Source organism: Eptesicus fuscus, chromosome 13 (genome assembly GCF_027574615.1).
Source record: "Eptesicus fuscus isolate TK198812 chromosome 13, DD_ASM_mEF_20220401, whole genome shotgun sequence".
NCBI lineage: Eukaryota > Metazoa > Chordata > Mammalia > Chiroptera > Vespertilionidae > Eptesicus > Eptesicus fuscus.
Window position 1 is genome coordinate 29414013 of NC_072485.1, and position 72089 is coordinate 29486101.

Consider the following 72089-nt stretch of genomic DNA (forward strand, 5'->3'; position numbering starts at 1 on the left):
AAAATGCTTGCAACAGCATCTGTCACATAGTAAGTTCTCAGTAAGGGTCAGCTACAATTATAGTAACAATGAATTGAAATCTTAATATGATCAACTCACTATATATCCTCCCGTGTTTTTGTTTTATCATACAGCTATGGTAGAAAATTCTCCTGAACGTATTTCAATGGGAAACAACAATCTCAGCAGTTAATAATACAAGCCAATCCGGATTTTCCAGCTGTCCGTAGCTGACAGGGCGTTTAACAGTGTTCCTCCATGTGTTCTGAAAGTATTTCTTTCTGTCTATGTTTTTCCTGTTTAATGAGCCCAGCCCCAAAGAGCAGTGTCCCTGCACTGTACACAACCGCAGTAGCTTATGGCCATTTTTGATACAGAATTGCTGCCAAGTTTTCGCAGCAACAGGAAAATCTCCTCATTCTCAGCCCCATTTTTATTTGAGAGGATGTCAATCTCTTTGTGTGAAAGGAATTAACCCCCCGAAAAAAAAACAGTTTTTAGGTGTTTTGGGTTTTTTTTTTTTGTTTTGTTTTTTTACAAAGGACTAGGGTGAGCACTTCATTTTTTGAGTCACTGCTAGAGGAACCCACTCTGCCTGCTCTGAGCTGTGTTGTTGGAGCATGCCGTGAACATTCCAAGGACGTGTTTACGCCAAATTCCAGTTTACCGTGGACTCAAACAAACAGAAAGATCAAATATTTGAAACTTCCTCTGCAGACGACTGTTGTGACTAAGGGACAAAAGCAACAGACAGCAAGCTTAGAGACAGGAAGCTTTTCTGAAGCGCCTTTCAGGGACTATTGCAGAATGAGACCTCATTCAATTTCCCCTGAACCCATCAGGCATTTACTGAGCACTCACTACATACAAGGCAGCATCCTAGGTATTGGTGGGGGTGGAGCACCGAGAACTAGGAAAGGATTCGGGTACTCCATGGCTACCATTCTGTTGGGGGAGAAAATACGCAGGCTACACATTAGCTCTTTCTTGGTTTCTGTCAAGCGAGAGAAAAATCCCACTCGGACTGACTTAAACAAACCAACAAAAAGTATTGGCTCATGTAAGGAAAAGTACTGAGGTACTGGCCTCAAATGGGGCTTGATTGGGGCTCATTGGAACCCCAACTCTCTCATCTTCTGGGTCTGCTCTCCCAAGTGCAGGCTTCGCTCTCAGATCCTATGTGCAGGGAAGATGGCTTCCCGGAGAGCCAGGTCTACATCCTCCAAGATTCTGGCCTGATAGAAAAATAAGACTTCTTTCACAACAGTATGTTGTAAGTCTTGAAAGCACTTTGCAGTGGCTTGAATTTGTTTGCAAGCTTATCCCTAAACTTAACACAGTGACCAGAGGGATACCGCGTTCTAACTGGTCAAGGCTGCATGACTTGGCCGGCCCTGGAGACAAGGATGAACACAGCACTTGTCAAAGCAAGTGGAAGGAGGTGGAGAAGATGGGAAGTTCTTTAGAGGGGGAAATAAAACAATCAGAGTTCTATTGCTCGAAGAGGAAGAAACAATTCAAAAACAAATATAACAGGGGAATAAATATAGCATGAAGAGAGGATGCGGAATGGATATTTTCTGGCTTTAAGGATCTATGAAAGAACCACTGAAGAACAAACAAGAATGAAATGAAGTTCAAATCACTTCCTAGTCTAAGAATCTGTGATTATGGAGGTTGACCTAAAACACACAGCCATTATAAAATGCTGGCAGTGTGATTCAGGGCGGAAGAGTTCTTTCTGGCTGTGATGTCAGACAAGTCTGGGTGTGAGACCCAGTCTGCTCCTTCCATAACCTTGGGTCTCAAAGCCTGTTTGCACCTATAATATAGGGGTAATAACAGTCCCTACTTCATAAGGATTAAATATGTTTATTATAACACCCACATGCTAGGACTGGATTCCCAAGTCTTGAGAGAGTGTCTTTCTTTCTCTCTCTCCCTTTCTTCCTACCTTCCTTCCTTTCTTTCTTTTTAAAAATATTTTTTATTGATTTCAGAGAGGAAGGGAGAGGGAGAGAGATAGGAACATCAATGATGAGAAAGAATCATTGATTGGTTGCCTCCTGTATGCCCTCTACTGGGGATCAAGCTCACAAACCGACCATGTGCCCTTGATTAAACCCGGGACCCTTAGGTCCACAGGCCAATGCTCTATCCACTGAGCCAAACCAGCTAGGGCAGAGAGTGTATGTCTTTCTATTATTATCTTCCATTTCCTTTTTAGCCCATTGGAATTAGGGGGTCCTCCTCATCAGACTAATTAAACTTCTCTTACTAAGGATAGGAATGACCTCCTAATAGCTAAAGCTAATGGATAATTCTCAACCTTTGTTTGATCTGACTTCTGTATAACTAGAGGCCTGGTGCATGAAAATTCATGTACTGGAGGGGCGTTCCCTCAGCTCAGCCTGCCACTTCTCACAGTCCGGGAGCCCTCAGGGGCTGGAGGCGACCCGGCAATCAGGGGAAGGCGACTCCCCATCACACCTCTGCTGCTGCCACTGACACTGACGGCAGCGCAAGTCTCGGCTGGCCCTGGTTACCTGAGCCTTGGGTGGCCCTGGGCAGCTGGGCAGCTGCCATCTGAGGCTTGCCTGCACCGCAGGCCAGCCCTAGGTGGCTGGGGGGCTGAGGTGACTGGGAGACTCCAGAGGCAGGTGTGGGCCCGGCCTTGCCACATGCCTGCCGCCCTGGCAGGGCTGAGGGGACTGGGCACCACCATCTTGTGGCTGTGGGTGCCGCCATCTTTGAGGGCATGGCAGTAATTAGCATATTCCCTCCTTATTGGCTGTGGATGCTGCCATCTTTGCAATGGTGTGAGGGTCAATTAGCATACTCCCTCTTAATTAGATAGGATACTAACACTCTTGATCACTACTCCCTCCTTGAAATTCTTTAATCCATTATCTTCAATTATTTTTCTTTGTGTCTTTTCTTTCTATCTATATCACCCTTCCTTCTCTGTATTCTTCTAGGGATCCTCTCCCTCTGTCCACATTAGGTTTTGGGTTTTCTGGGAGTTTATCTTTGTTCTTATATTGGGTATATGATTATCATCATGACTGTCTGTTTGTTTTTTGAATAGCCTTTCTATGTTAGGGAAAAATCCCATATTTAAGTGTAAATTTTCCAGTGTTGTAGTCATCCTCCTTTGCAACAAAAATGCAGGCACATACTCTTGATACTACCAATCACTTCAAACCATATGAGACTAAACTAGAAACCTGGTAGCCGTTAATTTTCACCCTCCAGTTTCCCATCTTTTCAAGCTCTAAGCAACCACTAATTTACATTCTGTCTCTATAGTTCTGTACATTTCAATAAGTGGAATCATAAAATATGTGGTCATTGGGGAATGACTTTTTCACTTAGCATTATGTTTTCAAGGTTCATCCATGTTGTAGCATATATCATACTTGATTCCATTTTATGACCAAATAACATCCCATTGTATGATTATATCATATTTTGTCCATATCATAGTGGACATCTGGCTTATGGCAGGTTCTATTATTAGTACTTCTACTTTATTTTAGAGATAAGAAAACTAAATCTCAGGGAAGTAACTTGACCAAGGTCAGCCAGCTAGAAGGTGCAGAACTGTGATACACAAAAACCCAGGGGTGTCTGATGCTTTAGTTCTTGCTCTTACCACTGCCTCTTACCATGCTATAGAATCCACACAAGAGGAGAGATATTGTGTGGATTCTATAGATACTGGTCTTGCCCAAAAAAATTCTCATTGAAATTTTTTTAGGAGCATGACTAAAATTCCATCCTAAAAAAAAAAACAACAAAAAAAACAAGTATGTAAAACTATGAAAAACATGTTTAAAAAAAATAAGCAATTTTTTTTTAGAAGAAAAGACTCTGATTTTATTTTCAGATTTTGGGAAATTGTTTTCAGGAAAAAAGTAAAATGACAAGAACACAGGCAAAAACTGAAATCTTTCATTGAACTATGAACTCTTAGCAGAGGAAAGAACTCCATAAGTAGTTGAGTCCCTCTCTCTCTTGAACCACTTCTAAAATGTCCCTCATTATGCGACCAGCCTCCTGAAACCTTTCCCACGTTTGATGTTCACATTTAAATAATGCAAGTGCACAGAATCAGTTCTTGTTGTTTTTGGAGCCAAGGACTGTGCTCTGTATGTTACAAAACTGCTTCAAGGATGTGACCTTTCTCTGAAAAACTATAGTACAAGAGGCCTGTCTCCCTTATTTTATTATTTCTTATGCTTTAAATGATTGAAAATTATGTATTGCTTTTCTGAGTTGACCTTTGTCGTCAGTGTGAATCTCCAGTTTGTTTAAATCCAGGCCCCCGGAATTTGGTCCCGCCCAGTTGGCCCAGAGCAGCCAGTCAACATCTGGAATTGTGGTCAAGGTGGGTTTCCTATCAGGAACTGAAGTAACCATGCAGAATTCCAAGCCCGAGTAAGTCTTTTCAACTTCCTGACCTGCAAGTACTTAGGATCTCTGTGCCAGCATTTTCCAGCTCTTTATTGTAGTTGGAGCTGATTCTTATATCAAAATTTCTAAGTCCCTTATCATGCCGGATCATGAGTGATCCCAGAGCGGAAAGGATCCCAGCCATCTCCACAGCAATGTGTCCTGCATCTGGGCCAGCGGTTCTCAACGACCCTTTGGGGCTCGAACGACCCTTTCACAGGGGTCGCCAAAGACATCCTGCATATCAGATATTTACATTACGATTCATAACAGTAGCAAAATTACAGTTATGAAGTAGCAACGAAAATAATTTTATGGTTGGGGGTCACCACAACATGAGGGTCGCGGCATTAGGAAGGTTGAGAACCACTGATCTAGGCAATCTTCCAGTTGAAAAAAAATCCATCACTGGCTAGTCCTAGGCTGGCACCTGGCACGTGGCTCTCCTGCGGATGTGAGGGCACGCCACCTACCTGTTGCAGTCAGGATGGGAGGAGCAGTGGATTTCCCCCCATTGATCTCTGCTGTGGGCTTGGGATCACAGGTGAATCCCTGCATGGCCAGGGATGATTTCTATATGGGCCTTGGTTAGATTATTTTGATAGATGGCATTCAGGTGGCTCCTCGAGGCATCCTGCTTTTCCTTAATAACTCGCCAACTGAACTTATCACAACTTTGAAAGCCATAATCAACATGATCATGCACGAATTCAGAGTGGACAGCTGTGTCCCACATTACCTTTTTGGGTACACGTTCGACATTCATGCAAGTGCCACCCAGCTTGTGGCTCTCTACCACGGCGACCCTGCATCCAGCTTGGCAGTCTGAGGCACACTGACCAGCCCACCTGAGCCGCTGCCGATTACCACATAGTCGTAGTCTGTGGCACTGAGAGTGAGTGGAGGGTCCTGTGAGGGAATGAAGCAATTTTTTAAAGCAGGAAAATAGAGCTTAGCTATCATATTTTAAATCTATAACAAATAAATATTAATACATTAAATTTACATAGCACTTAACTGTAAGCTTCTAAGAACATATATTGATTTGTCACAACAACTGGTTGAGGTGCATGTACATTCGTGTCCCCATTTTGCAGATGAGAAAATTGAGGTGCTGAGTTTAAGTAATTTATAGAGCTGATGGGTGATAGAGCTGGTATTTGAATTCAGGCAGTCTGAACTCTAGATTTGGAGGTTTTTTTAAAAATAGATTTTGGGTTCTTAATCACTTCCCTCCTAAGCCAAACAAACTAACATACATAATAAAAGCAAAGAAAGAAAAGAATGGTTATCAAATCTCTAGGAAGGAGGCTGTTTAAACGTAACAAAAGGTAACACAATATTAAAAAGCAATACCTTGGAGTAGCCCAAAAATGTTATTCTGTACCCCAGAAAAACCAAAATCAAATGATGAAGAAACAAACATGAAGAAAGTATCTGCAGTATATATGGAAGATAACAATTAACTCACATGAAAATTAATAAGAAAAAATAGTAAATGGCCCAATAGAGAGGTGAAAAAGGACATAGATTATTTTCAAAAAAGAAGTACTTATTTGAGAAAAAACATTTAATCTCATTAATACTGAAAGAAATGCTAGTTGAGCCGGTGATAAATTTGTTTTCCCTGCCCAATTAAAAAAAATACACAGGCTTCTTAGTTGGTGAACACATGAAGATGTGGGTGCACTCATAGAGGTCGTGGACACTCTGTGCCCTTTCCTCATATCTGCCCTGTTCATTTCTTCCACCTGGCCTGTTCCTGAGTCACAACCTTTTGAAATAAACTGATAAACAGCATGTTTGCATAAGGATTCTAGGAACTAGCTTCAAAAAATGCAGACTCTGACCTTTAGGCAGTACAGCTCCAGGCATTTACTGACCTTCAAATGTAAAACCAGGATGACAAAACCAGGGATGACATACACCAGTCCATCACTTAACTAGTTTGAAGTCCTAATCAGAGTAGACTCTGTGGTGTGTGCGTAGAGAACTTTTCAACCCCCTCCCCTTGATCTCTTTGTTCTGTTTTCCCTCTCCCTCCTTATAAAAAATTCTGTCTGCACTGAGATGTTAAGACGGTCTTTGGGACGAGAGTCCCCCATCTACTCAGGCTGCCAGCTCTTGAATAAACCATTTTTCCTTACACCAAAACAAGCAAGTAAACAAAGAAACAAATGCTACCTGATATCAAAATATACCACAAGACCACTGTAATCGAAACAGCATGGTACTGACATAAAAACAGATATATGGATCAATGGAACAGAATAGAGAGCCCAGAAATAATCCCACACTTTTATGTCAATTAATATTTGACAAATGAGGCAAAAACATACAGTGGGTAAAAATAGTCTATTTAATAAATGGTGCTAGGAAAATTGGGCAGATACATGCAAAAATATGAAATTAGGCCATCTTCTTACACCATATCCTACCTAATAAAAGAGTAATATGCAAATTGACCATAACCCGCTACACCCATAAGCCACACCCACCAGCCACGCCCACCAGCCAATCAGAGCGAGTATGCAAATAAACCCAACCAAGATGGCTACAGCCACAGAGAGCAGGAGGGAGGCTTGGGTTTCCCAGGCAATGGAGTAAGCCAAGCTTTCCGCCTGCCCTTGCCGGCCTAAGCCTCCACTCAAGGCTACAAAGTTTCAATTATAGAAGGTAAACAAATCCAAACAGAAATGGTGGCAGCCACAGAGCTGGAAAGAGTGGGAGGCTTGGGTTTCCCAGGCAACGGAGGAAACCAAGCTTTCTGCTTACCCTTGCCAGCCTAAGCCTCTGTTCCAGTCTACAAAGTTTCAATTGTAGAAGGTAAATAAATTCCAGATACCAGGGCCTCCACTTGGGTCGCCAGGGGGCATGGCTGGCCTGCCAACCACCACAGGCCCCTTGCTTAGGCTGCCCCACGCCCCAAGGGAACCCCCACCCTGATCCGGGACAACTTTCAGGGCAAACCAGCTGGCCCCCACCCCTGCACCAGGCCTCTTTCCTATCTAATAAAAGAGTAATATGCAGATTGACCATCACTCCAACACACAATATGGCTGCCCCTATGTGGTCAAAGATCCTGCCCCCATGTGGACACAAGATGGCCACCACAAGATGGCCAGCAGGGGAAGGCAATTGGGAGGCACCAGGCCTGCAAGGGAGGGCAGTTGAGAGGGACCAGGCTTGCAAGGGAGGCAGTTGGAGGCGATTCAACCCTGAAGGGGAGGACAGTTAGGGGTGACCAGGCCAGCAGAGGAGGGAAGTTGGGGGCAAACAGGCTATCAGGGGAGCAGTTAGGCATCAATCAGGCTGGCAGCAGAGTGGTTAGAGGGTGATCAGGCTTGCAGGCAGAAGCAGTTAGGGGCAATCAGGAAGGCAGGCAGGCGAGCAGTTGGGAGCCAGCAGTCCTGGATTGTGAGAGGGATGTCCGACTGCCCGTTTAGGCCTGATCCTACTGCGATCGGGCCTAAACGGCAGTCAGACATCCCTTGAGGGGTCCCAGATTGGAGAGGGTGCAGGCTGGGCTGAGGGACACCCCCCCCTCCATGCACAAATTTCGTGCACCGGGCCTCTAGTACAAGAATTAAAACTCATGCCCTAACCAGTTTGGCTCAGTGGATAGAGCATCGGCCTGCGGTCTGAAGGGTCCCACATTCGATTCCGGTCAAGAACAGATGCCTGGGTTGCGGGTTCAATCCCCTGTAGGGGGCATGCAGGAGGCAGGTGATCAATGATTTTCTCTCATCATTGATGCTTCTATCTCTCCTCCCTCTCCCTTCCTCTCTGAAATCAATAAAAATATATTATTTTTTAAAAGAAGAAAGAAATGCCTATGACCCATGATTCCACTTCTGGGAATATATCCGAAGAAATCCAAAACACTAATTCAAAAAAATATATGCACCCTAAGTTCATTGCACCGTGATTTAAAACTAGAGGCCCAGTGCATGAAATTCGTGCACAGAGGGGGGTTGTCCCTCAGCCTGGCCTGCACCCTCTCCAATCTGGGACTTCTTGGGGGATGTTCAACTGCCAGTTTAGGCCTGATCCCTGTGGGACATCCCTCTCACAATCCGGGACTGCTGGCTCCCAACCACTCGCCTACCTGCCTGCCTGATGCCCCTAACCGCTTCTGCCTGCCAACCTGATCACCCCCTAACTGCTCCCCTGCCAGCCTGATTGACCCCTAACTGCCCTCCCCTGCCAGCCTGATCACCCACAACTGCCCTCCCCTGCCGACCTGATCACCCATAACTGCCCTCCCCTGCCAGCCTGATCACCCACAACTGCCCTCCCCTGACAGCCTGATCACCCCCAACTGCCCTCTCCCCTGACAGCCTGATCGCCCCCTACTCCCCTCCTCTGCCAGGGCCTGATTGCCCCCAACTGCCCTCCCCTGCCAACCTGATCGCCCACAACTGCCCTCCCCTGCCTGCCTGATCACCCACAACTGCCCTACCCTGCCGGCCTGATTGCCCCCTACTCCCCTCCCCTGCCAGGGCCTGATTGCCCCCAACTGCCCTCCCCTGCCAACCTGATCGCCCACAACTGCCCTCCCCTGCCATGACCCGCCTCCTCAGCCAGGACCCACCTTCTCCATGCCTCACAGAACCTCAGGACTCCCAGGCCTCACTGCATGGAGCAGCCACCAGGCCCCCCTCCACTGTGCATGCAGATATCTTGTGACGGCCATCTTGTGATGACCATCTTGTGACGATGTGAGGGCATGATGCCACCTAGGCTATTATTAATATAGATAGCCACAATTTGGAAGCAGCCTAAGTGTCCATCAGTAGGTGAGTGGATAAAAATGCTGTAATACATTTACACAATAGAATACTACATAACTGTAAAAAGGGGAAATCTTACCTTTTGTGACAGCATGGATGGACCCGGAGAGCTTATGCTAAAGAGAAATAGCCAGTCAGAGAAAGACAAGTACAATATGATTTCACTCATATGTGGAATCTAATGAACAAGGGATTAAGAAAACAAAACAAAACTCATAGACACAGACTACAGAATGGCGATTAGCAGAAGGAAAGAAGGTGGAGGGAGGTAGAAGAGGGTAAAGGGGGCATAAATGGTGATGGAAGGAGACCTGACTTGGGGTGGTGAACACAAAATACAGTATACAGATGCATCATAGAACTGCACACCTGGAACCTAATTTTATTGACCAATGTCACCCTTATAAACTAAAAAAAAAATTAAAAAGTAAATAAGAAAAGAAAAAAAAGAAGCAAAGAAATGCCTTAAAAACAAACAAAAAAAAATACATAATATTAAAGGAGACCAACTAGTCTTGGCCAGGGTGTAATAACCTGGCATTATCAAACATTGCCTTTCTGTCAAATTGCCTTGTACTATAAGCCAAGAATTTTAAATATTCATATAACTTGATCTGTCCTAGCAATCTAAAGATATTAGTGTAAATTTAGAAGAGGTTTTATATTCAATGGCATGCACAAGTCAAAGGAAAAATATTCAAAGCTATTAAAATACCTGACAACAAGGAAATAAATAGATTATTCAATAAATATACATTGCTCTGTTATTAAAACTATATTTACCAAATAATGTAAAAAGTTGGGGAAATATTCCTATCATTTTTAAATGAAAAAAGCCACAATACAAATTTATATTTATTATAGAACTAGATTTACCCAATAATGTAAAAAGTTGGGGAAATATTTCTGTCACATTTTTAAATGAAAAAAAGCCACAATGCAAATTTATATTTATTATAGAACTAGAGGCCCGGTGCACGAAATTCGTGCATGAGGGGGTGGCGTCCCTCAGCCCGGCCTGCAATGATACAAGCATTCTGCACCTGGCCTGGCCAGAGGCCCTCCATGGCTGGGGTGGAATTCCACCAGACCGCTCATACTGCCCGCTCTCAGTGGCCACCCCACTAGGACTGGGACACTCCGGTGGGGCTGAGAGGACTGGGCACCGCCATTCTGTGGCTATGGGAGCCGCCATGTTTGTGGCGGAGTGATGGTCAATTTGCATATTCCCTCTTTATTAGATAGAATGTATATGAGCACAACTATTAAAGAAATAATCCAGTGAAAGACTAAAGAGAAACATATCAAATATGCAAAATTACTAAGATATTTTTTCTTTCTACTTGTTATTTACCAAATTTTTAAAAAATGTATTTTTATTGATTTCAGAGAGGAAGGGAGAGGGAGAGAGAGATAGAAACATCAATATTGACAGGGAATCATTGATTGGCTGCCTCCTGCACACCCTCTACTGCGGATTGAGTTTGCAACCTGGGCCTGTGTCCTTGGCTGGAATTGAACCCGGAACCCTTCAGACCGCAGGCCGACGCTCTATCCACTGAGCCAAACCAGCCAGGGCTCAAATTTTTAATAATGAACACTGATTACTTTTACAATGGGGAAAAACAGTAAAATAAACTTTGCTTTTAGAAAACAGCTAATGGTAAGGAATATAGTCAGTAATATGGTAATAACTATAATGGGTGTCAGGTGGGTGCAAGACTTATGGGAGGGGATCACTTTGTCAGTTATGTAAATGTGTAACCACTATGCTGTACACCTGAAACGAATATAATATTGAATGTCAACTGTGATTGAAAAATTAAAAAGAAAAAAATAAGGGAGGAGAGAGTGAGGGGGGATGAGAGATATCTGTAATACTATCAACAATAAAAAATATATTTTAAGAAACAGTTAATGGGTTGTGTTATGTGTTGAGTTGACTGATCCCAATTACTTCTGTCTCTCACTGACACTGCTATCTGCCCAGGGGAGTGGGGAGCATCCTCGCTTTGAAGCGCCAGCTCTGGAGATAAGCCTCCGTTGACCTGTGGGCCTGCTGATTTGCAAGCAATGCCAGATAAGGAATTTTAAACACTACAGAGCCACTGGCTGGTCTGCATCAGCAGAGCCCTATCAGCAGAGTCTTTGTTTCTGCTGGTCAGTGGCCCTGAAAGAAAGTGAGATTACACTGTAGCTTTTACACTCTGCCCAGGACCCAGGCTCCACCGCTTAAAGAGCTGAGATGGATGGCTCTGGCAGCAGAGGAATGCCTGGCCGGGGAGATAGAGGAGAAAGACACCCAGTGCTGAAGGAGGGAGATAAGATCTCCAAACAAAGACACTGTTAATACTTTCCAAAGTCCCAGGAACAAACAGAAACCTCTAGGGAAGAGGCAATCACATGCCAGTTGGAATTCCCTGGTCTGGCCCGTGGGAAGAAGGGTTAGGGGCCCTCTGAATTCTTACTCTTATTCTCATTCTCTCATTTGCCAATTATTAATTGGGCACCCAGGATAAGCCGGCGAGGTTTTGCTTGTAGACTCATGCAAGAGACAGACAGGCAGACAGACAATTAGGCTATGGCTGTGATATCAGGAACATCTTCAACTATTGAGAAAGGAAACTGATGAGGAAGGAAAACCTTGCCTTACAAGAGGAGTTAGCCTGAGGAAGGTCAATGGGGTTAGGAGAGAAAAGGGGTTTTCCAGGCTAAGGAAATAGTTAAGACCTGCAGACAAGAGAGGAGAGGGGCTTTTGAGAAACATTGAGACATCTGGAATGAAGGATGGGAAGAGAAGTGGTTTCTTCCAGTTCCCCTTAGATTGACTTACGGAAAAAATTAAGAGGCAAAAGAAGAAAAATAAATTTGCTGAAGGCTTCTTCTTCCTTTCAAAACTTTGCCCTTTTCCTTTGTCCCAGAGAATGCTGTTATTGGCTCTCTTAACCCTTGTGCTGTTGTTTCAAGGCTACAGAGGAAATAAAGGGGCAGAGGCAGCCCAAGGCTGAGGTCTGAGATTCACACAGAAGCTGTGGCCATCACACACAGAAGGGACTAACCAGCCAGGTCAAAAGTGATTCATGTTGCCCTTACACTGCAACTGCAATCCTTTTCAGCTTCCAGAGGTCACTGGTGGGGGTGCGGATGTCATCCCGTCATTCTGCGTATGTCGAGTGCAGAGCGGGTATCCACTGGTGTACTTCACAGCCTCATTCGGGAGGTAATATATGCAAACATGAGTGGTATGTACTTATTCGATATGAGACACACTTTAATTGAGTCCTGATTCTGGGCTAAACACTATGTGAAGTGCTGGGGAGAAAAAGATAGAAAGGAAAAAAATAACTACCCTGAAATAGATCACAGTCTGCTAGCTATGTAGTGCAAAGAAAACAAGATGGGAAGTCAGCATCGAAACGCAATTTAAAACTATAAGCTTCGTTATCTTGTGAACTAATAAGATAGATTCATTGGCTCTCTGTCTTTTTGTACAACTCATCTAAGGGCTGAATTGAATAACAGGTGGGTTTCTCTACACTTCTTCACATCTTTTGATCACCCATTTCTCCTGTGAGATGGGAAAACTCACAAGAATATGATATGGTCAAAATGACATGAAGTCAGAGAGCCTTGAGTTTGAATTTAGGACTACACTCATTCTAGTTGTGTTCTTGGGCAGGTTACATAACCTTTCTGAGCCTCTGTCTCCTCTTCTAAAACAGATAACAATAGCCATGTGGCAGATAATGTTGGTGGCCCACCCAGGGACACTGTGCCCCTCTTTTTGCTCTCACAGTTTTGTCTGGGGGAGGAAAGTGCATAACTTAGGTGATGGCATACCCTAAATGAAGGTGGGGGTCGGCAAACTTTTCTGTTAAAGGCCAGATAGCAAAATTTTAGGTTTTTCAGGCTATGAAGTTCCTGTCACAAGCCTGCCATTGTAGCATGAAAACAAGCATGCACAATACTTAAATGAATGGGTGTGGCTGTGTTGCAACAACACTTTATTGACAAAAACAGGCAGTGTCCAGAACTGGTGGTTGTCTGCTCATCTCTAGTGTAAGGCCACCCTGACCATCCTAGTACCTGCTTTCTCCCCTTTCTTTGCAACTAAAGGCATCCATCTCCAGTTCTGGCCAATGATACCTAAGCAGAAGTCTGAAGTGGGGGGGGGGGGGGTTCTGGGGAAGTTTTTTTTTTAACTTATATATTTTTTATTTCAGAGCGGTCAGGAGAGGGACAGAGATAGAAACATCGATGATGAGAGAGAATCATTGATCATCTGCCTCCTGCACGCCCCCCACTGGGGATCGAGCCTGCAACCCGCATATGTCCCCTGACCAGGAATTGAACTGTGATCTCCTAGTTCATAGGTCGACGCTCAACCACTGAGCCACGCTGTAAGTATGATAGCTAAGATTTTGCTTTCCTGATTAAAAAAAAAGAGAGAGAGAGACTAATGTGGTGGCCCTATACTATCCTCCCAATTCTACCTTGGATGTGAGTATGGTATCTGGAGCTGAAGCAGTCATCTTGCAATCACGAGATGACAAGCAAAAGACTAAATGTTGACTTGCTAACGATAGTGATTCCGAAAAAGAAACTAACTCCTAGATGTCATCACTGAGAAGCTGAATAAATACCAGCACCACCTACTGGACTACAAAACCCATAATTTTTTAGACCACTGTGGTTAGGTTTCCTGCATTTTGCAGCCAAATCTATTCTGAAGTCATGTCAATATATGACAGGCTTATTGTGAATATGAGGTGAGATGAATATACAAAATATATAGTAGAGGCTCAATCAATAATAGTTCTCTTCACATTTCATTTCACAGAAAAGTGATATCATTCCCTCTGTGATCAGTATTGTTAACATATTATACAAGCTTCTTTTAAGAATAAGTCACCTCGAATGGATCATTTTTTTCAGTCATCTCTAGTTTCACTCTAGAATTTTCCACGGCCTCAGAAAGATGAGGAAAGGGAAGGACCAGAAATAATAACTAGTTTAGCAGGAGCCTGAGTATGAAAAAAAAAAATCCCAGGTAATTGTAAAACAAATTATTATTATTTTTTTTGGAAAAAAGCAATCTCTCTCTAGTAACTAGGAATGAAAGTGTTCTTCTGCCTCGCCTTCCTCAGCCGCTTGCCAAGGTTCCTCATGCCTGCCTGCAACGGACTTCCCATGAGAAGACAGGGATGTTGTGGGTGCCCTGCACAACGCGTGGCTCACAGGAGAGCCGCAGTAGCTGCTACCTTATTTTCCCTTCCTCTCTTCTCCCTGCCAGTACTCTCCCAGTCTCAGCTTATTGAAGAACCAGACTCGGCGGGGAAGGGAGCCCCATGAAGGAGACACTAAACCTGCAGGAGGAGAGGACAGAGCGTGATCAGTCCAAGGATGGGGAGCAACAAGGAACAAGGATTTGAAAATGTTCAGAGTTAAGCAGTTTGGAAATAAGTTTCTGAGAAACAGGTGTCTTGGATCTGTCTTAAAATAGCGGGGTGTGTGTGTGTGTGTGTGTGTGTGTGTGTGTGTGTGTGTGTGTGTGTACCTCAGCTTAAAGTACCCATGCAGAGAAAGACAGTATCCAATAAATGTTTGTGCAAGTATGGATCCATTGGTGGGTAGATAGAACTTTTCAAATGCTCTATTCATTTAGAGTCTATTGCAACTACTCAAATTTTCTGTTATAAGATGAAAGCAACTACAGGTAACATGTAAAGGAACTTGTGTCCCAATAAAACCTTATTTACAAAATTAGGTGGTGGTCTGAGTTTGGCCCATGGGTCCCAGTTTGCCCATTCTGCTCTGGACTATGCCCACACCTGGGAGTGCCTCCTGGCACTGCAGCAGCTGTTCTGCTACCAGCCTGAGGATGGAGGCGGACAGGTGCAGGTAAAGAAACCTGGTTCCTTAACAGGAGCCTCTAATCCTGATACACCTGCAACCGCCCTTACTCTGTGCTTATCTTGTGAGATCTGCAATTTCCCTTTTATTGTGTCCATTTGAATAGGCTTTTCACTTATGTGCAGCCAAGAGCGTCTTAGCTGTCATACTTCCTTAAGAGGAAATACTCTGTCTTGTCTATTTCCCTCATGAGCTTGCAGTGGATCATAAATGCTCTGAAGGCTGCAAGCAGGAGAAAAAGAGAAAGGAGGTATGGCCCCTGGCTGAAGACTTCCTAGAGCAAGAATCTGCTCTAGATTTTAAATCCTTTAGTAACTGCTATACTGCTAACACCCTGAACTACCACTGATCTGCTACAGTCGTGCTTACAGGGGTGTGGCAATGCCTTGGATGTAGTCCCCCACTTGTGGAGTGGGCTGACTTGGCTGAGCCACTCATGTATAGTGTCCTTCGTTTGTCTTTTATTGCTTCATATGTGTGAATCTTATCTCTACCGATTTAAAGAGAAGCTCCTTTATGGCAGGAAACTTTTTGTAGATCTTACAGAATTGAGCACTTAATAGATATACAATATATATACATTACTACTGAATATTTGAAGGGGTGTTTTCATGAAATTAGAACCATTTGCAGTCATTTTAAATAGCCCCAGGATGGCCCTAGCCAGTTTGGCTCAGTAGATAGAGCATCAGCCTGCAGACTGAAGGGTCCCAGGTTTGATTCTGCCATCCCCAGTAGGGGGCGTGCAGGAAGCAGCTGATCAATTATTCTCACTTATCATTGATGTTTCTATCTCTCTCTCCCTCTCTCTTCCTCTCTGAAATCAATAAAATTATACTTTAAAAAATAAAAATAGCCCCAGGATGATTTAAGCTACCTATTGTCCCCCCAAGCCCAAATTACATTGAGTCTATCTAGGAATTTTTTTTTAATTTAGCTAATTTTGATTTAATACATTTTTAAGAGAATAATTCCCTATATGAAATTTGTAGAGTATGAACCTATACCACAGGACCCCACTCTCTTGATATGTGGTTGCTGCAATCAGCATATCAAAATATGTACAGGTTTACTTACCATCATTTTCTAAGTTTGACAAGACATTTATTATCAGAAGGTGGCCTGTAACTTTGGTGTAGTTTTCAAACACAGTAGGGTAAAATACATAATAATGGTAGGCAAGGATACGAAACTAGATTATTAGGGAGAGCAAGGGGGAAAAAAGAGAAAAGATTAGTCTAGTTTGGACTTGCCTAATTACAGCCTATATGCAATGAAATGTGATAATTTAATCCTAGTTGATTTAATGGTATAATCCCTCTTTTGCACTGGTAAATAGCCCCCAATTGCCTTTTGTCTGAATTATGTTACAAGAAATGTGTAATTCTATCAGAGAGTTTGCGTACACAAAAAAGGTAGGATTTTAAAGGTGGTCTTAAAAAAATGAGGATTTTTAAAAATTGAGATTCCTAACAGATTTCTAAGCACCTTTTAAACAAATTATAGATTTATTTTCCTGACTGCATAAATATGTACATACCATAAAATAGAAAGCACAAAAAAAATCCACTAAATATGCATACGCTCAAAATTCAAAGATAATCACTATTAAGAATTCTGGGGCAATTCCTTTTATTCCTCTCTCTTGCACAGAGAAAAAGATAGATCTATGTTAAGGTCCATGGTCGAGATCCTATTGTACATCATAAACATTTTCCCAGATTGTTAAGAATTTTTCATTAAGCTTTGTAGATGATCTTTTATTTCAGTTATTTTTCTGTACATTATATCTCTGCCCTCCATTTTAGTTTAAAAGATAAGACACTCATAGCATTTAAAAATATTCTTAAAATAAGATTATTTACAATCCTAATATTCTAATACTAGAGTACTGGTGCACGAAATTTGTGCACTTGGGGGGGGGATATCCCTCAGCCTGGCCTGCACCCTCTCGCAGTCCGGGAGCCCTAGAAGGATGTCTGACTGATGGCTTAGGCCCGCTCCCCCCATCAGTTGGACATCCTTAGCACTGCGCTCCTGACACCCCCACTGTGCTCGCCAGCCATCAGCCCAGCTTCTGGCTGAGCGGCACTTCCTCTATGGGAGTGCACTGACCACCAGGGGGTAGCTCATGCATTGAGCGTCTGCCCCCTGGTGGTCAGTGCGTGTCATAGCGATCAGTCGTTCCGCCATTCAGTCAATTTTCATATTAGCGTTTTATTATCTACTAGAGGCCCGGTGCACGAAATTCATGCATTGGGGGGGGGGGTGTCCCTCAGCCCAGCCTGCACCCTCTCTAATCTGGGACCCCTCAAGGGATATCCAACTGCCCGTTTAAGCCCGATCCAGGTAGGATCGGGCCTAAACAGGCAGTTGGACATCCCTCTCACAATCCAGGACTGCTGGCTCCCAATTGCTCACCTGCCTGCCTTCCTGATTGCCCCTACCTGCTTCTGCCTGCCAGCCTGATCACCCTCTAACCACTCCCCTGCCAGCCTGATTTAGCCTAACTGCTCCCCTGCCAGCCTGACTGCCCCTAACTGCAGGCCTGGGTCCCCCCCAACTGCCCTTCCCTGCAGGCCTTGTCGCCCCCAACTTCCCTCCTCTGCCAGCCTGGTCACCCCTAACTGCTCTCCCCTGCAGGCTTGATCGCCCCCAACTGTCCTCCCTTGCAGGCCTGGTCCCTCCCTACTGCCCTCCCCTGCTGGCCTGATTGCTCACAACTGCCCTCCCTTGCAGACCTGGTGCCCCCAACTGCCCTCCCCTGCTGGCCATCCTGTGGCAGTCATCTTGTGTCCACATGGGGGCAGCCATCTTGTGTGATGGAGTGATGGTCAATTTGCATATTATTCTTTTATTAGATTGGATTAGATAGGATAGAGGCCTGGTGCACGGGTGGGGGCCGGCTGGTTTGCCCTGAAGGGTGTCCTGGATCAGGGTGGGGGTTCCCTTGGGGCATGGGGCAGCCTGGGTGAGGGGCCTGTGGTGATTTGCAGGCTGGCCACGCCCCCTGGCAATCCAAACAGAGGCCCTGGTATCAGGGATTTATTTATCTTCTATAATTGGAACTTTGTAGCCTTACATGGAGGCTAAGGCAGGCCAGGGCTTCGGAAACTTGGCTTCCTCCATTGCCGGGGGCAACTCAAGCCTCCTGCTCTCTCCAGCTCTGTGGCTGCTGCCATTTTTGTTGGGATTTATTTATCTTCTATAATTAAAACTTTGTAGCCTTAAGTGGAGGCTAAGGCAGGCCAGGGCTGCAGAAAGCTTGGCTTCCTCCATTGCTGGGGAAACCCAAGCCTCCTGCTCTCTCAGTGGCCGCAGCCATCTTGGTTGGGTTAATTTGCATACTCTCTCCTGAATGGCTGGTAGGCGTGGCTTATGGGTGTAGCAGAGGTATGGTCAATTTGAATATTACTCTTTTATTAGATAGGATAAATAATAAAAGGGTAATATGCTAATTAGACCGAATGTCATTCCAGACATCCTTCCTGATGAAGCCAGGGCCAGAGGGAAGCCAGCCCAGGTCCTGGGTGCCTGCGGGCGGCCCGGGGGAAGCCAGCTCAGATCCCGAGTGCCTGTGGGCAGCCCGGAGGAGGGAAGCCCAGGTCCCAGGTGCCAGAGGGAAGCTGGTGCCAGCAGCCGGGAGAAGGAAAGCCTACTCTTGCATGAATTTTCGTGCATCAGGCCTCTAGTATAGGATAACCAGTCACATGTTTCCTACTCCTCATAGAGTAGAAGCTATTTTGTATTTTATTATATAGTAAACAAAGAAAACAAGAGAGGAACAGTAAGAGACACAGTCCTCAGCCGTGTTTAGTTTCTATTACATTTCTTCGCAGTCTTAAGTCTACGATTGCATTCGTGTTTTTGTTTTATGCATGCCATAGCCTCTCAATTTGACCCTGGGATCCTTTGTTCAGAGAATACCTATGGTAGAGGTTCTCAAAGTGTGGACCCCCTAGACCAGCAGTAGCAGCAGCACTTAGGAATTTGTTAGAAATGTAAATTCTCTGGCTCCATCCAGACCAACTGAATCAGAAACTGGAGGGGGAAGGGAGGGGATGAGCTAGCGGGGAGAAGTAGGGGCCGCAATCTGTGGTTTTTTCACAAGCCACCCAAGCAATTCTGATGCACACTACAGTTTAAAAACCACTGTCCCATGGGATCAACAATCTGCAGATGGTCCTCTGGGAAACAGTTTGCAAAACTGCCTTTCTGACGAGTCTTTGTATTTCCTGGAAGGAAGATACAAATTGCTGGCTGCCTCTGTTCCCTCAAGGATAGAGCAGGGCCATTAGCTGCTTCCCAAGATCAGAATTAATTATAATAATTAGTGAAAGGGGTTTGTAAGCCACTAAGCAGCAGAGTGATATATAGATATTAGTTATTGTTATGGTGACCTTGAATTTAAGCTGAAGGATTTAGATGACTAAACTCTGGGGAAAGCCCAGTGGAATGTGGACACAGATGGTTCTTAACTTTCACATATTCAAATTTCATACAACCCGATTTTCACACATTACACATGTCACCCTAAAACCCCTTTCCCACACCCAATCTGGAATTTCCTGCACTTGCAATTTCATGAGCAGTTGGAGGAATCCCACGGCTGCACCACCTGCCAACCCACAGCTCTGCCTTGGCAGGATCCCATCTTTTTCTATTCCACAGTTTTCTGTGCATATTTTATTGCATCTTGCCATTATTTTTACAAAGAAAACAAGAGAGGAACAGTAAGAGACACAGTCCTCAGCCGTGTTTAGTTTCTATTACATTTCTTCGCAGTCTTAAGGCTACGATTGCATTCGTGTTTTTGTTTTATGCATGCCATAGCCTCTCAAATATATCCTAGTATGCAAATTAGTGTTTCTTTCCAAGTCTCCTCTGCTTTCTGAGTTATCCCTGCTTCCTTTTGTTCTTCTTGTCCCTTCCTAGTCTTGATGTCTGGTGATCCTCAGATGCTTGGTCATCCCTCGTTGTCTGTTCATATGTTTATGGCTTCAGGTACCTGACATGGGCTCCCCCTGCAGGCCACTCCCCTAAAAGAAAGGGCAGCTGTGATCTTCATCTGAGGGGGTAGGGATTTGACCAAGAGACTCCACTTTAGTGACTTGGGCATGGGGGAGGCAGGCAGGCTGAAAACTCCTTGCCCTCTCCACCCTTCATGGCCAGACAGGGAGGACGCTACTTTGGCACTGCAGGACGTCCATGAATGTTTTACCTACACAAAGATGACTTACATTGTTTATTCCTTCTGAGTCCATTTTGGAAGTTTCAATTTATCTCTCTCAGCCCTCCACTCCCACATATCACTATCCCTCCCCAGGTAGGAAGTTCACATTCTCTTGGGGCTATAACCCAGATTCGAAGTCTGCACCTGTCTGACCACTGGGTGGTGGTGATGTGGGGTGGTCAGGGATATGGCTGGTTTTACTCTTCAGGATACAGGTCTGAAATTAATTATCCGGATAATTAATTATTTCAAGGCCTCTGACTGCTCTTGACTTGTCGTCATCATGACTCTGAGCTGGCAGTTTCTTTTAATCTTTTATCTTTCTTGCGGATCCAATCTATTTAATAGATTTTTCTAGAACAATAGTTCTCTAAGTATAGTGCCTGAAGCAGCAACATCAGCACACCTGGGGACTTGTTAGACATAAAATTGTTTATCCATAATACAGCTGATGAGTATTTTGTTGTGTCTAGATTTTTGACTATTATAAATAAAGCTGCTGTGAACATTCTGTGGACATACCTTTTCATTTCTATCAGGAAAATACAGAAGTAGAATTACAGGACAAATCCAATCTGATGCAATCAAAATTCTTCATAATTATGATCTGCTGATGGTAGTGTTATGGATTTATTCTTTTTATGGTTGCCAGGCAAATATAGTAAGTCCAAAACACTGCATTTGGAACATATTTATACTAGAAAATTATTTATTATTTATCTGAACATCATGTATTTTTTTGCTAAATATGCCAACCCTAAGTTCTTTTTATTCAATTATGTTATTTTAAGGACATTAAAGGGTAGGAGAAGCAAGATTGACTTGTATGATCATTCTACCTTTTTAAAAAATATTTTTTTATTGACTTCCGAGAGGAAGGGAGAAGGAGGGAGAGAGAGATAGAAACATCAGTGAGAGAATCATTATCGGCTGCCTCCTGCATGCCCCACATTGGGGATCAAGCCCACAACCCGTGCATGTGTCCTGACCGGAATTGAAACCTGACTTCCTGGTTCATAGGTCGATGGTCAACCACTGAGTGAAACCGGCTAGGTTCATTCTACCACCTTGGTCCCAGATAGAAATTTGACAGAAAACTGATAGCATCATAATCCATATATTAGGTTGCTCATTCCTGTGCAAAATACCCAGCCCAAGCCAGTAATTGTACACTTTCATCAGAAAGTTCTTCTTCCTGGGACCTGGAGAGTATCATGCTAAGTGAAATAAGTCAGAGAAAGACAAGTATCACATGATCTCACTCATATGTGGAATCTAAGTAACAAAATAAACTGATGAATAGAGTGGATCTGGAGACTGGCATGGAACAGAGTGTGGAATCTCAGAGGGAAGGTGGGGGAGGGTGGGTGGGTGGGAGGTAATCAACCAAAGACCTTGTATGTATATATGCCTAACCCATGGACATAGATAATAGGGTGGTGAGGCCTGGGGTGGAGTAGGGTTGGGGGTGGGGGAGGTGGGCTGGAGGGAGTCAATGGGGGAAAGAAGGGGACATATGTAATACTTTCAACAATAAATAATTATTTTTAAAAAAATAAAAGAAAGTCCTCCTTCCTAACACTAACTCAATATCTTATATCTAAAAAAATGTCATTTTGCCCTAGCTGGTTTGGCTCAGTGGACAGAGCATCAGCCTGTGGACTAAAGGGTCCTGGGTTCATTTCTGGTCAAGGGCACATGCCGGGTTACAGGCTTGATCCCCAATAGGGATGTGCAGGAGGCAACTGATCAGTGATTCTCTCTCATCATTGATGTTTCTCTCTATCTCTCCCTCTCCCTTCCTCTCTGAAATCAATAAAAAAATATATTTTAAATAATGTCATTTCAAGGTGGCTAAGAGAAGAATTTGAGGTAAGAAATTAGTTTAGATAAGAAATATTTGTCTTGCTCTAGTTGGTTTGGCTCAGTAGTTAGAGCATCGGCCTGCGGACTGAAGAATCCCGAGTTCAATTCCAGTAAAGGGCCCATGCCTGGGTTTCAGGCTCAAGCCCCAGTAGGGGGCGTGCAGGAGGCAGCTGATCAATGATTCTCTCTCATCATTGATGATTCTATCTCTCTCTCCCCTTTCCCTTCCTCTCTGAAATCAATATAATATATATATATATATATATAAAGAAATATTTGTCTGTATTTAACGTTTAACTGTGTTTTGAAATTTTTTAATAATCATGTATATGTCATGTAACACTAAGGTTTCCATTTTTAACCCAAGATTAAAACATTTATAACATCTATTAGGGACTTTATAATTTTTTTTAGCTCTTGGGGATAAAATTCCTCACATAACATGTAAGGCTATTGCTCGATTTTTATATATTAAACTTTGCATATACATTTTCAGAAACTCATTAAACACGCAAATAGAACTGCTTCCCAAAAGATGTAATGAGCAGAAAAAATTTTGATGTAACTATTAGGTCCTTGGGCTAGAAAAATAAATATCTAGGTGTTTTATTAGCTTTCTAGCAAGCTTAACCAATTTTCTTACCCTGTCGTAAGTTTTTACTAGCTAAAGCGTCCTAGTGTAGTTAGGGCTCTCAAGTATGAATGTTATTATACATTCTGCCTATGAATATTTTGGACTTGCGTTTCTTTGTCCTGTAATTTTTAAAATGTGGGCTCCTTCTTCCCCACTGTTTTGGTACAATCTCTTGTGGTGAGTTGGTGGCAGGACACCACCCTGGCTTTGAGGCTTCTGGCAGAACATTATTTTTGTGGGGCTGTGGTTGCTACGAAGTTATTGCTGAGGAATCATGGCCAAGGCCTATCCCCAGTTTGGGTTTTGCCTGTGCATTAAATACTGTTAGTGGTTTTAGTCCCTACATTGTTCCTATTTGAGTAAAATGAAAACTCTTGTGAAACAGGATTTCCGAAAGCGGTGGATAAAGTTCTAGATCCAATAAAGCCCAGGTGGTTTTGCATGAATTGAATTGATTTCTGCTTTACTCAACCATTCTCTAGAGAAACAAGAAAAATTCTTCCTGCAAATGTTTTTTTTTCCCCCGTATTTGGTAGAAACATTAATGATAATAATTAGCATTTATCATTACCAGGTAAAGTACTAGTCTAAAAACTTAGCATGTACTTCTTGCTTGATAAGAGTCATAATCATGAGCAGTATAATTTATCACCCCATCTATAAGCAAGATGCTTTTCATACATTATTCAGTCTTCACAACTTTTTTTTTTTATCCTCACCCGAGGACATGCTTAGAGAGAAGAAGAGGCAGAGGAGAGAAAGAGAGAGAAAGAAACATTAATCAGTTGGCGCAGTTGGTACGTGCGCCAACCAGGGATCAAACCTTCAACCCAGATGTGTGTCTTGACTGGGAATCAAGCCTGCAACCTTTCCGTGCACAGGATGATGCTCAACCAACTGAGTCACTCTGGCTGGGCCAGTCTTTACAACTTTTTGGGAGAGGTAGTTAGAAATCCGAAGAGTGAGGCACTGACAAGTTAGGAAACACACCCAAGATTATACAGGTGGTAAATCATAGAATTGGGATTTAAAACCAGATTCTCAACACTTTTTCATGTAATGCAATTGAATCACTTCTCATACATAAGTACTTGGTCTCTTGCTATCTTATTTCACTTTGATAAGAACCTCCGTGGGAAGAACAGAAGGTACTGTTACCTTCAGGTTAAAGGGAAGGAAAATGACACACAGAGGTTAAATGGCTTGCGGAACTTCACACATTAACGGTAGAGTTGGTACAGAGTTCCCATGTTCTGGCCATTAAGATAATACAGAAAAGTATTATTACTTTGGGTGATGTTATATTAAGAGAATGTAGTTTTAAATCCTTCCACTGAAAGCATACCTTAAGAGGGTCATCATCCTTGAATTCTTAGTTCCCACACAGTCATTGTTTATATGTAGTCTAACCGTCGGGAGGAAATAGGGTGTTGTTAAATATCCAAGAACCCAGAGAGCCTTCGTTTATGCCAGCAAACATTGATGTTCAAAGATAGTCAGAGTCCTCAACAGTTTTACATTCCAAACCACACTTCCCAATAAAAATGATCCTCTACAATAAGTTCCGAAGTCAGCTCCAGGCCTGGATCCCAGGCCACGAGTTCCAATGGAGGGTGTCATCCATAACCCACTGGAAATTTGGCAAGTTGTTTAGACAACCCGTCTCCATCAAGCTGCCTTTGATGGCAAAGCCAGATGGGCTCTCTAGGCATCAGCTGACCTTCTGCAGCTCACCTTTGCAGGGCTCTCCTCTTCGTTCACCCTTCCTCTCCAGGTCACCAGGTCCCTACACAAAATGCTTCTCCTTGCCAAGAAGATACATTGACTGAAGTGATCTGATAAATATGCCAATAATTTATCTTGGCAAATCAATGCTGTGTCACTTCGGGTCTCTACAAAATTTCCTCCAATAACTCGCCAGCCCTATCCACTTACAATCAGAATCTTAAAGCCTAAACATAGGTTGAGCCCTGATTCTAATTTCAAATCTCCGCTGGCTCACACTTGGGATGTGTTCTGTCTTCCATCTCCAGCTGGCCACTATTGTGCCCCTTCTGCTGAAATGAAGACTTCCCCACATTAATCTCCACATTCTTCACACTTACACTGGTAGAATTTATAGCTTGATAACTCAGCCTTGCCCTAAGAATAAGCAAAAGGGAATTGAGTTCACAGCCTGCCTGCTAGGCAGGAAACAGCCAAGCTCCAATTTTTCACCTTTTTGCACATTTTCCCCTACTTGGCCCTCCTTCTCCATTTTAAATACTTTTCTTCTAGAAGTCTCTGCTTAAAATTTTCAGCACCTAGCACTTGACTTCAGCTTGGTTCAGGTTCAGCAAAAAAAAAAAAAATGTCTATATGAGCTTTCAGCAGCTAGCAGCCAGTGTTGGCCTGGGCTGCTGGCTTTACTGAAGGCTCTCGGGTTCACAGGCCCCAGGCAGGTGGCAGCTGGCCCCAGCTTGCTATTTGCCTCTTGCTGATCAGCCCCAGACCCAGCACTGGCACCAAATCTGAGTCTGCATTAACCTAGTGGACACCACTAGACCCACCATGGTGACGCCCTGGGACCCTGTCCCACACAGCTCACACCCCAGGGCTCTCCTGGTGGCTGTACCTTGCAGGTGGCGCTCTCGGCCCATGCTTCAGGTTAGTTCCACAAATGGCACACCCAAAGGGTGATGTCGGCAGGCACAGAGCCCTGCTGGAGCAAAACCCGCTCAATGGGGTTAGTCTCCACACAGTAGCTCATATAGTGTGGTTGTGGCCAATCCTCACAGCCAGTCAGCCTGAGGTTCAACCCCACCCACTGATGTGCCAATAGCAATCAAGGCTCAACTACAACAGGAGGGCACACACAACCCATGCAGGGACACGCCTGGAGCACCTGGTGCAGGGAGACAGCACCACTGGAGCCCACAGGACCACAGACGGCCACCCTGCCAAGACTGGGAGACATAGCAGACGTACCTAATACAGAGAAACAAACACAGAGAAGCAGCCAAAATGAGGAGACAAAAAAAGCATACCTCAAATGAAAGTACAGGAGAAAACTTACCAAAATAACCCACAAACTAACACACAAAAAACACAACTAAATGAAAAGGGAAAACAATCTACTAGATACAGAGTTTGAAACTCTGGTTATAAGAATGTTCAGTGAATTTAGAGGAAGAATAGATGAACTTAGTGAGAACTTCAACAAAGAGACAGTAAACATAAAAAGGACATAGAAACCATGAAAAAGAACCAGTCAGAAAAGAAGAATAAATTAACTGAAAACAAGAATACACTAGAAGGAACTAAAAGAAGATTAGATGAAGCGGAGGATCAAATCAGTGATTTGGCAGACAGGGAGCAGAAAACACCCAATCAGAATAGAAAAAAGAAAAAAAATTAGGATTGTTTAGGGACCTCTGGGACAACATCAAGCATAAAAACAACCACACCATTGGGGTACTAGAAGAAGAGACTGAACAAGAAATTGAGAACCACCCTAAGCAGTTTGGCTCAGTGGATAGAGCATTGGCCTGAGGACTGAAGGATCCCAGGTTTGATTCCAGTCAAGGACACATGCCTGGGTTGTGGGCTTGATCTCCTACTCCCTTCTTCTCTGAAATCAATAAAAACATATTTTTTAAAAAGAAATTGAGAACCTATTTGAAAAAATCATTGAAGAACATTTCATTATGGTAAAAGGACCAATCCAACAAGAGGATACAATAACACTTGTAGCCATTTCTACACCCAACATAGGGATATATAAACATGTAAAGCAAATATTGACAGATATAAAGAGAAAGACTGAAAATAATGCAGTCAAAATAGGGGACTTTAATACTGAGCAAAAGGCAACAAGGAAACATCAGCCTTAAATGACACATTAGAGCAGATGGATTTAATTGATATTTTTGGAGAATTTCATTTCAAAGCAGCAGAATATACATTCTTTTCAAGTGAAACATTTTTCAGGATAGACCACATGTTAAGCCACAAAGTAAGTCTCAATAAATTTAAGAAGACTGAAATCATATCAATGATATGACCACAATGATATAAAAGTAGGAATCAATTATAAGAAAAATACTGGGAAACATATGAGCACATGGAGGCTAAATAACATGGTAAAAAAAAAATGAATGGGTTAGCAATGAGATTAAGGGAGAAATAAAAAGATACCTCAAGACAAATGAAAATGAAAACACAATGACCCCAAATCTATGGAACATAGTGAAAGCAGTCCTAAGAGGGAAATTCATAGTAATATAGGCCTACCTCAAGAAACAAGAAAAATCTCAAATAAACTAAAGGATCTAAAAAAAGAATAGCAAACAAAGCCCAAAGTGAGTAGAAGGAAGAAAATAATAAAGATCAGAGCTGAAATAAGCAAAAATAGAGGCTAAAAAAATACAAAAGATCAATGAAGGCAAGAGCTGGTTCTTTGAAAAGATAAACAAAATTGATAAACCTTTATCCAGACTCATCAAGAAAAAAGAGAGAGAACCCAAATAAATAAAATCAGAAATGAAAGAGGAGAAATGATAACTGACACCATAGAAATACAAAGGATTATAAGAAAATACTATGAACAAATTGGACAATCTGGAAGAAATGCATACATTCCTAGAAACATACAATTTTCCAAGACTGAATCAAGAAAAAAAACACAAAACCAAACATAAAATCTAAACAGACCAATTACTACTAACAAAATCAAATCAGTAATCAAAAATTCCCAACAAACAAAAGTCCTGGACTAGATAGCTTCACAGGTAAATTTTACCAAAGATTTACCAAGCTCATTTTACAAGGCCAGCATTACCCTGATTCCAAAACCAAAGACATTACCAAAAAAAGAGGAAAATTATAGACATATATTCCTGATAAACATAGATGCAAAATATTAGCAAACTGAATTCATCAATACATTTAAAAGATCAAACACCATGATCAAGTGGGGTTTATTCCTGGGATGCAAGGCTGATTCAATATACACAAATCAATTAACTGTGATACATGACATAAACAAAATGAAGGATAAAAATAATCTGATTTCATCAATAGATACAGAAAAAAAACATTTGACAAAACCCAGCATCCATTTATGATAAAAAGTCTCACCAAAGTGGGAATAGAGGGAACATAAGTCAACATTTTATTATATGACAAATTATATATGACAAACCCACAGTTAACACCATATTCAATAGGAAAGAGCTAAAAGTGTTTTCCTTAACATTAGGAACAAGACAAGGATGTCCACTTTTACCACTTTTATTCAATGTAGTTTGGAAGTCTTGGCCACAGCAATCAGACGAAAGGAAGAAGGGAAGGAAGAAGGAAGGGAAGGAGGGAGGGAGGGAGGGAAGGGAAGGAGGAAGAAAGGGCATTCAAATTGAAAAGGAAGAAGTAAGACTGTTATAAGTTGCAGATTACATGATAATCTCTATATATAGAGAACCCTAAAGATTCAACCAAAAATACTGTCAGAACTAATAAATGAATTCAGTAAAGTAGCAGGTACAAAAGTAATATTCAGAAATCGGTTGCATTTTTAATACCAGTAACGAACTATCATAAAGAGAAATTAAGAAAACAATCCCGTTTACAATTACATTTAAAAAACACACCTAGGAATAAATTTAACCGAAGAGGTAAAAGACCTGTACTCAGAAAATTATAGGAAAGTAAAGAAAGCATATACCATGCTCATGGATAGGAAACATTAATATCATTAAAATGTCCATACCACCCAAAGCAATTAAATAGATTTAATGCAATCCTTATCAAAATTCCAATGGCATTTTTACAAGACTAGAACAAATCATTCCAGAATTTATATGGAACCACAAAAGACTCCATATAGCCATAGTGGTCCTCCCCTAAGCTTGTCAGATTTATTATGTGGCCCCTTTTTCATCCACAGATGCATGAACTCTTTCAGGCCACTAGGATGTAATTAGGAAAATCACTGCGAATAAATAAAATGCGATGTGAAATGGGGTAACTTTCTACTCCATTGCACTAAAGGGTAGTGTAGATGTCCATAAGAGGACACGTGACTTCTAAGAATTCCAGAAAGTAACATAAACAAAGAAAGGAACTCATCAAGGTAGTGTCCTCTCAGCCATTTCCTGTCTTATGAAAGCAGATGCAAGGACTCATCTACTCATCCACTCAAATATTCTTTGTGCCTTGCTCAGGGCCAAGTATGAGATAGGTAATGAGGGTATACCAGGTAAACACAAAATAACAAAATTCCCTACCTTATGACTCCCAGAGCCTGAGGACGGATTCAAGCCTCAAACTATTGATACAGTAGTTCTTTGTCTTCAATCCCAAACTCAGAGGGCTTGATGTATCAGGGTGAGGGTTAACGGATGTGGAGGATCATTTTTCCTGGCTCCATCATACAAACCCTGTTTGTGCAAGCCTTTCTGTTCTGTCCCAAGGAGCTCAGGGTGTGCCTGCTCCTCAGCCTGGCCAACATCTACCTGCTGAAGCCCCCTGTGCAGCCAGAGGTCAAGCGGTTGGCAAAGTCAAGCCAGCCAGCTGCTGTGAAGTGATACTTCTAAAGGAAATCCTGGATCGGTCCTGCAGGGGAGTTGCAAACTGCAGCCTGGATTAACCCAGGCTGTTCATCAGCGTACTTCAGCTGCTTGTCCACTCTCTGCTGGGCAGCTGGGCAAGAAACTGCCACACCCCACTGCCCAGAATGGCCAGAGGGAACACTGGGAATTCCTAATCAGTACATGCTCTCTTTCCCAGAAAAGGGATTAAGCGTGCCCTGACAGAGTTGACTCTTCCTTGTGGAGTATGGTGGACAGAAAAGGGACCTGTGCAGTTCATTCCCCACCTTCTTAAAAATTCTTTCAAGCTGCTCCAATCTGCCACCAACATTGGATCCAAGCAAGCAATCTACTGGCGTCAAATGTGTCTCTGTGCTTGAGGAAAATAATGCCAACCTCAGAGGGTTGATGTAAGAAATAAATGAGAGATCACATATGAAAGCTATTACCAAACTACCTGGCCTCAGTGTAAATACACAATACACAATACAGTAGAAAATACAAAATTTTCTTAATAATTTTGCAAGGTAAGCCGGGCCGGCGTAGCTCAGTGATTGAGCATTGACCTATGAATCAGGAGGTCACGGTTTGATTCCTGATCAGGGCATATACCCAGGTTGCGGGTTCGATCTCCAGTGTGGGGCGTGCAAGAGGCAGCTAATCAATGATTCTCTCTTATCATTGATGTTTCTCTCTCTCTCTCCCTCGCCCTTCCTTTCTGAAATCAATAAAATATTATTTTAAATAATAATAATGATAATTTTGTAAGGTGATATAACATAATGTAAGGAAATGAGTCCAGTAAGTCTCTATCAGAATTCTCTCATTGTAGGTGACCAAACTGACTCAAACCATTTTTCAAAAAAAGGACTGTATTTGCTCATGGAGCTAGTCGGCATGGCTAGATCTAGAGACTCAAATGAAGTTTTCAGGGCTCTGTTTCTCTTTATCTCTTAACTGGCTCTGCTTTGCTCTGATTCTTTTTGCTGTTGACTTCATTCTCTCCTGCCACAGACAGCATCTCTCCCTGTGGGAAGGAAGACAGACACGGGAATCATGACCCAGAGGAAGAGGCACACACTATGTCCCAGTGTCCATGAATTCTATCTCATAGCAGGACTTTGACCCTTTGTGAGTCACATGCTCATCCCTTCGACCAGGAGTCAACAAACCATCAAGCAACAAACTACCACCCACAGGCCAAATCCAGTCGACACCTCCTGCTTTTGACAGTACACAAGCTAATAAGAATGGTTGTGTCATTTTTAAATGGTTGAGGGGAAAAAAGAACCAAAGGAGGATAATATTTTGTAACACTTTGAAATTATATGAAATTCAAATTTCAGTGCCCATAAATTTCTCTTTTAGAGGACACACCACACCTGTTCCTTTATGTATTGACTATGTCTATTTTCTGCTACAAAGGTAGAATTGAGTAATGGTGACAGGGACTATATAGCCCACAAAGCCTAAAATATTGCTATCTGCTCTTCACAGGGAAATTTTGTTGACCTTACCCTAGAGCAATCATGGTAAAGAAGAAGATAGGACACTCTGATTGGCCAAACTGAGTCATGTGTCCAACCCTGTAGCTAGGAAACAGGCAAGGTAAAAAGAATAACACTTTACACTTGATGAGCAATCACAGTGTGTCAGGCACTGCTGTACTTACTTTATTTGTATTGGTTTATTTAACTTTTGCAATCCCCATTTGATAGACAAAGAAACTAAGGCTCAGAAAAGTTAAGGAGTCAGTGCAAAGTTATATAGCTAATAAGATCTGAGATTTGAATCAGGCTGCCTGGCTGGAGTTCAATCTTTGACTGCTATAGGGTCTGTCCTAGCAAATTGTTGGGGGTTAGTGGGGAGGGTAGAATGGTTTCCCTGGGGAAAGAGGGGGTGCTGGGAAAACAAACAACAGATATCCATTACAGTGTCAGATCAATATGAGTTTGAAAATCTTTTACTTAATTTCTTAAGTTTTTTCATCTGGTGTGAACTAGGTAAGACCTGCCCTTTGAGGTAATAGTAATGGCAGTGGCTAACATTCACTGAGCACTAACTCTGGGCTAATACTGAGTACCTTGTGTACATTGTCTCACTAAGGAAGCCAAAGGTTACATAGATTGCCCAGAGTTGCATGGTGAGCAGTACCAGGCCCTTGATCAGAGGCCAGATCTCTCTACTATACTGCCCCCCATCCGAGAGGATGAAGAGAGATAAGATATCGAATGGGGCAGGGGAGGGTGAGGAGGGGTGGGGAAAGAGATCAACCAAAGGACTTGCATCCATTCATATAAACATGACCAATGGACACAGACAATAGGGGTTGGGGGCATGTGCTGGGGGGCAGGAGCAGGCGGGGAAAGGTCAATGGGGAAAAAGAGACACATGTAAAACTTACAACAATAAAGTATTTAAAAAAAGAAATAAAAAAAACTAAAATTAAAAAATATATACCGTACTTTCCGGCGTATAAGACGACTGGGCGTATAAGATTTTCCTGGGTTAAAAAGTCGTTTTATACGCCGGAAAATATGGTATATTGGACTATATTGATGGGATTAGATATAATGGATTAGATATATTGGACTACTGTATTTTCCAGCAAATAAAACGACTTTTTAACCCAGGAAAATCTTTTTTTTTTTTTTTTTTAACCCAGGAAAATCTTATACGCCCAGTCGTCTTATACGCCGGAAAGTACGGTATATCAAATGGACTTAGCAGACAGCCTGACACACTTAGGCACTCAATGAAGGCTAGTTTCTTTTCTTCCTCTCTCCTGACTTTTCCCATTCACATTATGGAGATACGTTTGGGGAAGGAATCCACATGTATCCTTGAAGAGTCCTGCTGCCTCTATCTTTTATGTAACAAAACTTTTTTTAAATCCCCGTTTAATCAGTCTTGCTATCCAAAAGGCAGAGCAAAAATAGTAAAGGTTCAGAGAAGGGCAGTGAAAATAATTTGCGGCATGCAAGGCAGAAGAGGATGCCATGGAAGGAGGAATTCCAAATGCCAGGACCATTTCATTGGGAAAGGAAAGCTCCCAGAGGCACAATGTTTACAGCATAACAAGCTGACGACAGGTATAGGAAAGGCTAATCAGGACCTGGTATTTACTCCCCCCATCCCCCGCCCCCCAATACAAGAAGCAGACTGTTGAACGCATTGTATAATAGCCGTGTCACCTTCCACTTTGGAACACTATCAAAGTGAGCTTTACCCTCCCTTCCTACTGACTATGGGCCAAACCACACCTCCCGTCCCTATCAGTACACAAGACACTGCACTCCACACGTACTATTCAGAATCTGGCGATTTCTAACTGGAAGGTGTACTGGGGCCCTGCAGTCCAGACTCTCACATTATAAATAAAGCTGAAGCCCAGTGAGGTGAGATGATTTGTCCCAGTTTGAATGGTGAGCTCATGGAATATCTAGATTTAACTTGGCCTTGGAGTGAGAGAAACTGGATTGAGGTCCTGGCTAGACCTAAGTGATATTTCTAAGAATCAGTATCCCCATTGTTAAAAAAAATTTTTTTTATTGAATCTATCGGGGTGACACTGGTCAATAAAACCATACAGGTTTACTTGGAGAATCAAATAATGACAATGGCCTAATTCCCAGTTCAGTGTTTTGTCCGTTTAAAGCCATTCTGCTCCTTGGAATAACCTGATGTAGGAAAAGAGTGCAATGCTTGATTGTTGAAAAAAAATTGGAAGATGCAGCACCCCTCCCCCTTTACTTCCCTTCACTAACAATAAAGTACAAAGTTCAAAAGGAGCCAACTTGAAAATGGTGAACATTGGACTCAGAGACCTTTCCCGGAGTGGAGCCCTGTGGTCAGATATTGGCCAGGGCAATACTTGAACAACTTGGTTGCCATCCAAGTCTGTTTTCAGTGGGGAATAAAGTTCATGTTTTGGAGCGGTATCCTTGACTTTTTATCCTGTTATTCAAATATTTCCTAATAATCTTCGGCATTTATACACTCAAGAGACCTTGAAGGAAAAGGATGCAGGACTCCGGCCTTTTTTCCTTCCTTTTGCTAATGAATAGATGTTTTCTTTCTGAATTCACTGGCCCTATCACCCTATTTTTTTTATATATATATATACTCAAATAACCCTACAAGAATGAGGTCAAACAGCAAATGAGGAACTGTAAGTTACCAAGATTGGGGTTGGATTTAAAGCTCTGAGTGCCTTTCAACAAGAAAATAATCTAAGTAGAGAAGAATTTAAATTTTAGCAAATACATACATAAGGCCTAAATGTGTTAGACTAAGTGTGGGTGTTTCTGGTGCCACCTATTGGTCACACTGTAAGATTGAACTGTGCGGTATTGTTGGTCATAAAAATGAATAGAAAATGAAATTTATGCTGTAGCAGTCAGAGTTAGGTATGTCAGCAGGCTGCCTGAATGTTGAAATAGGTGAATGCTGCTTTAACATTATCTTTAGTCACAGCTACTTGAAAATGTAGGACCATTCTGCTCTGTGATTTTCACCTTGGCTTACTTACCAATTAAATGTGCAAAAAGGAATATACAGTGAGACATAATCTTTGGGATCTTTGAGATTAATGAACCAACACTCAGAGCCAAGTGGTTTTTATGTCTTAGGATTCAGAACTGGTGTTGGTGCCCTGTCCAGATCCCTTTTACCAGCCAGTGCGCCCAGACAGTCTCTGGAGCTATTGGGAGAGTTGGTTAATACAAACTCACAGCTACACCCTTCTCTGGAGAACTGCCCATTGCTAAGAGGAAGCCACCTTGACCAGGAGGCTACATGCATATGCATGTGGCTTCCACAGCCAGTGGGGTAGGGGGTGGGGTGAGTACAAAAGGCCAGTCCTCCTAATCTTAAGGCAAGACTAACCCTGTGGTGCAATTTGTGCTCCAGAGCTCCCCATGGGATCTAGCCGAAGCCAGGCTCCAGCGGAAGCCAAAACCTTGTTTAGCCCCTTTTCCCTGTCCTACCTTGTTTCTCTCATTCTCTTTCTCCTTGAAAACACTCAGTAAGTCTCTTCAACACAACTCATCTCAGGCTCTGCTTCTAAGGACCCTGACCTAAGACGGAAAAAATGTATCTTTGGAATGAAGAAAGCCATGAGAGCAAAACAGCCCTTGAATGTGGGGGTTTGTGAATGTAGTCTCCCCAACATGCTTGGGAGGCAAACGCTGGACAAAACAACTTGGCTCCCTAAGCAGCAAAGCCCAGGCTGAAGGAGTGCGGCAGCAACATTGCACCGTGGCCCAAAGACCTGGGTGATGATATAAAATAGAACCTTGAAATGGCACCAGGCCTGAGTCTTCTGAGAAATGCATTTAGCTTCAAAATAGTACATCCGTGCTGGCATTAGACCTAATGCTCCCAGGGGCAATGAAAAATAACCTGGAATTGGAGGACTTGAGGCTTTACACATTTCTACATCAGCTGGAGGAGCCAGGACTTTTTAGCTTGTGCCAAAGGAGAACCCTGGGGAAAGGAAAAAACTCTGCCAGAGGACAATTTTGGAAATCTCCTAAGGATTGCTGGTTGATTTCATTAGGTTTTGGTTGTGGAAGTTCCAGCTGGGTCTCTAGAAGTCGCGGTGCCAAGTAAGAAGATGGGGGGAGCTATGGGTCTAGTCAGGCCTGGGTTTGAATTCTCCTCCAACATACAAACTCAGTTTCCTTATTTACAAAATAGGGATCATAATATTTACTTCCCAAAGTTGTTGCGTGGGGGTGTTTCAAAAATAGTGTCTATTCGGTATCTGAATAGTCAGTGAATAAAGAGCTGTAGCATCTACTGATCAGTCTAGCTTCTGTCAATAATAAAGGTAATATTTTTGGTTAGCTTATTTATATGTAGTCATTCATTCATTCACTCATTCGTTCGTTTGTTTTGAACCCAATCAGAAAAAGAATGCTATTTAGTTAGGGTTCTACTGGGGACCCCCAAAAAACCATATTAATTTTTTTATTAATCCTCAGATTACTATGCTCCTCACTTGGTGAAAACCAATGGGAGGGTTGCATATAATGTAAGGCCATCCCGTATGGTTGAGTAGATTGTACAGTATACAAAGGCACCCCACTCTGAGCAAGTGGGGCTGAAATACAGCTCTACTTTTCTCACCTAACCATGAACCCTGTGGTCAGTGACCACCTAGAGGGGATAATTTTACTAATTCTCACAGAACATGGGCTAGAAGCAGCCCTGACATTGTGCATGCCCTTTTGTTCGGGGTAAAGGTCCCTCTTGTGGGCAGAGGGGACCATAGTGAGGACCTCCTACAGAGAATACCTAAGCATCATGCTCTCTAGACCTAACTTCTCCCACCCACATGACCTACCCTCACAGATAAAGCCTATCAAAGTAATTAGCTGGCAGGGCTCTCCTCAAAATATGTTGCCCAGCTCAAATGTTCCTAATCAGTAATACTCAAGGCAGGGTCTGAAGAATTACTGACACCATTACTTGGGGTACTAGATGCAAAATGCATTTCCTAAGCTATACACCTGGCCTTCTATATTCTGGAATCTGTAGGGGTTAAATGAGGGAATAGCTGTTGAAATAATATTAATCACTTCCTCACAGGCTTGCTGAGGAAAACCCATAAAGAAGGGTTTGTTGGTCAAGGGTTCCCTTCATTCACAAAGACTACATGGGACTCATGGTTAAGTGTTGAATGTTCCTTAAAAAGGCTCTTCCTCTTGGAAAAAGCTCAAAGCTGCAAACAGCCATAGACTTCCTTTCCCTTGATAACCTCCTTCCACTCCACACCCCATTCTCCCAATATATACACAGAACTATGTCTCATAGGGATCCTCCTCTCTCCCTTTCTTGGTTCTGATCCGTAGTATAGAGAAGACCATATCCTCCAGCAGGCAGAGGCAGCTAGGTGATAGCTATCTATTCTTAAAATTCTTGTTTACTTTTTAGAATCACATCTGGCATTTTCCATTGCTCTTCCTAGAGCCCTAGGTTACCCAAGCCCTTCCAAGCAGCCTAATTCTGTCCTTGGTGGCAATCCTAACAGTCAGGGAATATTCACATGATAGGTTAATTATTAAGTTAATGATGCCTTCAATATAGCATAGGCCCTAGATAATAGTACTTCCTATATAAGCACATCACTCTCAATATAAGGTTTGCCAATCAAAGAACCAAATTAAGGTGTCCTATTACCAACTGTATCATGAGGTACACATCTAGAGTTGTGTCAAGTTCACTTTGTCCAGTTCCTAGATAATTACTCTCAAGTGAGCATCAATGAAGAAGAAATCTGTTAAAAGATAGATATAGTCTAAGATACATTCAACACCTGTTGAGCTAGAAATTAATTAAATGTGGTCTCAATCTTCAAGAAATTCATAGTGTAGTAGAAGAATGCCTATGGAATCACTCTGTGACAAAGGACTAAACTATTTAAGGGATTATCATTATTAAAGAGTGAGTCTTGCTCTATGATGCTAAGAAGAGAACTAATATTTACTGACCACCAGTAAATTTTTATAAGCCTACTTGCTTGATTGCTGGGTCAGTTATGATACCTTCAGGTGCATGAAATAGAAAACCCAATTAAAAGTGGCTTAAACCCCACTGCATGGGAGAACATATTTGCCAATGATATTTCTGATAAGGGCTTAATCTCCAAAATTTACAGAGAATGCATATAACTTAACAAAAGGAAGATAAACAATCCAATCAAAAAATGGTCAAAGGATGTAAATAGATACTTTTCGAAAGAGGACATACAGAAGGCTGAGAGACACATGAAAACATGCTCAAAGTCACTAATCATCTGAGAGATGCAAATCAAAACAACAATGAGATACCATCTCACACCTGTCCGAATGGCTATCAACAACAAATCAACAAATGACAAGTGCTGGAGAGGATGTGGAGGAAAAGGAACCCTCCTGCACTGCTGGTGGGAATGCAGACTGGTGCAGCCACTGTGGAAGACAGTATGGAGTTTCCTCAAAAAACTGAAAATGGAACTCCCATTTGACCCAGTAATCCCACTCCTAGGACTAAATCCCAAGAAACCAGAAATACCAATCAGAAAGGATATATGTACCCCTATGTTCATAGCAGCACAATGTGCAATAGCTAAGATTTGAAAACAGCCTAAGTGCCCATCAGCAAATGAGTGGATTAAAAAACTGTGGTACATCTGCACAATGGAATACTATGCTGCTATAAAAAAGAAGGAACTTTTAACATTTGCAACAACATGGGTGGAACTGAAGAACATTATGCTAAGCGAAATAAGCCAGTCAGAGAAAGATAAATATCACATGATCTCACTCATACATGGGATATAATGATCAACATAATTTGATGAACAAGAATAGATCGATCTAGAAACAAATGGTAGGGGAGAGGGGTCAATTGGGGAAAAATGAGACATATGTACAACTTTAGACAATAAAAAAAAGAAAGAAAAAAGTGGCTTAAACAAAAAGAATGCATTATCTCATTTATACACAAGGATCACTGGGTTGATTAATTCAGTAGCTCAATCATATCTGCAAAAACCCAGATTGTTCCCATTTTCCATTCTCTCACTGTGTGTGAGTGTGAGAGTGTGTGTGTGGGCGGGGGGAGGGGAGAGAGATTATGGTGAATTGGTATGGAGGCTGACTACAGGGTTAGTTAGCAAATTGACAGTGTAGTTCCAGTCTAAAAGCTGACAGTTTTGAGACCCAGAAAGAGCCAATAGCTCAGTTCAAATATGAAGGCAGGGGAAAAAACAATATCTCAGCTCGAAGGCAGTAGACAGGAGGAATTTCCTCATTTCAGGAGATGATCAACCTTTTTATTCTACTTAGGCCTTCAACTGATTGGATGAGGCCTACCCACATTAGGGAGGGCATTCTGCTTTACTTGATCTATTGGTTTAAATGCTAAACTCATCCAAAAACATCCTCCCAGAAATACCCAGAATAATGTTTGACCAAATATCTGGGCACCCTGTAACCCAGTCAAGTTGATACCTGAAATTAACCACACATTATGGGTAGCTCAGTTGGAGCATCATTGTCCTGATATGCCAAGGTTGTGGGTTCGATCCCCTATCAGGATACTGGTATATACAAGAGTCAACAATGAGTGTATAAATAAGTGGAACAACAAAACTCGATGTTTCTCTCTCTGTCTCTCTGTCTCTCTGTCTCTCTGTCTGTCTCTCTCTCTCTGTCTCTCTCTCTCTCTATATATATATATATATACACACATTTTTAAAAATTAAGGAAAAAATTAACCCCACATTCATCTTCAGCATTTGGCCTATACCGTTTTGGTAGCAAGAAAGCAGTAAGTTTCATTCATAACATCCAAAAGCTGAAGTAAGAAGAAGCAAATCTTAAGGAAAATGTCCCTAAAGATGAGCCTTTCAAACCTATGCCCCATTTCTACTTCATCTCTTGGCTATAATTATGTTATATGCCCATTCCTAAACCAATCACTTGCAAGGAGAGAGATTTATCCCCATGCCCTAGGACTATGAAAGAGCTCATCTTCTTTTGAAGCATGTGATATTGACATATTATTGTTAGAAAGAAAGAAAGGTTGGGATTGGGCAAGTAGAGTAGGGGGAGGCTATTGGCTAAATAACCAACAGTGTCTGCCATTATTTCTATTATTCCCATGTTAAAGATATAGACAATGAAGCTTAGAAAGTTAGAGTTGGTTAGCATCACATAGCTAGTAAACTGTCAAGTTAGAATTTCTAATCAGACCTCTCTGGCTTAATTTGCTTGCTCTGATCTATCTCCAAATCTTCTTTTCTATCACTGACAAATAGACATAAGAATAGTCCTTACCTTTGATAGTATCATATTAACGTAGATAGCATTAATAAAGCACTTTAGCTATTATTTGCTGCCCTACCATAATATAAAGAGGTACATATTGTAGAGCTCCAGAGAGCACTATTCATATAGAATACTAGAGGCCTGGTGCACAAAATTCAGCCTGCCATGAGCCTGGCTTCTAGCTGAGTGGTGCTCCCCCTGTGGGGGTGCACTGACCACCAGGGCAGTTCGTGCATTGAGTGACTGCCCCCCTGGTGGTCAGTGCACATCATAACGACCAGCCATTCTGCCATTCGGTCTATTTGCATATTAGCCTTTTATTATATAGGACTAGAGGCCTGATACACAAAAATTTGTGCAAGAGTAGGCCTTCCTTCCCCCGGCTATCAGCACCAGCTTCCCTCCGGCACCTGGGATCCGGGTTCCCCTCCTCTGACCACCGGCAGGCACCTGGGACCCAGGCTGGCTTCCCTTGGGCTGTCCGCAGGCACCCGGGACCCAGGCTGGCTTCCCTCCACCCCAGCTTCATCAGGAAGGATGTCCAGAATGACATCCAGAAGACGTCTGGTCTAATTAGTATATTACCCTTTTATTGTTATAGATAAGATGAATTTATGCCCAGGAAGTTCACCTGTACTAAGAGGCACCAAAAAACACCAGTAGAATGAGAAGTGGAGAAATCTTGGATTTAAGCACCATAACATAGGCAAGTTTAACTCAATGCCACAACAAACAGGTGAAGAAAAACTAATAGGATTTTCCATGCCAAGTGGTAAGAACTTCCAATATGTATCTCTTTAATTATCACAAAAGCCTTAGGATGATTTTTTTTTAATTTATTGCTTTTGTTTTTCCTGTAGAGAGTTACTATGGTGGGGCTTAATTCTGAAAAGGAAACAGAATTCCCTGATTTTCTTGCTGAAAAGACATTGTCAATCGGTTAACACCCTTTCCCCAGGGCTCACTGTGTCCCTTCTGCCAAGGCTTCAGCATCATAAAATAAGTATTGATCTTCGAAGCCAGAAGGCCTGGTTTCTAGTCTTGTTTCGTGTCTAGCTAGCATTATCAAAGTGTACAGTCAACATTTCCTTTTCTCTCAATACCCACATTTATCTGCAAATGAGGTGATGAGGTAGACTCCTTGGTCTCTAAGACTATTTTTCAGTTCTGATATCCCCTGAGCCATATAACTCCCACCGCTCCAGCCTCGTGGGAATGCTATAATTCAGAATTCATTAGTAGAGATGATTTGGCTTACTCCTCAAGGGAGACTATGGCAGTCACAGAAGCAAAAATTAGAAAGTCATTTGATACAGCTTTTCCCAAATACAATGTTTGGGCAAGGAGGAAGGAGGAATGGAATGGCTGAGGTAGAGGAGGGATTGGCAGGTGGGGCAGGTCTAGTCATTCTTAGCATGAGAGTGGTAATGTGTGCTGGTATTATTGAGTAAGAGAAAGGGCCTGGTTAGACAGAACAATCTATGACCTAACTCCCTGTATATGCATCTGAAGCCTCAGGTATGATAAATGGGACTGTTGCTATTTAGCATAACCTGGTTCCCACAGCAATCCTTGTTTCCCAGGTAAGGAGGTAGAAGGAAGACATTGTGGTGTGGTGGAAAGAGTCCTGGAGGCAAGGAAAAGAATATCTAGTTCTTAGCCTGTCGTAGATAAGTCATCTCCACCCTCTGGGTTTTGGCTTTTGAGTGAGGTTCTGTAATAATGATCTGGAAGGTTCTTTCCCAGTCTCTGGTAGTCTAACAGATGCTATCAGCTGCTTGTTTCTTTGCATGTATCTGAAAATTGTTTTCTTAAAATGTGCCCTTTCTTCTCATTTTAGAATAGAAATTAAACCCTAGTATGGATTCCTGAAAGCCAAAGAGATCATGGGGAAAAAACTAAGGTAGGGAGGCTTAAAATTTAGTCAAATTCTTGAAACTGAAAATTTGAGAGCTACTGAGGAAAGATCACATAAAAATACAAGCGTTTGGAAATTTTCAGGATGTGATAAATGAGTCATCCTTAATGTCTGTCCCAATTGGGGGAGCAATTTAGTTACCTTAGCAGTGCATACTATACAGACTCAGTAAATACATAGCTGTTAACTGATTAACTTTAGTGACTAAGCAAGGAACTAGCTGATTAGCACAGATTCCAGCTCCAATACCCTTTAAGGCACTTCACACCCAGAGGACACTGTGGAGGCACTGGAGCCGGCTACAGTAGGATGCATAATGGTCAAAAGCATAAGCTGAGGAATCAGATGGACCTGTGTTGGAATATCAACTCTGCCATTTACTGTGGGACCTGAGGCAAGTTTCTTAATCTCTCTTAATCTCTGTGTCCTCAATTGTAAAACAGGGAGAACAACAGCAGGTACTATATAAGTTTGTTCACTTAACAAATATTTATTGAGCACCCCCTAGGCACCAGGTATATTTTAGTGAAGAAGATTGCTAAGACCCTATTCTTGTGAAGATTCTTTTCAGGTGGGAGAAAGAGAAAATTAAATAAGCAAGTAAACCACTAAACAAGTTATAGACATCGGTGAGTGCCATCTATCCTAATATATAAAAAGCCAGGGGCCGTCACTACCAAAACAACCGGACGGATGACCGAACAACATGTTTCGTGGGGTGACAAGGCCAGCAGGGGGGTTAATGAGGGATGACCAAACGACTGAACAGCAGGCTGCATTGGGCGACCAGGCTGGCAGGGGGAGCAGTTGGGGGCGACCAGGCTGGTGGGGGGGGGCAGTTGGGGGCAACCAGGCCAGCAGGGGGGCAGTTGGGGGTAACCAGATGGCAGGGGGGCAGTGAGGGGTGACCAGGCCAGCAGGAGGGGGCAGTGAGGGGTGACCAGGCCAGCAGAGTAGGGGGGAGTTAGGGGCAACCAGGCAGGCAGAGGGGGGCAAATGGGGGTGACCAGACTGGCAGGGGGGGGCAGTAAGGGGAGACCAGACCAGCAGCCGGGGGAAGTTGGGGTGACCAGGCCAGCAGAGGGGGGCAGTTGGGGGCGACCAGGCCATCGGGGGGGGGGGGTAGTGAGGGGCAACCAAGCTGGTGTGGGGGGGAAGTTGGAGCAACCAGGCCGGCAGGGGGGGGCAGTTGGGGGCGATCAGGTAGGCAGGCAGGTGAGCAGTTAGGAGCCAGCGGACCCAGATTGTGAGAGGGATGTCTGACTGCCAGTTTAGGCCTGATCCCGAGGGGTCCCGGATTGGAGAGAGTGCAGGCTGGGCTGAGGGGACCCCCGCCCCCCCCCGTGCACGAATTTTGTGCACTGGGCCTCTAATTAATATATGTGTGTGTGTGTGTGTGTGTGTGTGTGTGTGTGTGTGTGTGTATGCCTAAGCAACAATTACAACCGAATGACCAGGACTACTGGAACCGGAACAACCAAAACAATTGATGCGCACTGACCACTAGGGGCAGACACTCAATGCAGGAGCTGCACCCTGGTGGTCAGTGCGCTCCCACAGCCAAAACTCCCAGGGTCCCTCCCCCTAGCCGGCTGGCGCCCCAACAGGCCTCGATTGCTGGCCAGGCCGAGGGACCCCACCCATGCACAAATTCGTGCAACGGGCCTCTAGTGAAGAAAATAAAGCAGAGCTAAGGAGTGACTGACTGAAAGGAGGCTGAGACATGAGTTCAGGCAAGACCTCTCAGTGACATGTCCATAATAATCCATCACTAAACATTGGCTAGTGGTCTGATGGATAAATATTGAAATGAAATGAAGTTGTGGATGTCTTTGCATTATTTTTTGCCTCCTGCAAAGGTTCATGGTTACCCACTATATATTAAACCATCACCACCAACAGATAGAATACCTTATGTACTGTCTTACGCTTGGTAGGAGGAACAGGACTCTGATTCCTTGACATGCAAGAGCTCTGCGGTGACTGGATTCTTCTCTGCTGCCTAGTGGTGCAATAGATAAGAAGAAGCTTTGGCTCTGCCCTTTAAGAGTTGTTACTTAACCGCTTGGGGCCTCTGATTCTTCCACTTCAAGCAAGATTCCGGTTAGGGTTAGGGTTAGGGTTAGGGTTCCACTTTACCCTGAATGTACTTGTTTTATAGCTAGTTTGGGTACTGAGAAGATGTAGCACCTTGACTATCTATAAACTAATAGGCTGTAGCATGACTTCTCCCTATGCTTCTGTTTTCCACAGTGAATTGCCAATCCTATGAGGTTTTAGTTCCAGTGAATTTCCCCCTCAAAAACTAAACAGGTTGATAATGAACCACTTTCTCGCATTTTCCATCAAGACAGCTCTTTGTGAGTTCTAAATGTTCTGTCCAGATTCAAAGAAGCTGGTTTCTTCGTGAGTGGTTGGAATAAGACTTTTCTTGGAAGCTACTGAATATGGATTAGTTGGATTGTTTCGCAGAAAATGAAAAGCAGGCTCTGGAGTGACTACTTCAGCACTTAATTGGGTTAGCAAAAAACTGCAAATGAGAGGTTTTCCTTACGAAGGAAAGGATGTTTACACCCCCACCCCACCCGCCTAGGTGATGGATTTTAACCTAAACGCTAGTCTTTAAATGCAGCCTTTAATTTAGGAACCATTACAAGAATCTATTAGAGCAGAAAATGTCAGGTTGAAAAATTAACACATCACAGGAGTTAATTAGAACCCGGCCTCTCATTAGATGCAAATGGAGAGCCCTCCAACTGCCCACCAGCCCCCCGAAGTCATGTTTGTTGCATCTCCAAAGTGTGCTGCATGTGTCTTTACGACTAAGAGAGTGGACAGAGGGATCTGCCCAGGCACTCAGGCCAGAGCCACTAGGGGCCCATGGCCTGCCCTTCACTGGTAGGTTAATGGAAGGTCCTATTCATGTGTCCCTATCTTCTGCTTCTCTCCTAAATGCTTTGCATGTCACAGGGTCGATAGCCCTCGGCTTGGAAGTGTTTTCTGCAACAAAGACAAACATGCCATGCCTGTCACCAGGAGCAGACTGGCGACTGTGTAAACCACTCTGTGAGAGGGAGGCTGAGGGGCTCCAGGCCATTCAGACTTAGCTCTAAGTTGTGGTCTTTGTTTTCTTTCCACATTCAGACTGAAATGTGATTCCCCTGGCTTTCTTTTTTGGAAAATACCTGCGATGAGTTCCATGCAGGGAAAGAAAAGCTGTTGACAGGAAAAGCTTCTGACAGGGAATGGCCTTCTTCTTCGAGTGTTCTGAAAGGAGACAGTTGCTTCAAGCAAGATGAGGCAGGGATGCCAGGGCCAGGTACAAGAGGCCCAGAACATAAAAGGGTCACCTTTAACTATAGAGAAGACGGAGTGTCCACAGTGTCCCCGGTGAGAGATGCACACAGACCTGGGCCAGGTGGACATGCATCTGAGCCCTTTTCTGTCACTTACTGTGTAATCTTGGGCAAATTGCTTAACTGCCCAGAACATAACTTTTCTCAAGCTGCTGTGCAAAATAAAAGAGATAATATGCATGTAAAGCACTTAACCCTTAACCTGGTATAAGTTCAATATGAGTTATTTGTTATTGATCTGTTAACAGTATTCGTTCACCCAGCACTTAATGATGTTCCCTCTATGTGCCAGGCCCTGAGCAAGGGACAGCACCTGCTCCTTGTCTTCATGGAGGTCACTGTTTAATAAACCATGTTCACATATCTTTAGCGCAAAGCAAACCCTGCTATCTTCCCTGCAAGTGCCTAGGAGAAGTGCCATTGCTCACTAACGCTGCTTTCTGAGTAGCTCAGAATCCCTGTGATTATCTCCCTTGGAGCAGCCCTCCAAACGTAGCTACCTCTACTTTGGATTTACCTCAAGTTCTCCCTGTGCATTTATCGCATTGAGTTACAGGTGTCTGTTTATGCTTTGTCTCCTGTGAGTCCTAGGGGTTGGGGATCATCTATTTACTTGATGCATACACCTAATGATTTATTCATCTATGTAGGCCAATGGTCTCATGTGTTGCTCAGCACAGGCATACAGAAGCTTTAACCCTACTGCCGAGTATGTCGATTTCCAGCTGGGAAACTTTCTGGAGAAACGACCCTGTTCCCCATCTCTGAAAGGCCTCTTTTGGGCCCTGGTTTGACTGATCTTTCATTTTCTATCACTTTGGTTCTAGCCTCAGTTTCTTCATCTCTTTCCCAGGCTAATGGGGTCTCCTTCCCCAGGAGATGATGATGATGATGATGATGATGATGATGATGATGGCTGGAGACAGTGCAGCTTCTATGTGTACAACACAGTTCTGGTACAGAGCCAAACACCAAAAAAGTTGATTGCATTCTTTCCTTCAGCCAAGGAAATAGTTGCCAATATAAGAAAAGAAAACTAAAAATACAAAACAGAATATGAGCACTAGTGGCACAGACATCCTTCCAACTTATATCCAGCCTCTGCCATATGCCAGACTTAGCTGACGTGGGAGGATACGAACACACACAAAAACGTGGTCCCTGTCACCAACCCCAGGAAAAAAAGTGGCATGTGTTGGACAAAAGATCTCAGAAAAAGAGAAGAAAGCTCTTCACCCAGATCCTCAGACCTGGGCTGCTGGAGATGACTTTGGCACGGTGCTGGGAAGCAGGAGGCTGTCCCACATCAATAACTAAGGTATTCGGCACTTGCCAGACACTGTGCCAGACGCTGAGCTAAATGACTTACAGGTATTCCCTCATTTAACTCCTAGAACAACTGTGTGATGTAGACATGAGCGTCCTCATTTCACGGATGGCCAGATAGAGGCTGAGACTCATAGAGTACCTTGACCACAGTAAAGCAACAAGTACATGGTTTAGGAATCCACCTGCTGAGGGTTTCCCTGGCCCCCTTGGAAACCTAAGAGGGGGAACGAGCCCAAAGGTCTGGGGAGGTGGGGGGTGCAGGTAGGGGAAGGGCTGAGAATGAGAGAGGGGTTAAGTTGGATTGAAGCCAGGTCGCATGGTCCTCAGATCCCCAGGACCCTACGCAGAAGCAGAATAAGTTAGAAAGCGATACAGGCTGCAGGGAAGGATGCCTGGGACCCAGGAAGAGGGGAACCCGGGTAGCTGTGAGCCTTCTAGCCCATCGCCCCCCCACACACACACGCCCCCCTCCCCCCGTTTCTTTTCTAGAGCAGGTCGAGCCTCTCCCCTCCCGCCCTCTCTCCCTCCCAACCTTATTTAGAAACCGTGTCCCCGAGACAGGAAGGGCGGCGGGCCGAGAAGCACGGAGCTTCCCGGCTTCATTTCCTTTCGAATCCCCCTGTGGAATTTCATTTCATGCGGCGAGGAAATCGGAGCGCGAGACCCTCGGCCGCTCGGCTGCCCCGGGGCGCCTCCCCCACTCGCGGCTGGAGGCAGGAGCTCCCGGGCGCAGGTCGGCGGAGCCTGGGGGCGGGGAGAGGGGGCCGGGCTCCCACCCGAGCAAGTTCGGGGTGGAAATAGCTGCGAGCGCGGGCTGTACCAGGCACCGCGCTTGAGCGTTTTTACGCTTCATCGCCAATCCTCCCACGTCTCTTTAAGGATGAGGAGGACGGCGCCGAGAGGTTGTGCAATTTGCTCAAGGTCACACAGCCGGGATTTAAAGCCACAATCTTCGTAAACCCAAATCCCGTGTTCTTTGTATGGGTTTCTCTGCCTGACGGGGAGGTGGCCGGGGACCGAGGTGACAACTGGACAAGGAAAGGAAAGGAAGCCGACCCATTCTGGGAGCACGTCTCACCTGGGAGAGGAGGGGGCCGGCTGTCCCGGCCGGAGGGACTCGACTCCATCCCTGCCCAGCCCCTGAACCCGGCGAAATGGGTGGGAGGAAAGTGAGAGCCGGGAAGCGGGGCGGGGCGCTCTGGGGAGGGAAGGGAGGGGGGGGGGGGGGGCGGGGAGGGCAGCGGGCGGGCGGGGCCTGGCCCTCCAGCGGCAGAGTGGCCCCGCCCCTCGCTGCCCACAGCGCCCGGCCATTGGAGAGGCGCGCTGTCCGTCCAGCCCCGCCACCGCCCAGCGAACTTCTAGCGCCCGGGAGGGCTCGGGCAGTGAGAGCGGCGCGGCGCTGGGCGCTGGCGGGCTTCGCGGAGACCCCGAGCCGACGCGGCCGGCGCTGGGTCCGAGGCTCGCCGCCCGCAGCCATGACCCTAGCAGTCTGTCTCTCGGCCTCGCCCCGGGGAGTCTAAGATCCCACACAGTTGCGCGCAGCTGCTGGAGAGCCGACCGCTGCACCCTCGTCGCCCTTGGCGCCTTATCACACTCCCTGCCCCGGAGCTGGGAGCAGCGCGACCCCCGTGCAAACTGGGGGTGTCTGCTGGAGCAGCCCCCGCCGCCGCCGCCGCTTGCTGCCCCCGGCTCTGGCCATGGCCTGGCGGGGCGCAGGGCCGAGCGTCCTGGGGGCGCCCGGGGGCGTCGGTCTCAGTCTGCGGCTGCTGCTGGTGCTGCTGCTCTTGGGGCCGGCTTGGGGCTTCGGGGACGAGGAGGAGCGGCGCTGCGACCCCATCCGCATCTCCATGTGCCAGAACCTGGGCTACAACGTGACCAAGATGCCCAACCTTGTGGGGCATGAGCTGCAGACGGACGCCGAGCTGCAGCTGACAACTTTCACGCCGCTCATCCAGTACGGCTGCTCCAGCCAGCTGCAGGTGGGCGCCCCCACCCCCACTCCCCACCCCCTACCCCCCACCCCCCGGCGAGACCCTTGGGCAGGGACGCCCCAAACTAACTCGGTGGAACCCTTACCAAGTCGAGCCCCCCCCCGCCTGCCCGCTTTCTAGGCTGAAGGGTATAATCCTGAAAAAGTGATTTCCATCCCCACCCCCACTTGTCTGTCCCTTCTCAGGGACTGGAAGCCAAAACGTTGTGTAAGTCATCTGGCCTGCGAAAGAACCCACTCTTACACCCCGCCCTTCCGTTTTTCTCCCCTGCCCACCGTGTCTGGCCAAGCCCCTAACCCCAGTGGAGCTGAGGGTTATCTTTGCCAAGGATTCTGGCCGCCGCTGCTCAGTGGGCGAGTCCCCGGCGGGGCAGCCAGCTGCAGCTAAGACTTGGAAGGAGAGATAAGGAGCTGGGAACTTCTCCCTCACCGACCTCATTTCTCCCCCATATTTCTGGGTGGTTTGTTCAATGAAACACCACTGCCCCGTTTTCTGCGGAGTGGCCCCTAATCGTGTGGCCCGCCTGATTTTAAAGGGAGGTCATGCAGAAAGGAATGGTTGCATTGGCTGGAGTTTATTCTTATCCTCAGGGTTGAGGGCAGGTTTAGTACTTGGAGGGGGAGAAAACACAGCTTGGGGAAAAGGTAGTTTGTATATTGGAAGAAGGTAGTTTGCATATTGGGAGATTGTTGTTGTTGTTTGCAGTCATTACAAATTTTTTAAGCTTATGTAATGATACAGAAAATGTTCATCCTACAGTTATAAGTGAAGAAAGAATTTGCCTATACGAGGTGATTACAGTGTTACAAAAACAACACCCAATTCATTGGAAAAGAAAAAGGATTGAAAGGACATTTTTAAAAAGTGTTAACACTTGTGTTTTGTTTGATGAGGCTATGAGTGATTTTTTTTTTTTTTTAATTTTAGAAAAGAGAGAGATTGGTGAAAATAGGGGATCATTGTCCAGGCTAAAAGCTTTAGAAATCAGTGGTTCTGGTTATATCTTCTGAGAGATAAGAAACAAGCAGGCAGCTTACTCACTAGGTGCATGTTTTTATATAGGTCATTTTAAAAGTTAGATTGTGGCTTCAGAAAGATGGTTGGGATTAGACCCGTTGCTGGTGAAGTGTCCCTTTGGAAGTTCCAGACCTTCAGAACTAGGTTATAAAAGCTTAAGAAATGATCCTCTAGCTCTCGGTTTGGAAACAGCACATATCCTGACATCAGTGGCAATTTTTTGTTGGAGAAACAGCTTTTCCAGGGATATATATTTTTAATTGCTTGTATCCTGGGGAGGCAGCCAAGCTGTTTTGAAGGACAGGACTGGATCCCTTTACATGCTGGAAAATAGTTACTTGTAACTCTAGACTTCATAGACAACATCTGTAAGGAGCCAAGCAGACTGTTTATCAATGCTGGAGGAATTGAGGACAGCAACTGCACTCTCCCCTGCTGGTACTGCAGTGTCAGGGACTTAACATTTATATTTTCCTATTGTGCTTCATTATTATTCAAAGTGGAAACCTGGCCAAACAAACCCCTGGTGACCAGAGACCTCAACATGCATCCCATCCTGCATCCCATCATTGGGTCTAACAGTATCTTAACTAGGATACTTTCTGTTTCGATATGAACAATAATTTTAAGGGATAAAGTACAGAAAAGAGAGAATATTAACAGGAGAAGAGGTGGGTCTGCTTTTTTTTTTTAACCTTTATTTTTATGGTGATAAAGAAATGGGGGCCCTAACCGGTTTGCCTCAGTGGATAGAGCATCAACCTGTGGACTTAAGGGTCCCAGGTTCGATTCGGTCAAGGGCATGTACCTTGGTTGCGGGCACATACCCAGTAGGGAGTGTGCAGGAGGCAGCTGATCAATGTTTCTTTCTCATCGATGTTTCTAACTCTCTATCCCTCTCTCTTCCTCTCTATAAAAAAAATCAATAAAATATATTTTTTTTTAAAAAGAAGAAGAAAGAAATGGGGATGAAAAATAAATCACCCAGCCCTAGCTGGTTTGGCTCAGTGGATAGAGCGTTGGCCTGCGGACTGAAGGGTCCTAGGTTCGATTCCTGTCAAGGGCACATGCCCGGGTTGCGGGCTCGATCCCCAGTGCGGGGCATACAGGAGGCAGCCTATCAATGATTCTCTCTCATCATTGATGTTTCTATCGCTTCCTCTCCTTCCTTGCTGAAATCAATAAAAATATACTTTAAAAAAAGGAAAGAAAAATAAATCACCCATCACCAAAATGACTGTCATTTGATTAGTCAGTTCAGTTCTTTCAAATAGTAGCTGAAAAGGGAGGGAGAACTCCAGGTTAGTCTTTTAAGGCTTATTAAGCATTGTACAAAAGGGGATTATATAATTCTTTGGGTCCTTTTTATACATGTATTTATTTATGTTCCCCTGGAAAGGATTACTAGAACCCAAAGAAGAAAAGTGTGTAGGGGATTACTAGGCATCCTTGTTTGAGGTCAGCATGAATGGCCAGACTCCCTATAGGCAGGTTTAAAAGTAGTCGTGTGCTATGCCTGGAAGCATTCACAGCTCAGCTTTGTGCAGGCATTTGGTCATACTTCCAAGTCACTGTTTTCTTTGCTCGTTTCATTACTTTTCCAGTTCTTCCTTTGTTCCGTGTATGTGCCAATGTGCACAGAGAAGATCAACATCCCCATCGGCCCGTGCGGCGGCATGTGCCTTTCTGTCAAGAGACGCTGTGAACCTGTCCTGAAGGAATTTGGGTTTGCCTGGCCGGAGAGCCTGAACTGCAGCAAATTCCCACCCCAGAATGACCACAACCACATGTGCATGGAAGGGCCAGGTGACGAGGAGGTGCCGCTACCCCACAAAAACCCCATCCAGCCTGGGGAAGAGTGCCATTCCGTGGGAACCAACTCCGATCAGTACATCTGGGTGAAAAGGAGCCTGAACTGCGTTCTCAAGTGTGGCTACGATGCGGGCTTATACAGCCGCTCGGCCAAGGAGTTCACCGACGTCTGGATGGCCGTGTGGGCCAGCCTGTGCTTCATCTCCACCGCCTTCACAGTGCTGACCTTCCTGATCGATTCCTCCAGGTTTTCCTACCCTGAGCGCCCCATCATATTTCTCAGTATGTGCTATAATATTTATAGCATTGCTTATATTGTCAGGCTGACTGTAGGCCGGGAAAGGATATCCTGCGATTTTGAAGAGGCAGCAGAACCTGTTCTCATCCAAGAAGGACTTAAGAACACAGGATGTGCAATCATTTTCTTGCTGATGTACTTTTTTGGAATGGCCAGTTCCATCTGGTGGGTTATTCTGACACTCACTTGGTTTTTGGCAGCTGGACTCAAATGGGGTCACGAAGCCATTGAAATGCACAGCTCCTATTTCCACATTGCAGCCTGGGCCATCCCCGCAGTGAAGACTATTGTCATCTTGATTATGAGACTGGTGGATGCAGATGAACTCACGGGCCTGTGCTACGTTGGGAACCAAAACCTCGATGCCCTCACCGGCTTCGTGGTGGCTCCCCTGTTCACTTACCTGGTGATCGGAACTTTGTTCATTGCTGCAGGCTTGGTGGCCTTGTTCAAAATTCGGTCAAATCTTCAAAAGGATGGGACAAAGACAGACAAGTTGGAAAGGCTGATGGTCAAGATTGGGGTCTTCTCAGTCCTGTACACGGTTCCTGCAACCTGCGTGATTGCCTGTTATTTCTATGAAATCTCCAACTGGGCGCTTTTCCGCTATTCCGCAGATGACTCCAATATGGCAGTTGAAATGTTGAAAATTTTCATGTCTTTGCTGGTGGGCATCACTTCAGGCATGTGGATTTGGTCTGCCAAAACTCTTCACACCTGGCAGAAGTGTTCCAACAGACTGGTGAATTCTGGGAAGGTAAAGAGAGAGAAAAGAGTGAATGGTTGGGTAAAGCCTGGGAAAGGCAATGAAACTGTGGTGTAAAGCTAGCCAGCCTCCACGCTTCCCAAATTTTGACGGGGGGAAATGCCAGCATTTCGATGCAAATGCTACTAAAAGTTTCATGCAATGAATCTCAGTTTGAACAACCTAGCCACCCTAAGGTGACCCCCTTCACCCACTACCTTCTCCCTCTCACCCCAGCATCATAAAACTAATGATTTTGCTGCAGACTTTGGAATAATCCAAAATGGAAAAGCCAGTTAGAGGCTTTCAAAGCTGTGAAAAATCATAACATTGATCACTTTAGCAGGTCGCAACTTGGAGCGTGGAGGTCCTGCCTAGATTCCAGCGATGCTGCTTTTCCCTGAGGGGTGGGATTTGAGCTGTGAGTAGGTAACTTGCAGGGAGAAAGATGAACCTTTTTTTTTTTTTTTTTTAACTCTTTAAAATTTAAAATACTAACTGGGTCTTTCAGATAGCAAAGCAATCTATAAACACTGGAAATGCCGGGTTCAGAGACGTGTTACACGAGTTTTATAGTTTGGCTGATCTAACATAAACATTTTCTGTGGTGCATTGTCTGCTGTTTAGAACTTGAGGATTGCTCTCCCAAGAGGTGGTGTCAGAATCTTTCAGTGCCTTTGTCATAAAACAGAATTGTTTGAACAAACAAAAGTACTGTACAAACACACATAAGGTATCCCGTGGATTTTTCTTCTCTCCCTCTCTTCTTAAATTTCAACATGTCTGTTCGAGGCTGCTGCTGTTTTTTGTTTTTTTTTTTTCCTTCATTTTACATTAATAACTCAAAATAGGCATTTTTATAGGAATTTTTGCACTGCAGCGTGCCTAATGAGGGGGAAAGAAAAGGTGATTCACTTTCTGACAATCACTTAATTCAGAGGAAAATGAGATTTACCAAGTCGACTTACCTTACCGACCCCAGAGACCTGTTGCATTGAGCAATGGGGACTTAATATATTTTACTTTGTGTGATTGCATCTATGCAGACGCCAGTCTGGAAGAGCTAAAATGTTAAGTTTCTTGGCAACTTTGCATTCACACAGATTAACTGTGTAATTTGTGTGTGTGTCAATTACAATTAAAAGCACATTCTTGGACCATGACATAATAGTATACTGAACTGACTTTCAAACTGTGGTCAACTTGCATTCTCGGAATGATAGTGCCTTTTTTTTTTTTTTTTTTTCTTTTAGCATAAGAATGTTATCAGAAAAGTCTGGTCTACCTGCCACAATGGGGACTTTTTCAGTGTTGTAGAGGGGACTAAGGACAGCTAATCCAACTACTTGGTGTATAATTGTTTCCCAGTAATTGGCAAAGGCTCCTTATAAGATTTCATTGGAGGCAGCGTGGCCTGGAGTATTTATATGGTGCCTAATGAATCTCCAGAATGCCAGCCAGCAGCTGATTGGTTTGTAGGGAATAAAGTGTAGACCATATGAAATGAACTGCAAACTCTAACAGCACAGGTCTTAATTGCCTTTTGCGGAGGTATCCAGAGCTTTTAAAATTTATGCTTTATGTTCCTTACAAGGGGGTACCCCCTAGCAGCCTCTCCAAAGTTGCAGTTCTTTTAAAATTGCAACTGGCCTTTCTCTTAACCCGCCTTAGGCCTTCTAATCGCCAGATCTCTGGGACAAATTGTTGACACTGTCGCAGGTTGTTCTTGTAACTCTTACCTGTCTGCTTCAGCGACTACTTTGCAATGACTCCTTTATTTATTTATTCGTGCCCCACTTTTTTATAAAAAACAGGTAGGAAAGCTCTTTTATCACTTCTTTTTTTAATGGAAAAACATCTCCAGGGACTCAAAATTCCAAATAGGTAGGCAAATTCTGGAAATAAGCATGGCTTTTTGTTTGTTTGAGCATTATGCCCATGGTTTGACATGTTCCTTCCTTCTCCCCTCTGCTTTTGTGTCGTTCTTGAGCTGTCCGAGATGAAGATGCATATAAGGCCTGTTGCAGGTTCTGGAAGGGAAAGGCTTGGGGTTTTAGAGACAGTCACTAAGTAGGCACGGGGGGCGGGAGGGTGGGGGCCCTGCTGGGTGTGCCCAGCCTGAGCACCTTGGCTGGCCTCCGGGGTCAGGGCTTCAGGAGCATGAGAAAGGGTCCTTGGAAGGACCGGTTGAACTCCATCTGAGACTGCATTGCCTCTGAAATGTACAGTGTGAACTCCCTGGCTGCTGCAGACAGTTCCCATAGCTGGCCAGGGCCCTGGAGCCTGCACCCAGGGGCAGAGCCTGCCCTTACTCACGCTCTGCTCTGGTGTCTTGGGAGTTGTTCAGAGCCTCTGGCCCAGGCAAGGGAAGGACCGTGCAGCCGGGCACTGGCCTTGCTGTTAGCATGCCGGGGTCTGTAATGCCATTTTCTTTATAATGTTTTGGCGATTGTGTGACCAAGGCAGCACCTAGCAGAGGGCACACGGTAGGTGCTCAATATTTGTGAATGATGCAATAATAATAATGACAATAAGAGTACTTGAGTGAACCTGGACTCTGAGTTCTGTGCCTTGACAACTTGTCTCTCTAGCAGAGCTCTTGCCTCCTGGGGGGCGGTGTACTTGATCAGAAGTGGCTGTGGATGCCGGCCGGATGCACTGGCCTTGGCAATGTCACAGGGTGATGGGCCTTTCCTTTCACACGCTGGGCAATGGAAAGGAGCTTGTGGCTAAGGAGTCAATTACCAATTACCCTAAAGTGATTCCATCGCCTCTTACATTGGTTTTGTCTAAAAAGAAGAAAGAAAAAAAAAGGTCAATTATTAGCACATTGCTTGAGCACCAACTGTGTGTAAGGCCCTGTGGTAGGCGATGTCACGGAGGGTAAGCCTCTGTTCTCACTGACCTAGACCGGGATGGTCCTAGGGCTGCTGAACTTCGCCATTGGTTTTGGGAAGGTGTGGGTGTCTGAATTGCCATCTCTTTCACTGTCTTCATCCCCTAAACCTCCTCCTGGGTCCTTCTATCTTTGATGCATCTCTGATCCCTTCCCAGAATTCCCTGCAAATGGATGACGGGGCTCTGACAGGAAGCATCCGCTGTTTCATGACGTGTTCGTGGAAATCCCTAGGAACACTATGAAACTGGCTGTGAGCACGTGAGCTCCCACATCTAATGTGGCTTTGGGGGTAGGCAGTTCAGGGCTTGGGGTGTTCCATGCAGCTTGCACAAGACAATTTGCGGACAATCTTGCTAGGAAAAAGGTTAGGGTTGTTGTTTTCTCTGAAGTCTAGAATAAGTAAGTATACCTGTAGCTTCTTACACATGCCTTGGCCTCCGGAGATTTTATTCAGCAGAGCCTAAGGGCACCTGTCCAGCCGCCTCTCTGACAAAGGAGGAGAAACTCCTTTCTCCTCCCTCATGAAGGCCGCATCTCAGGGCAGAGTGATGTGGGATAGGGTGGAACTGGCCAGAACCATCTGGTTGAGCTACTTGGTTGATTCATATCCTTTTTCCTCTATGGAGACCTGCTTCCTGCTCTGTGAGGCTGCTTCTGAGCTGGCAGCTTGCTCAGGGGCCTGAAACCTGAGAAGGGGTGACACTCTTCTCCTGAGATGCTCTCTGACTTTCCTCTCCGGGTCACTCCCTCACCTGCACCCCCAAACCCAGAGTGCAGGAAGCTTCTGTATCCAGTTCAGAGCTGTGGCTTTACCAGCACCCCCAGCCCTGTCCTCCCTGCCAACGCCCCCCCACCCCCACCCTCCTGGCCACTGAATTCAGTGCTTACTCTGCTGGGAGCTAAGCTGGGACTTGAGGTCCAAAAGAGGAACTCAGCCCCGGAGGGCACTCAGTGGAGAGGGATTTCACCAGGATGGTGCAATCTTTGGATTCTGGTGAGGTGACCTCAGCAGCCGGTAGGGAAGAGAGACACAGAGCACAGACTTTCGAAACACCCTCCTCCTCCTCCCCCTCCCGCTGAATCGATCTACATCCTGAATTTCAATCTGTGATGGAGGAGATTGGAGAGAGTTGCTGTTTCAGCCAATTATGTTGAGTCACTGGACTCTGACAGTTCTTTTTTGCTCCTTTATTGTATTTGGGTTCAGAGTCCCCGGCTGGGTTTGTATCATGTCTGGCAAAGGACCCAGGTTATCATTTTTCCTCTGGGCCTAGTTCACAGATCTTGGAAACTCCTAGGAGAGCAATTTGCTCCTACCTGGGATCAGATACCAGAGCCTTAAATAATATATTTTGCTTCACTGTGGCCTGGCCAGAGCTTTCTACTGCTGCCTCTTGCCTTGCACACGGGCAGTAATGGCACGCGGGGACATTACCAGGAGGGAGGTGGACCCGGATCGCCCCCGGCAGGCCTTTTCTAAGCCCCATTGCCCTGGAGTAGCTTGTTTCTGTTTCTGGTTTATCTGTTTCCCTTCTTCTTCGCACCAGCAAATTTTTCAGTATTCACCCAGGTGATTGATAGTAGACCTGTCTGGGGTCCTGTGTGAGGCTTGCCCTTCCAGCTTTTGTAGCTCCCTGATCCCCTGTGATACTCAGTACATGACCACTGTCATCCCAGAAGGCTTCTGAGAAGAGGGGCAAGAGCAGGCGCAGCTGTGCCCCGTGATGGCTGAGCCCACCTGGTCTCCCAGGTGTGCACCTTCCCTGCCCCGCTGATGGGCTCCGGCCCCGACTCGGCTGTGGGCTTAGGCCGGAGCAGGCTGCTTTCTGGGTCTCTCACCACGGGGCATCTTGGTGGTTCTGAATTTTTTTTCTACCTCACAGAGATGTAAGACTTTAAAAGGTCTGAGGATGAAGGCCCCTTGAGCCCATTGTAGGAAGGGTGGAATCAGTACCAGCTGGATCTGTGAAAAGATGAATGTGACTCAGCCTGCTCAGGCCACAGCGAAGCTTAGTGCTCTGTGGCCCTTTCCCCAGAGCCCCGCGCCTCCCTGCAGCTCCAGCCACCTCGAGGCCGGCCTGGAAACTGTCAGATGTTCGACATAGAGGTACCAGGCAAACCCGGCTACACCTGCCCTGAACGCATCGCTGACCGTCAAAGGAGATGGACCCTGCTTTTAAGGATGTACAAACGTGTGTCTGCATTGATGTCTGTACTGTAAATTTCTAATTTATCGCTGTACAAAAAAAATAAATAAACTTTGCTATTTAATTTTTGTATTAAAGGAAAATAAACTTTTGTTTATTACCTCGTGTGTGATCGGCATATTCCTGAATGTGTGCGGTATCCCTGGGAAGCCCACACACCCAGCACTGAGAAACGGAGAATTCCGTTTGCAGGGCCCATGGAGAGCTTCTTTCTGAGAGCCTCTTTGTTCCTTTTTGCTGGGGCTGTTTTCCCCCTCTGGAATTTCCCCTGGGTCAGCAAACCCCCAAGGTCCAAGGTCGATAGCATTTGTCACTACTGTGCTCCTCACTGACGCCCAGGTGGTCACATGATGCTTTGGACGGAACTGTGGTTCTCAGGCTCTCATTGCATGGCGCCTCTTCTGGGCACTTCCCGTGTGCGCGGAGGTTTTTATACACCTTTCAGGGCCCGACAGTGTTTCCCTATCACTGCTAGAGCTTCAGGCCTCTTAAAGGGGGCTTTTTTAATTTTTATTTTTGACTGCAGATTTTTATTTCCGGCTATACAATGGTTCTATTTTGTGTAAGAGACATGGGAGTATGTATGTCTCATCAGTCAGCCAGGAAAATGACTTTTTAAGCTAATTTTATATGTCTGTGTCCCCATATTCAGAAAAACCATCAGACAAAGCAGATTCAAAGCCATTATCAGGACATTGTCGTGGACCACACAGACAGGGGGAAAGGAGTCACTACCACTGGAGATGTCAGCTGATGTCCCAGAGAACATTGACCCTCTTGGTTTGCCTTTTTAAAAAATATATATGTTTTATTGATTTTAGTGAGAGAGGGGGAGCAAGAGAAACATGGATCAGCTGCCTTTTGCAGGCCCTCTGCTGGGGATCAAGCCTTCAACCTGGGCCTGGGCCCTGACTAGTAATCGATTGGTGACCTCTTGGTGCATGGGACGATGCTCAACCAACTGAGCCATACCAGCCAGGACCTCTTGGTTTGCCTTTTTAATTGCTTTCTACCCGTTAGTTTCACCTAAGTACCACCCTGTTCTGGTGTGAGTAAAAAGCCCAGGGCACAAGGATCTGCACTTCTGTTCTCTGCAGATTGCTATTGTACTTTTATCTCAAAACATAAACGAAGGGAAGCATGTAATTTAAATTCTCCTCCCTGTAAAACTGGCCATGTTTCTCATTTTATTAACTACCCATTAAGTAGTTATGAAGTTAAGGAAAAGTCAGCACAATCTGAAATGAATTCATAATCCCTTGCACTTGTAGAAATACTCTTCAAGTAGAAAATTTTTTTAAAAAATCATTTTATTCTCATGGCATCTGTGAAGTAAGCAGAGCAGGCACTGCTTTGCTTCAGAGAGGAGGACAGAAACTCTGAGAGTACAAGGGAACCCCAATGAGAGGTGGGAGGTTGGACGCCAGGTCTTCTCAGGCCTTGCCCAGGGCTTCATTTTTGTGTTTCTTACAATCCATTATGGGTTGAACTGTGTCCACCAAAAGACATGTTGAAGTCCTAACCACCATGCCTGTAAATGTGAACATATTTTGAAATAGGTCTTTACAAACAGACATCATCAATTTAAGACAAGCTTGTACTAGATTAGGGTAGGCCTTAATCCAATGACTGGCCGTCCTTACAATAAGAGGGACATTTGGACACAGGCACAGAGAAGAAAACACAAGTGAGGGCAGAGGCAGAGATTAGAGTGATGTAGCTGTCGGCCAGGCAGGACACACCAAGGATTGCCGGCGACCTCCTGAAGCTAGAAGAGAGGCCTCCAATAGGAGCCAACCTTAGCAGACCTCAATTTCAGACTTCTAGGCCCCGGAACTGTGTGCTCTAGTCACCCGGTTTGTTATTGCAGCCCTAGGAAACGAACACCTACCCTATTCCTCTGATTTCTTTAATCATTGCACACCGTTCATTGGAAATTGGTAAGTGCTTTAGCAGGCCATGAGCTTCTGTTTTAAGGCTTATGGAGCATAATCACTCCGATACATTTCTTTATCTGTAAGCTGAGCACCTCCAGAATAAACCCCATGACCCCTGACACTCGACTGATTTGAGCTGGTCTCGGCTGTTCTCCTGCCCAGCCACCCCCAAGGGGAGCCCTGCACACAGGGCCAAGACCTTGACTGGAATGTGGCCCCAAGGGTTTTTAGCATTTCTGTTCTGAGAACTGATTTTTTTCTCTTTCCCATTTTAGCTTTCACATGCAATCATAATTTTAAAGTTGAGCTGACTCTTGACTAAAGAGGTCAGCTTGGCCTCCTGTCTTCCAAGGTTCTGTGAACAGAAATAAACCACACTCAGAGAAGGGTCCTAACAAGATGGTGCCGGTCCTACACTCCAGTAGGACTGGGACCATCTTGTTAAATGTTTTGAAAATGTTGGACCTGCAAAGGTTTAGTCCCAAAGGCTCTCAGAATAGGTGTTGAAAATTACCTGAAATTCCTAGAATCACTCTGTCCTCATCTTCTATCTCATCCTTAGGCTAAGAAAACACATAGATTCACCCATCCACACAGCAAAGAATTCCAACTTCTCAAGCTCCCAGGGAGAGAGAATAAAAAATAAAATGTTGTACATTTCACATTCACTGCCTGATTTTCATCAGCCTCCCATTTCCCATAAGCACCCAAGAACCTGCTTAATCTCTTGGCTAGCCCATGTTATCAATGCCTTTCTCTTTAAGAGATTAAATGATTGGCTATCTAAGTTTTCTAAACTGCCTGAGGGTTACATCACTTCACTTGCTACGAGGTAAATGGGTAGAGTGTAAAGCAAGAGATGGAGTTGATAAGGCACATAGAAAATCTAGTTCCATTGTTTCCTATCATTCCCTAGCCATTTTATGTGTTTCTCCTTGCCTGGAACCCCTTCCCTCTTTCTTCAATCAGGGTGTGTCTCTTCTTCCTTCAAGAGTAGCGTCATAGGTCATCTTGTCTAGGAAGATTTCCCTGACCCTCCCACTTGCCCTGTCCTGCCTCCCTTCCTTCTTGCCATTGGGAAGTGTACGCCTCTGCGTTTTCAACTCCGGGAGACTTCATTGCATGGTTCGTAATGGTCTATCCCTCCCACCACACTGAGCTCACCGAGGATCACTCTGAGCACCCAAGGGTGCCTACCTGTGTGCCCTCTGAACATGAGTTTCGGGATGTCTGTGGAAGAAAGGAAAGTGGGTGAGGAGGGAGGAAGGGTTTTGCCTTGTTAGGTGGGGAAGCTGAGGGGCTTTGGTGACAAATGTGGCCAGCACAGGAAAGAAACCAAGGGTGACCACAAGAGCCATTACAGAGGCGGGACTTTCTGGAAACATGATTGGACAAAAGCCTCAGAGAAAATTCTCTAGCCTCCAAGATGGATTTCAGGATGATTACCTACCCTCTGTGTTGCTTATTGTTAAGTTGTCTCTCTTCCTCCTTTTTTCTCCTCCTCCACCTCCTCCTCCTCCCCAACAAATATTTACTGGGAGCCTACTGTATGCAGACATTAGAGTGGGCTGGGGAAGGGAGAGAGGGATGATTGGGAAAACCGTGAAAGACAGGGTCCAACTCCGAGTCCAAAAGTGCAGATGGCAAAACAGAGAAAGAATTCAGCTGTTTATTAACAAGCTTAAAACTCCAAACCTGGCAAAACAAACCCTCTACTGCTTAGTAAATATTTGTTGAATAGCTGAATGAGGGTCCGTCCTGTGGCAGCCACTGTCCTGGGAGGGCACTGTAGGGGACCCCAAGATAAGTAAGACACAACCCTTGCCTCCAGAAGTTCATGGCAGCAAACCACCTGCCTCCCCCGTCCCTGCCCCCTAAAAGATCAGCGCTGCTGGTCCTATCACATTTACATCCAATTGCTTCCTAACCGAAGTTCCAGGGCCTTGTTGGTTCAGCTTGGACAGAACAGCTTCTGAGTACTCCATGGGAAAACATTTCCTGGACAGTTGTCACCTCACCATTCGATCCCTGGAAGGACACGTCTGCCTCAATAGGTAAATGTGTCATGAGGGCGTGGGGAAGAGGAAAAGGGGAGAAGGGGTGGGGATCCCAGACACCATGACTCCTTAAGACTTGGTCCGCTCACCAAAACCAGCCTCTGGATTCAACATGCAGAAAATGAAATTTCAAACTTACTCCTCTTGGGCCATGGGAGGCATTTAATCGTCAGATCAGCGAACTGCCCCCTCGGGAGCGTCTTTCCCAGCACACATGCTGATTTGTGACACTTGCACCCAGTAGGTGGGTCTGTGCAGTATGTCTGCCTTGTGTCCTCTGGGCCTCCTTCTCTTGCTTCTCTCCTGTCACAATTCTGTGCATCCAGAGACCGTTCCCCAGGAGTTCAACAGAGTGCGTGGCCTCATTGACCCAGAGTGAGAAAGAAATGTGTGTGATCAACTTGGCTGAGAACTGCCTGTGGGGAGTTGCAGGGCAGTGAGTCGTTCAATGTAACTGGAACCAGAGATTCTTGGAGTGGGAGAGCAGGTGGGCCGCGTTACGGAAGGCATCCTGCGCCGGGCACAGGGGAACCGGCCCGAGTTTGAGGGCAAGGAAGGCTCACATCCCCGTGGGTGTCTTTCAGAGCTCACCCTGGCTGTGGTCTGGGGGCTGGAGAGAAGGCAAGCTGGAGGCGGGCAGACCAGTCTGGCTTGAGACCTGAAGGCCTGAAGGAAGGTGATGGCAGAGAGATGGGAAGGAGGGAGCGATCTTCACAGGAACCACAACAAACTGTGTCCTCCATGGCACTGCTCAATGAGCCGAATCTTTGCTTTCTAAACTGCCGGTGTTTGCTCTGTACACCTGATACAGCACACTCCCTGCATAGCGAGCGCAGATAAATAACAACCTCGTCGCCACAGGGCTGGGGCGGATCACAACCCTGGCCCAGCACCCCTGGAGAGCTGGGGTCTCCCCAGTGAGACTCTCTCCCTCACAGTCCTGGGTCAGCGGGACACCATTTGTTGGTGGCTGAAGACACAGGGTGCCTGTGAGGAGAACCTCCTGTTTAGTTGTTTACATAGTGCAAAGGGATCCCACCACCTCTTTCGGACTCCGTTTCCTATCAAGGCATACATCCTGGATTAGCTGATGCAAATTCCATAGTAAAGGTTTAATTTAGTACAAACTTAATGCCAGTCATGTCTTCTATCTGGATTTTATTTCTCGACACGGTTTTCTTTGCCGGCTACTGTTTGTTATCAGTACAAGTCTGGTCGGCCCAACCAGATCCACGGAAAAAGATATCACGGGCACACACATTTTTCCTAGTCCTCTTCCTCTTAAATCAGGAATCCTGTATAACATTTTCCATAAGTGAAAGAGAGAACCACTTCCTAGCTCTTTTGGTCCTTTTTTTTTTTTTTTTTCCTTTCTTTTTCAAACAACAGACCTTCCTTTTGGATTTACATCAGCATTTAGCTAACTTCCTGAACACTTCACCCATTTCCTGAACTTATTCTGAGGAAGGGAAAACATCCTCCTTCAGAAATAAATGCAAATAATCGCAGAGATTATTTTTATTAAATAAATGGTGCAAATGCAATGGAATTTCCTGTTACAATGTGCGTTTACTGTGGCTATTTCAACAAGAACCCGTCTGGTGTGGTCCTGTACTGTCCATCTTATTCGCAGGTAGTCTGAGGACGTAGAACCATTATGTGGCTACGGGAGAGAGAGTTCTGAACATTTTTACTCTCAAAAAAAAAAAATATTTTTAACTGAAAAAATCTGAACACTAGGGGGAATTGTTTTCTTCAGGTCAGCAATTTTGAAGCTTTGTTCCTTCTAAACCGGGTTTCTTGTGACACCTAGTGGTGAATAAGGGGAAAACACCATCAGGACCAACAACCGGCTCCATCCTGTCGTAGCAATACTTAGAAGTTTTTATTTTGCATTTGCTTAAGAGAAAACACACCCCTTCCAAGAACTACTTAGTGCCCATAGTGCCTAGAAATCCTGAGAATGGTGACATGGGAAGAGCAACCCTTTTGTGTTTCTGGACATGTTCTTTCTTGATTAGTATTTCCTCAGAGCCAGCCCACCCCCCCAAGGCTAAATGGGTTCAATTTTAAGAATGAATGATATGTACACATATAATACCTTAATAAAAAAAATTGAAAAAAAAAAGAATGAATGAAAAAATGTGAGGCCTTGTAGAGGAAACACATCAGTATATCAAACTGGGTTCAGTTTTTAAATTTTAAAAAATTTGAATGAAAGTAATGTCTCTGTATTGGTGAGAAGGCCTGGTCCCATGATGCCATCTTAGTGGAGAGGAATGGTACTTTTCTGGTGAATAAATCTCATTGACATCTTAGAGATATATTTTAGGCTGATTGCCTGTCATTTCTGAATGCTTTACAGGGCCCTTCTTGTGTTCTCTCGGGTTTGGCTGCGGCTGATTTTGAAAGAGAGAAGTGATAGGGATCTCAGAGAGCCTGCTTGCTCAGTCCTTATCCCCACCCCCAGCCACAGAAGGCCATCCGGGACAGATGGATATCTGCCTCCTTGCACCATCCTCAGGAAGAGACTCCTTAATCCATCACTCAAGCTGACATTCTTCCTTAGGTTCAAACCCCTCAGTGTGATATCCGAGGTCCCAGTCTTCAACCCCCTTTTCCTCTGCCAGCCTCCCTTCCCACCAGTTCCTCAGACATAGCCCAGGTTCTAGCTAATCCTGACCACTTCCAGTTCCCATACACCTCCTGCGGTCTCACCCTGCTCTGTCTTTGCACATGCTGGTCTCCTCGGCCAGAAGACTGTTTCCTTCATGGCCCTGTGCTCATTTTTCAAGACCCTGTGTAGCCCGGCCGGTGTGGCTCTGTGGTTGAGCATTGACCTATGAACAACGAAGTTGTGGTTCGATTCCTGGTCAGGGCACATGCACGGGTTGCCGGCTCGATCCCCAGTGGGGCATGTGCAGGAGGCAGCTGATCAATGATTCTCTCTCATCATTGATGTTCCCCCATCTCTCTCTCTTCCTTTCCCTTCCTCTCTGAAATCAATAAAAATAGATTTAAAAAAAAAGTCCCTGTGTAACTGCTTCCTCCCCTGGGGTCCTCCCTCCAAGAGGAGCTGAGAGCACCCTCCTCCAGGTCACCTGTCTATCTAGCTCGAACATCTATCATTGCATGATTCACACTACTCTCTATTTTTGCTGAGTCTCTCCCCTAGACATCTGCCAGTTTTTCAAGGACAAGAACTTGTGCCTGGCTTGTCCGGGTGCTCCACAAATGTTCACTGATGTCCTGACACCAGCCATTTGTGGCGTTAGGTTGCTCCTCATGGCTACAGTGTTTTGATAGGAGCGAATTAGGAGTGGAGGAACTAGATTAAGGGTAGGGTTGACCATCAGGAGAGTCAGTCTTTGAAAATGTGTAGAACCATTTATTATCCAAGGTGACCTCAGCCTTCACCCCCTGAGGAAGAAAAGGGATCTCTAAGTTTCTATCTGGGTGTAACATTGTAGAATTTTATAATTGAGGGAGCTATGATCTCAAACAGGGTTTTGTGTGTGTGTTTTTAATTTGGGGTCAATACAGGGAGTCTATAATTGTATGCAAAGTATTTTGTGTACATACGTGTCTTTTTTTCTTGGGAGATAGCCCGTAGTTTCATAGATGATGGGTCTATGACCTCAAACGATTAAATACCACTGAGTAAGAACCATTGGCCAAAAGGTTGGGCCTTTTGGCCAGAATCTCTCCTGGGTCCACAGGAGCTGACACCTCCCTTCAGGAGGGAGGCTTATAAACCAGCAGCTGCCAAGCCCTGTTGCTTTGCCTCCACTGCCTTTGGTTAGGGCGCACCTACAGGTCTGGTCTGCGTTTAAAAAGAAAGGCTAAGTCAGGCCGATGTGGCTCCGTGGTTTAGTGTAGACCCATGAACTAAGAGTTCATCGGTTTACTTCCTGGTCAGGACACGTGCCTGGGTTGTGGGCTCGATCCCCAGTAGGGCGTGTGCTGGAGGCAGCCGACCAGACGTTTCCATCTCTCTATCTTTCTCCCTTCCTCTCTCTTTAAAATCAATAAAAACATTAAAGAGAGAGAGAGAGAGGCTAAGAAGTATTTAGCTGTGTTCCATTTTTTCCCCTCCTAAAAGGTGAGGGTGTGGTCAGCACTCTTATGAGCAGAAGACTAGGTACCTTTCTCCACATAAAAAAATGTTCCTACTCTGAGAAAGCTACCTCACAGCACCCATGAGTTCCGCCAAGTCCACACTGACCCTCTGGGTAGCATCAGGAAACCTGCCCATGAGGCCTGAGCCCTGAGCCCTGGAAAATCCTGCCCTGTGGTCTGCCCATCGCTAGGATGCTTTTGTTCCTTGACAGAAGATGACATCTGCAAAGTGAATTGTGGCTGGCAGGGCGGGCTTCGTGGGTGCACAACCTGGGCAGTCATTGAAGGCCCCATCCTTAGAAAGGCCTCATGCTTTGTTGAATGTCCTCCTGTTGCTGTCTTGAAAATTTTAACCATTTTTTAAAACAAAAGGCCACATATTCTTACTTTGCAATTGGTTCTGCAAATTAAGTTGTGATTCCTGAGTGGTTGTATATACACACCTGAAGCAGCACTGAATCGTAGAAGGAGCATGAGCTTTGGAGTCGACAGTTCTGTAACTGCCCAGCTGTGTGAGCTTGAGTAGGTTACTTAACCTCTCTGAGCTTCAGTGATCTATGGAAAACGGTGATCATTTAATATCTAACTTTTACAATTGTTGGGGCAATTAAACAGTATGGAATAAAGTAATTGGTAGTGGTTGATGGATAATGATGAGGATTTGGAAATAACTAGTCAAGAAAACATGAAATATGTTAACATGAAAAGCAGATCAAAACAAAGCAAACAAACAAAAAAGCCATACACAGTCTTTTGGGGCTAGCAAGGATCCGAACGATGAGCTCCTGGCTCGCATTGTTTCCACCGTTGTCCTTCCACAGCACTTGGCACAAAGGCCGCTATTTTATTTCAGAGAAGTCAGGGGAGTTGCTGAGCTCACAAAGCTTGTCCTTGGCAAAGCCAGGACCGAGCCCCCTCTGTTTGTTTTGAAGGAATTGCCTGGGGGCCCCACGTGGAGCTTTTAAGCACAGTCTTTATATCTTGCTCAGTTGCAATGATCAGATTATCTGGGAATGTTGAAGGCTTTTATGTAAGTGTATCTTTACGTATTTGGAGTAAAACAACAGGGGGCATGCGCAGCCGGAAGATGCCTGTGACTGTCCCGGGAACTTGAGGGGGAAGCCATCCATCAGATCACCTTCACCGAGCTCACAGTTCCACACGGCTCAGGGTCCGTTCCCCTTCCCCAGTCCTCCCATTCATAGATTATCTTCTGTGATGCTGATGTCCTGCACGTGATTGATCACCCACCACTATCTCGGGGACCTGAGAGTGACCTTCTGGATGCATTTGTAAGGAACCAGCTTGGAAACAAAAACAAAAACTTGAAGGCATCCTCTGGTGGGCCTGAGATAAGGGGACCTCAGAGCCTTTTTTCATTAGCCTGGCAAAACAGTCCAAACAATCAAAAAATCCATAAGAAAATATTCTGCTTCCAGGGACTTAAAAGAGACTTCTCATTTCACCCAGCCCATCAACACGACACCATCCCCATGTAAGAAAACAAATGTGTTTGTGAGAGGAGGAGAGGAAGGGAGGAAAGAAGAGAAGGAGATTAATGGAGAAAGGGAGGAGGGAGGGGGGAGGAGAGGAGGAATGCAGGGGGAAAGATGAAGAAAATGACAGAGAAAGAGATTGAATGTATTTGGAAGGAGCTAGGGGACTAATATTTACCTGAATAATGCCAGGAGGCTAACTCAAATCCTCAGGACGACTCAACCCAAGTCACCTTGTTACATTGAACTCGATCGGTGCGATGCTAATTCCTGGGCTGGGAAAGATCTGGGTTTGGGTTTGGGTTCGGGTGATAATTTGTCGTGTGAGCATGGACACGTCATTTCACATCCTAGGCCTCAGTTTCCTCATCCAGAAGTGGAAGAAATTGATGAGACGAGACACGTGAAAGTAATTTGAAGAAATAGAGTGTAACACAAGCAAACATGGTCTCAAATTTACACTCAAGCTGGATCCATTCCACTTAAATCAAAACAGGCCTCGACACGCCACTCCCCCAGCTCTGCTTTTCATGGGCTCAGTGCAGTTTTCTACCTTGTGTTTTCAAAATAAATAAATACATCATCCAGTGGCCTCGTCCCATCACTAGGCCCAGGTGAACTCATGGGTTCAAATCTGAAATCATATAAAAAGAAAAGAGGCACATGGTCCCCCCGCCCCCCGGCTCCCCGCATCGGTCAGTGCATTTATTAGAGTGGCGGTGCAGGTCTGGTTAGAAATGAGATCTGCTTCCGACTCCAGTTCCGCCACTCGTTCGCTGTGTGACCCCAGGCAGGTCTCAGCCTCCCCCACCCTCACTCTTCCCACTCCTGAAGTGGACACACCTCCCTCCCTGTGTTGTTACCTCAAGGGCAGGAGCTTAGTGCCATCATCGGCTCACCTGGCGCCCTTAGTCTCTGCCTCTGCTGACCATGGCTGTATCCTCCGGCCTAGCTGGGGAGTACACGACTTTCCCTGCTCCCTTCCTCTTTTTCATCCTCTTACCCCAGCCCCACGCCCACCCGTTTAGGTGTCTTCCCTTGTCCCCCCCCAAAGCAAAGCCTGGGTCCGAGTGTCTGAGCTACCACTGGGGAGCATTTACGTGAAGGCTTCGGTAGGAAATGAAACCACTACTTTATGACTGTGTCTGTCCTGGGTGCCAGCAATGAACACAGACCCTAGATCACTAATAGAAAAGGGAATTTATTGGAGGGATGTTGGAGGATAGAGAGAATAGCTTAAGAAGTGGAGGGAAATTAGGGAGATTCTTGTGCTGGGAAGGAAGCAGTGGGGGACAGTGAAAAGGTCTGGGTTTGCGTTTTGGCTCCAATGATAATTTGTTGTGTGAACATGGACCCGTCCTTCCAAGTCCGAGCCCTCCGTTTTCCCATCCAGAAGTGGAGGTCAGAGGGCGGGGCCCGAGGAGTCCCAGCAATGGTGCCTGGGCAGGAGCAGTTTGGCCAGCGTGCTGGTTCGGCTGCTTCGGAACAAATGACTTCCAGCTGTCTCCACGGAGAACCTCCACTGCAGGCACGTTCTTCTATGGCTCCCCGGAGACTCCCAGTTCCAGGGGAGACCACCGGGTGGGCTAAGCCCAAGGCCGTTGCCTCTGCTCAGACTGTGGCAGGGCTGAGGGTGTGTGTGTGTGTGTATGTGTGTGTGTGTGTGTGTGTGTGTGAGAGAGAGAGAGAGAGAGAGAGAGAGAGAGAGAGAGAGAGAGATAGGAAGAGAGACAGAGAGAGAGGTCCTGTCCACTTACAATGTGGAAGGTAGGTTCTATATCACACTGAGCCAAATCAGCCCTTAAAAAGAAAGAGGGTCCTAGCCGGTTTGGCTCAGTGGATAGAGCGTCGGTCTGCAGACTGAAAGGTCCCGGGTTTGATTCCGGTCAAGGGCATGTACCTTGGTTGCGGGCACATCCCCAGTAAGGGATGTGCAGGAGGCAGCTGGTCGATGTTTCTCTCTCATCGATGTTTCTAGCTCTCTATCCCTCTTCCTTCCTCTCTGTAAAAAATCAATAAAATATATTTAAAAAAAAAGAAAAAAAGAAAGAGGGTCCTAGCCGGTTTGGCTCAGTGGATAGAGCGTCGGCCTGCAGACCCAAAGGTCCCGGGTTCGATTCCGGTCAAGGGCATGTACCTCGGTTTCAGGCTCCTCCCTGGCTTGGGCCCTGGTCAGGTTGCGTGCAGGAGGCAACCAATCAATGTGTTTCTCTCACATAAATATTTCTCTCTGTCTCTCCTTCTCTCTTCCACTGTCTCTAAATCAATGGAAAAATATCCTCAGGTGAGGATTTAAAAAAAGGGGAAAAAAAGGAAGAGGGATTGGATGACAATTGGATGGCAGATGTTACTAATAAAACTATGACAAATGTCCACCGCAGTGCAGAAGAGGATCTTCATTGCTCTGGAGCTCATGGGACCTAAGAGCCTGCCTTGTGTGGGGATGCCTCCTCTGGATGGACAAAGGGCCCAAGAATGGCGCCCAGATGTTTAGTGTTCATTGGCGTGGATGGGAAGGATCCAGCTGTGTCTGCTCATGGAACATGATGGGTGTGTCTGTGTGTGTGTGTGTGAATCACCATTAAATTAAAGCAAATAATTAGAAATTTATTGTCTTTGAAAAACACACACACATAAAAATATGACTGTGTTAAATGGTGAGTGACCAGCTATTCAGATGGCTCTTGGCTGATTCCTGCACAGCTGTTTCTCCAAACCTGTCTGCACTCAGGCAGATGCTTCAAGCAGCCCACGTGTGTTTCCCACACACTCTTGGCTCCCAGCAAACTCTCCCGAACTCTGGGTGGCCGTGTCACTGATCATTACGGTCCCTGCCTGAGGAACTGACAGTCTGCTTCCTTTCTTCTATATCCTTCAAACCCTAATTATTCAAAAAAAAATAAATCCAAGACTCAAGCCCGGCAGCTGAATGCTTTTTTTGTTTGGGAAAGGCCAGTTTTCAGCAGAAAACTATCCCTGGCAAAAGCAGCTCCTGCCCCCTGCTTTTTTTTTTTTTTTTTTTTTTTTGCCCCAAGATCAAGTGTTCTGATGAATCTCAGCAGCCATTGGATCCATTTCCTGCCAAATGGTGACAAACCAACAAGAAGATCATGATTAATCACCCCAAGCCCTGCCCTGCAAACAAACAGGACTGCCTCAGGGCAATCCCGAATGCCCACATTTACTCCAACATTCGATATGGGTGAAGTTAGACGGAGTTCTCACTTTTCCATGCTTGTGCACAGCTCTGTGGTTTGCATGGGGCTTTCTAGGTTGCCCTCTTTACACACGTTGTTTCATTTGATCCCCATGATCGTCACCAGGCAACCATCATCTTTCTCCTGGGTTATTGCAAACACCTCCCACCTTTCTCAGGTTCCACTCTTTCTTTTCTCTTTTCTGTTTGTTGAAGTACATTTAAAATACAAGGAAAAGCACAGGTCTTGGTTGTTCACTTTGATGAATTTTGACAGCTGTACACACTGTGTAACTGCCATGTACAGCAAGATATAAAACATTTCCAACACCCCAGAACATCCCTTCATTTTTCTTTCTAGTCAGTTTCCCTTCCTCCCCAGGCAACTACTTTCTGACGTCTACCGCGGTAGACATCAGATTACTTTTTCCGTACGTGGAGTTCATCCCACAGCAATGGGATCACCCAGCATGTACACTTCTGTGCCGTTTTTCCTGTTGTCTGTGTCAGGAGTGCCTTCCCTTTTACTGCTGAGTAGAATTCCACTCCAGAAATACACCCCAATTTGCTTATGAATTCTTTTGATAGAAATTTGCGGGTTTCTGGGGGCCATAATGTTTGCTATTACAAATACAGCTGCTATGAAAATTCTTGTACAAATATTTTTGTGAGCATATGTTTTCATTTAACTTGAATAAATACCTAGGAATGAAACAGCCGGGTCATAGGGTAGGTGTATGTTTAACTTTAGAAGAAACCACCAAATAGTTCTCCAAAGCAGTTTATCAGATATATGAGTTGTCAACATCCACTCACGCTTCCTCCGGTCACTTCTCCTCGTAGGCTCCAGAGAAATCTATCCAAAACATAACCTTGATCCCATCACTTTTCTGCTTAAGCCCTTTTAATGGCTTCCGACTGTCCTTAGGATCAAGTCCACATTTTGTAACACAGCCTGTGCAATTTGACCCCCGCTTTGTTTCAGCTACCGCTTCCCCCTGTCTCCCTTACACGCTTGTATCTGCATCCCGGCCACAGAATGGCTTCTGTCCATTCCTGGCACGTGGTGAAGCTCCGCCCTCCCCAGGGCTGCTGTGCGTGGGCTCCCTTTTCCCAGGCAGCCCTTCCTCACCCCTTTGCTGCTGTGCCCATTTATCCATCAAGTTTCTACAACCTAGCCAGGTCCCTGTTACCAGTTCCTGTATTGCCCTGGCCTTCTCCTTCTTAACATTCATTGCACTGTTTTAATTACTTCTTAATCACATATATTTATTTGAATAGGTTCTATAGTCACATGATTTAGTAATTCTCAAAAGATATGTAGTGGAAAGTTTTATTCCCACCCCTGTTCCCATTTGCAAATGTAGGTTTCCCAACTACCAGTATATGTATATATTTTTTGTTAATCCTCACAAAAGGATATTTTTCCCACTTATTTTTAAAGAGAGTGGGAGGGAGGGAGGAAGGAGGGGGAGAGAGAGAGAGAGAGAGAGAGAGAGAGAGAGAGAGAGAGAGAGAGAGAAGAGAGAAACATGGATGTGATAAAGACACATTGATTGGTTGCCTCCCGCACAAACCTGGACTAGGCTGGGGATGGAACCTGCAACCCAGGTATGTGTGCTTGACTGGGAATTGAACCGGCAATACTTTAGTGCACAGGCTGACACTCTAACCACTGAGCACATTGGCCAGAGCCCAACTACATTAAAAAAAAACACAAAAAACCGCAAACCCTTATATGGTTTAAAATTTTTTTCCTAGACTTTTAAAGTTGCCTATACAATATTTTACATACACAATAACCAATTACATCTGTATTGTTACACTATCATTAGTATTAATACACTCCCACACTTTGCTTTCCCCACTCACCAATATGTCTTGGCAATTTCCCATTCCAGAGCTTAGAGAGCTTCCTCACTGTTTGTCTCCGAATCCCAGTGCTTCCCTCAGGCCTGTTGACCACTTCAGTTATTTTTAATCTTTTGCTACGATAAACAAGGCTGCAATGATAACCGTCATTATATGTGACTTTTTATGAGTGTGAGGACATCTGAAGGACAATCGCTTAGACACAATCTGCTGCTACAAAGGGTAAATGAGTTTGCATTTCAACAAAGTTTGGCAAATTGCCCTCCATGGGGTTGTACCTTTGTATTCCTACCTGCAACGTACCTGTTCAGCCATATGTGTTGCAGAACATTCAGACATTTGGCGTTCTGAGAGCAGAAAACTATTACCTGAGAATAGTTAGTTTTAGTTTGTATTTCTTACTTAAGAAACTATGCATCTGGTAGGATTTGTGGTGTTTTTAGTCACTTAGAGCAGTGTTGGCATGTAGGAGATATCCAATATATCTAGTGATATTATAATAATAAACATATGTATTATGTATCCATACAGAAAAAATATATATATATATATATGTATCTAT

At 44.8% G+C, this 72089-nt stretch overlaps 1 protein-coding gene and 1 pseudogene across 1 annotated transcript; one reads left to right on the forward strand and one right to left on the reverse strand.

Moving 5' to 3' along the window:
* Positions 1 to 4236: 4236 nt before the first annotated feature.
* On the reverse strand, positions 4237 to 46974 carry LOC129151172 (glutathione reductase, mitochondrial-like; annotated as a pseudogene).
* A 443-nt stretch (positions 46975 to 47417) lies between these two features.
* Positions 47418 to 52540, forward strand: FZD4 (frizzled class receptor 4). The gene is made up of 2 exons (XM_008153622.3): positions 47418 to 47860; positions 50494 to 52540. The coding sequence occupies exons 1-2, from the start codon at positions 47579 to 47581 to the stop codon at positions 51820 to 51822; spliced, it is 1611 nt and encodes a 536-aa protein (XP_008151844.1). The 5' UTR covers positions 47418 to 47578; the 3' UTR covers positions 51823 to 52540.
* Positions 52541 to 72089: the final 19549 nt, after the last annotated feature.

Excerpts from the sequence above, each read along its gene's own strand:
- FZD4 (XM_008153622.3), top strand. The coding sequence starts at position 47,579 with ATGGCCTGGCGGGGCGCAGGGCCGAGCGTCCTGGGGGCGCCCGGGGGC. Across the intron at positions 47,861-50,493 it reads GCTGCTCCAGCCAGCTGCAG|TTCTTCCTTTGTTCCGTGTA; the intron begins GTGGGCGCCCCC and ends TTACTTTTCCAG.